The following is a 72,089-nucleotide window of genomic DNA, read 5'->3' on the forward strand; positions in this document are numbered from 1 at the left end:
CTCCCGTGCCTATATTTGGGGGTGGGAGGGGTCAGTTGAAGGATGTGATTTCAATCTGTGCATGCTTCAAGGTGTAACTAGGGCTAGGCAGTGGACTGAGCCACTACCTGCTGCGACTTGGTGCTCAAAACAAGCTTGTGGTTAGCAAGACAAAGGGGCGGGGGGAAGGGGTGTTGATTGGGGTTTTCAATATGGCTGTTTCATATTGACTACCTCTTGATCCATGTACAGATTCCTCATGAGCAATATTAAGTGTTCCTGAATTCCCATTCTCCTCAATGTTATCCATAATTTGTTGTGATCCACACAGTTGAATGCCTTAGTGTAGTCAATAAAACACAGGTAAACATCTTTCTGGTATTCTCTGCTTTCCATATGATGATCCATATGACATCAACAATGATATCCCTGGTTCCACCTCTTCTTCTAAACACAGCTTGAATTTCTGGTAGTTTCCTGCTGATATACTTATGCAGCCACTTTTGGATGACCTCAAGCAAAATATTGCTTGCGTGTGATATTAATGTATTGCTCGATAATTTCCACATTCAGTTGGATCACCTTTCTCAGTAATAGGCATAAATATGGGTGTCTTCCAGTCGATTGCCCAGGTAGCTGCCGTCCAGATTTCTTGGCATAGATGAGTGAGCAGTTCCAGCACGATGTCCATTTGTTGAAACATCTCAACTGATATTCCATCAATTCCTGGAGCCTTGTTTTTGGCCAATCACTTCAGTGCACCTTGGACTTCTTCCTTCGGTACCACTGGTTCCTGATCATATGCTGCCTCCTGAAACGGGTGAACACTAACCAATTCTTTATGGTATAGAGACTCCATGTATTCCTTCCACCTTCTTTTTATGCTTTCTATATCATTTAATATTTTCCCCCTAGAATCCTTGAGTATTGCAGGTCAAGACTTGAATTTTTTCTTCAGTTCTTACAGCTCAAGAAATCCTGAGCATGTCCTTCCCTTTTGGTTTTCAATCTCCAGCTTTTTACACATACCAGCATAATACTTTACTTTGTTTTTTCGAGCAACTCTTTGAAATCTGTTCAGCTCGACATTTATTTCCTGACTTTTTTATTAGAATAAAAAAAGCTGCAATAAAATGCTTTTGTTGAGAACCATACTTCACTCCATGTACAAAAACTAACTCAAAATGGGTCAAAGACCTAAATATAAAATATAAAACGATAAAGATCATGGAAGAAAAAAGAGGGACAACATTAGGAGCCCTAATACATAAACAGTATACAAAACATTATAAAGAATGTACAAGGAAAACTAGATAACTGGGAGCTCCTAAAAATCAAACACCTATGCTCATCCAAAGACTTCACCAAAAGAGTAAAAAGACTACCTACAGACTGGGAAAAAGTTTTTAGCTATGACATTTCTGATCAGCGCCTGATCTCTAAAATCTACATGATACTGCAAAAACTCAATTGCAAAGGCAAATAACCCAATTAAAAAATGGGCAAAAGATATGAACAGACACTTCACTAAAGCAGACATTCAGATAGCAAACAGATACATGAGGAAATGTTCACGATCAATAGTCATTAGAGAAATGCAGATCAAAACTACAATGAGATTTCATCTCACTCCAACAAGGCTGGCATTAACCCAAAAAACACAAAATAATAAATGTTGGCGATGCTGTGGAGAGATTGGAACATTTATACACTGCTGGTGGGAATGTGAAGTGGTACAACCCCTTTGGAAATCAATTTGGCACTTCCTTAAAAAGCTAGAAATAGAACTACTATACGATCCAGCAACCCCAATCCTTGGAATATTTCCTAGAGAAATAAGAGCCTTTACACTAACACATATATGCACACCCATGTTTCTTGCAGCACTGATTACAATGGCAAAAACATGCAAGAAACCAAGGTGCCCATCAACAGATGAATGGATAAATCATGGTATATTCACACAATGGAATACTACGCATCGATAAAGAACAGTGAGGAATCTGAAACATTTCATAACATGGAGGAACCTGGAAGGCATTATGCTGAGTGAAATTACTTGCAAAAGGACAAATATTGTATAACACCACTATTATAAGAACTTGATAAATAGTTTAAACTGAGAAGAAAATATTCTTTTGTGGTTATGAGGGGGGGAGGGAGAAAGGGTAGGAGAGGGACATTCACTAATTAGATAATAGATAAGAACTAGTTAGGTGAAGGGAAGACAGTACACAATACAGGGGAGGTCAGCACAATTAGACTGAACCAAAAGCAAAGAACATTCCTTAATAAAATGAAATCTTCAAAGGCCACCGTAGCAGGGGTAGGGATCTGGGGACCATGGTTTCAGGGGACATCTAATCAATTGGCATAATAAAATCTATTAAGAAAACATTCTGCATCCCACTTTGAAGAGTGGCGTCTAGGGTCTTAAACGCTAGCAAGCAGCCATCTAAGATACATCAATTGGTCTCAACCCACCTGAATGAAAGGAGAATGAAGAACACCAAAGACAAAAGGAGATTACAAGCCTAAGAGACAGACAGGGCCACATGAACCAGTGACTACATCATCCTGAGACCAGAAGAAGTAGATGGTGCCTGGCTACAACCGATGAGTGCCCTGACAGGGAACGCAACAGAGAACCCCTGAGGGAGCAGGAGAGCAGTGGGATGCAGACCCCAAATTCTCGTAAAAGACCAGACTTAATGTCTAACTGAGACTAGAAAGACCCCGGTGGTCATGACCCTTAGACCTTCTATTAGCCCAGGACAGGAACCATTCCCAAAGGCAACTCTTCAGACAAGGATTGGACTGTACAATGGGTTGGAGAGGGATGCTGATGAGAAGTGAGCTTCTTGAATCAGGTGCACACTTCAAACCATGTTGATGACATCTCCTGCCTGGAGGGGAGATGAGAGGGTGGAGGGGGTTAGAAGCTGATGAAGTGGACACGAAAAGGAAGAGTGGAGGGAGAGAGCTGGCTGTCTCATTTGTATGAAAGTAAATAAGAGTGTGTATCAAGGTGTATATGGGTTTTTGTGTAAGAGACTGACTTGATCTGTAAACTTTCACTTAAAGCACAATAAAAATTATTTTTTTTAAAAAAATCCTTTTGTTCTTTGCATAGCTTTGTAAACACCAGAGGAGGAATGGCTAGGAAAAAGGTTCTACAAAAAGAAGGATCATCTTAAGCACAAAAGAGCTCTAAGCCCCACTGCCTCAAGGCAAGAAGAAAGGACTCCTACAAAGGATTGTCTACTGATGTGAGCCAGAGATGGGAAGCAGGAGGCAGAGTGGGTGGTAGAAGAAAGGCAGGAGCATTCAGTGCCTCAAACAAAGTATTCCCCAACGGGTCATGCTTATGCCTCTGGGCAAGAGGTAATGGCATCTCGTGTGAACACAGGATTCTTTAGTTCTTCTTGGAGTGGCAACATCTCCCTAAAAGCAACTATGACCTGAGTTTGGGAGAGTTGGTAATTATCCAAGAAGATCTCCAAACCAATACAATAACAACAAAAAAAGTAATAATAACAGAAATAGTTACCAAATGCTTTTGAGTGAAAGACTTCATACATCAGCAAGGGCAAAAACAACACCCAAACATAATGGGTCTGACTCCAAAACTCAGACTCTTAAACACTGCTCTGTATTGCCCTTTCCTCACCAGTCTAAACAGTAACATTAGGCTCCCATCCAATTCCTTGGAATTTCCTGAAAATTAAAACACAGGTGTGGTGTAATGAATTACTTCATATGCCCCTTCTAGCCATGGGGTTTGTGACTCACACACAATGATGGAGTGGGACTATGCAAATCAGGTATATGGATCATGTGATGATTATGGTTATGAGCCCACTTGATTAGACCAAGATTCCCAATATTATATGGTTCTCCTCCATTTTTTGGGTCACAGGTCCTGACCTCTAATGTTGATGAGGCAGGATTGGTGTAGGGTATGTCTTGGATTGCAGCCTTGCAGGAGAGCTTGACTCAAGTCCCACCCTTACTCAAGTTATGTCCTTGCTTGCGGTGTGGCCTACAAGTAAGTTATCTGTGTGGATAAACTGGCAGGATAGTCTCTCTCTGCATCTGAATCCCAAATCTAGTTCATGATCAATTGACCTCCAGTTCTTGGGACTTGAGCCAGAGCCATGCTGTCTGACATGCCGACTATGGGATTCACAGACCTCCAAAATCCCATGGGCCAGCAGCTTATCATCTGACCTGATTCTGCAGACTTGTGAGCCCGCAGCCTGTGGTCTGAACTGCCAGTTGGGGTTCATCAGACCCTGTAGCCATGTGGGTTGGGAGAAGCTTCCACCTGGCTCAGATTTGGGACTTGCCAGCCTCCACAACTTCATGAGCCATTTATATGGTTTATATGGTTCGTGATTTCTGTGAGATGTTGCAGTGAATTACAGAACCCAAAGAAGGGAGGGAGAGTATTGAAGGGAGAGGGATTAGTTGATGTTAGAGATGATGGAGTGGTACAGCAGTTTGGAGAAGTTGGACATTTTGGACATCTTCAACCTCTGCATCATAGGATCCAGCTCAATGCTGATCCTTTTCAAAGAAATTTTTGTTGAACTGTCTAATTAAAATTTTGAGCTGAGGGGTGTGGCTGAGTTCACTGTCCCAGTTGTCTTGTTCACAGTTGAGCCATGGACTTGACACTAAAATCCTCTGAAAATTAAATCAATTTAACCCCAAGCTTATCTCCCCTAGTGAATAACGCAGACTGCCAAGTGCCTCTGACACCTGTCAGAATATTTACAGACCAACACACATGAGTTATATGTCACTTCCAAAGGTCCTGGCCTCAAAAAGCTCACATCTCTGAGTGCAGACAAACAGACAAAAACAGAAAACATAATACAGACTGGTGAGTCCTAAAACTTATCTGAGCAGAAGGTAGAAAGTGAACACAGCTTGTGGAGGGAAGCTCAGCACTGAAGCTAGAAGGTGGAGTAAGAGAGTAGAAAGTTCAAAGTCTAGGGGCCCTCCTCTGGCAATGATCTGTCTAAAGTTCCAGCATCATGTCAGCTGTGCTGCTCAGAATTGAAGCAACAATTGTGGGTCCATGCAGAAAGTGGAGAATTTAAAGGTTGTGTGTCAGCTTGTCTGGGCCATGGTTCTCAGTCGTTTGACAGTTATGTAATGATGTAATTTGGCAGTTATGTAATTATGCAGTTATCGTCCATTTTGTCATATAATGTAATCACCTCCATGATGGGATCTGATGTGAATAGCCGATCGGTTGTAAGAAGAGTTGCCTCAGGGCTCTGGCCTACATCCAATGGTTATGGACAGTCTGGCAAGGCTCTCTGGCTTTTGCTCACTCTGGATCCTGCATCGCACTCATCATCATCTGACTTCTGGGTCTTGGCACGTGAGCCCGCAGCCTACCACACTGCATGCTGATCTTGGGATTCATCAGCCTCAACAGCCTATAAGCCCACAGCCTGCTGTCTTACCTCCTGATCTTGGATTTGTCAGCCCTTGTAGCTACATGAGACAGAAGAAGCCTCCAGCCTGATTCTTAACCCAAGGATTTGCAGCCTCTACATGTGCATGAGCCATTTCTTTGAGATAAATCTCTCTCTATCTCTCTCTATATATATAAAGAAAATTAAAAGGGTGAGTTTTCTAAACTGGTTCTCAAGTTTGCTTAGTCTTAAAGATGTTGATGACTCGGCTTCCAGTAATAAAGAGGGCCTTGCTAATCCATGGCATGAGGTGGCAATAGAAATACGCAAAATGTCACCACCAATAGATGAAGTATAGGTGACAGGCAAAGCTCGAAATGATTGTATGTATCATATTTTTCCACAATTTTGTCAGAACGAGAAGTATAAGGATGCTAGCTTGTTGGTCATACTTTCGCTAGACAAACTGGTAAAAGAAAGAGGTGAGCTCAGAACCTCAGAGTCACAGCTCAAGTGCCACACAAATGACCTAAAAGTTGCGACTTGTGCCCTGAAAGAAAACTTTATTCTTGTAGTAAATGAGCTGATATTGCCAAAAACAAACGCAGAGTCTCATAAGAGTGGCTGAATTATAATGCCAATTGAATTCCCAACCTCTAATGGTTTCTGAAGTTAAAGTGAGATTATGCTTTGGGAAGATATAGAACCCTTAACCATGAGATAGGGACATACGGGTAGATAATCAGGAAGCTGTGGATACTGAGCCCCAAAATTCTCTTGAATCATTCCCGCCAACAGAACCATTCTTCTCACTGCCCTCTGAATAGATTACTGCATCTTTTTCTGCTAAGTCACAATCTCCAGTCAAATCATTAACCTCTCCACCCCCATCTGATGAGATTAACCCAGCTGTGTCTGAAGAGCTTTTGCCTAAGATATTGCCTGGCACTGCATCTGACTCATTGCTTAGGGCATAACCTGAGACAGATGCCTTACAAGACATTGCTGAATATTCTCAGAACACATCCCCAACACCCATTTTTGCTTTCAGACCTATAACTAGATGTAAGTCCCAGGGAGTCCCAAAAGATGAAGTACAAAGTGTGACCCAGGAAGAGGTACTCTACATTTCAAAATAACTGCTTGTCTTTTCCAATATGTACAAACAGAAATGGGAATATGTGTGAGAAAGGCTTTTAAAGGAGAATAGTGCAAGAAACATAAAGTTGGATCGGTCTGAGATTATTGCTATGGGCCCACTAAGCTCAGATTCTTCATTCAATGTTTCAGCTCAAGAGGTTAGAAAATAATCTAATAGTTTATTTGGTTGGTTCATTGAAGCATGGGTTACATGGTGGCCCATATTAAATCGTGTTGAAGCACCAGACCCGCCTAGGTATACTGTAGAAAAAGGTGTCCAAAGCCTTAGGGATATGGTACAGTGGACCCACAGACCCACACATGGAGTGTCCAGAGGACACACCTTTTACCACAACAGTGGGGAACAAATTTGTGAAGGGAGCCCCTGCATCTTTAAAGGCTGCTATTATTGCTATTTTATGTAGGTGAGATTTCACAGTGGGAACTATCCTAACTGAATTGAGACACCTAAATACAATGCAGCTAACTGAACACTGTGGTGGTAGAGGCCAAGTGGTAGCACTCAAACACCAAAGATAAGGTGGGCTTGGTTACCGTAATGGCCAGTGGAGTCAAAGCAGTAATCAGAACAGTTTGACTCATATGGACTTATGGAGTTGGAACTTAGTCATGGTCTCCCTAGAAGTGAAATGGATGGGAAATCTACTAAATATTTACCTGATCTGTACAAGCAGAAGAATTCTAGGTCAAATGAACAGCAGTCTAACTCAAATTGCCAGAATAGATAGTCATGGCCCCTCAGTCAGTTCCCGGGCTTCAGGGAGTTTCCAGACCCACAATCCACTGGATGAAGAAGAGGCCATGTTCCCTGATGAAGGATCCCACTGCACTGCCAAAAATCTATACTGTTAATCTTTCTGCTAGCCTTCCCCAAAGAGATCTACAGCCTTTTACAACACTGACTGTTCACTGGGGAAAAGGAAATAATCGGAATTTCTGGGTATTACCAGATGGTGGCTCTGAACTGACACTAACTTCAGGAGACCCAATATGACACCGTGGCCCACCAGTCAGAGTGAGGGCAAAGGGAGATCAAGTTTTAATGGAGTCTTAGCTCAGGTTCACGTTACACTGGGTCCCCAAATCCATTCTTTAGTGATTTCCCCAGATCCCGAATGCATAACTGGAAAAGATATACCCAACAACACTCAGCACCCCCACATTGGATCTCCAAAGTGGAGTAAAGGCTATTATGGTAGGAAAACCCAAATGGAAGCCATTAAAACTACCCCTACCTAAGAAAATAGGAAGCTAAAAGCAGTACCACATTCATGGAGGGATTGCAGACATTACTGCCTCAATCAAGGACTTGAAGGAGCCACAGGTGGTGATTCTTACCACATTCCTATTCAACTTGCCTATTTAGCCTGTGCAAAAAATAGATGAATCTTGGAAAAGAAGAGTGCATCATCATAAACTTCGCCAGGTGCTGACCATAATTGCAGCTACTATGCCAGATGTGGTTTTGCTGCTTCAGCAAATTAATACATCTCCTGGTAACTTGTATTCAGTTAGTGATTTGGCCAATGCATTTTTCTCAATTCTAGTTTATGAATGCACACCAGAAGCACTTTGACTCCAGCTAGCAAGGCCAGCAGCACATCTTCACTGTCCTAGATCAGAGGTAGATCAACTCTCCACCCCTATGTCATAATTTAGTCTGCAGGAAACTTGATCACCCTTACTTTCCACAAGATGTCACACTCCTCCATTTCATTGATGACATTATGCTGATTGGACCTAGTAAAGAAGCAGTGTCAATGACTCTGGACTTATAGGTAAAAGATTTGCATGCTAGAAGGTTGGAAATTAATGCAACAAATTTTAGGCCCCTTCCACCTCTGGGAAATATCTAGGGGTCTTGTGGTGTGGGGCATGTCGAGACATTTCTTCTAAAGTGAAAGATAAGTTCTTGCATCTGGTTCCTCTCACAACTAAAAAGGATGCACAATGACTTGTGAATCTCTTTGCATTTTAGAGACAACATATTCTTCATTTGTGTGTGTTACTCTGGCCTATGTATCAAGTGACCTGAAATCTGCTAGTTTGAATTGGGCCCAGGACAACACAAGGATCTTCAACACCTTCAGGCTGCTCTGCAAGCTGCTCTGCCACTTGGGCCATATAATCCAGTTGATCCAATGGTATTTGAAATGTCAGTGGCAGACAGAGATGTTGTTTGGAGTCTTTGGCAAGCCACTATTGGTAATTCACAGTGCAGACCCTTAGGATTTTGGAGCAAAACCCTGTCATCCTCTGAAGATAACTGCTCTCCTTTTGAAAAACACCTTTTCGCTTGTTACTGAGCCTTAGTAGAGACTGAACACTTAACTGTGCTTAGTCATAGACCACCAAGTGACCGTGTGGCCTGAAGTTCCTATCAGGAACTGGGTGTTGTGTGACTGACAGAACCATAAAGTCAAACGTACACAGCAGCACTCCGTCATTAAATGGGAGTGGTATGTGTGAGACTGGGCCCAAGCAGAGCCCAAAGGTACAAGTAAGTTGAATGAGGAAGTGGCCCAAATGCCTAGGGTCTCAACTCCTGTCACATTACCTACCCTCTCCCAGTATGCAACTAAGCCCTCATGGGGAGTTCCTTACGATCAGGTGACTCAGGAAGAAAACAATCATGCCTGGTTTACAGATGGTTCTGCACGATATGCAGGCACCACTCAAAAATGGACAGTGACAGCACTATAGGCCCTTTCTTCCTGAAGGTCAGTGGTGAAGGACAATTCTCCCAATGGGCAGAACATCAAGCAGTGCACCAGGCACTTCATTTTGTTCGGAAGGAGAAATGGCCAGATGTATGATTCTGTACTGATTCACGGACTGTGGCCAGGGCTTTGGCTGATTGGTCAGGGACTTGGAAGGAACTTGATTGGAAATAGGAGATAAGGGGGTACGTGGAAGAAGTATGTGGATAGACCTCTCTGAATGCACTAGAGAAGCGAATATGTTTGTTTCTGATGTGAATTTTCACCAAAGGATGCTCTTGGCAGAAGAGTATTTTAACAATCAAGTGGATAGGAAGACACGTTCCATGAAAACAAGTCAACTTCTTTCTCAGCCACTCGGGTCATTGCTCAGTGGAGTCATGAATGAAGTGGCCATGGTGGCAGGGATGGAGGTTATCCTTGAGCTCAGTAAAATGGACTTCTACTGACCACGGCTGACTTGGCTACAGCCACTGCTGAGTGCCCAATCTGCCAATACAGGAGACTAACATTGAGTCCCTGATATGGCACCATTCCTTAAGGTGATCAACCAGCAGCCTGGTAGCAGGTTGATTACATTGGACCGCTTCCATCATGGAAAGGGCAGCGTTTTGTTCTTACAAGAACAGACACTTAATCTGGATATAGATTTGCCTTCCCTACGTGCAATGTTTCTGCCAAAACTACAAGCCTTGGGCTGACAGAATGCTTTTTTTACTCTCATGTTATCCCACAGCATCGTCTCAAAACAAGGGACTCACTTCACAGCAAATGAAGTGCAACGATTGGCCCACCCTCATGGAATTCACTGGTATTACCATGTTCTGCATTATTCTGAAGAAGCTGGCTTAATAGAATAATGGAATGGTCTTCTAAAGACAATTAAAACACAAACTAGATGGCAATACCTTTCAGGGCTGGGGCAATGTTCTCCAGAAAGATGTATATACTCTAAACCAGGGTCCGATATATGATTTTGCTTCTCCCATAGCCAGGATGCATGGGTCCAGGAATCAAGGGGTGGAAATGGGAATGGCACCACTCACTATTACCCCTGGCCACCCACTCATGAAATTTTTGTTTCCCGTCCCCTATGCTTTGTGGGTCTAGCAGTCTTAGTTCTAAATGAAGTAATGCAAGCACGAAAAGACACAGCACTGATTCCATTGAACTGGAAATTAAGAATGCCTCCTGGCCACTCCTCATGTTTCTGGATCCACAGACAAATAAGAGAGTTACTACATTGGCTGCTGTGATTGACCCTGATTACCACGTGCAAATAAGATTCATATTACATAATGGAGGTAATGAAGAGTATGTCTGGAATACACGAGATCACTTAGGACATCTCTAAGTACTACCAGCATCTGTGATTAGAGTCAATGGAAAACTACAGCAGTCCAATTTGGACATGACTACTAATGGCCCAGACTCTTCAGGAATGAATGTTGCATCGCCCCGCCAAGCAAAGAACCACAACCAGCTAAAGTGCTTGCTGAGGGCAAAGGGAATGCAAAATGGGTGGTGGAAGACGGTAGTTCTAAATACCGGTTACAACCACATACGCAGCTGCAGAAACAAGGATTCCAATTGTTATAAGTATTCCTTCTTAGCATTTGTGCATTGAATATTTTTGTTTTTGTCATTTATAAAATATAGATGTAAACTGGCTTTTGATTATATGCATGTTAGTTATGTTGGGTGCAAGTGTGACTCCATAATTGTCTTTATTCAGAGATTGTGTATGGTTTAATGAGATGTGTACAGGTGCCAGGTTGACAAGGGGTGGCCTGTGATAGGTAAGGATGTTTTTCAACTTGGCTGGGCCATGATTCTCAGTGATTTGACCTTTACGTAATGATGTAGTTCAGCAATTATGTAATGATGTAGTTTTGGCACTTATGTAATCATGTATTTATCCTTCATTTTGTGATATAATGTAATCACTTCCATGATTTGATCTGATATGATCAGCCAACCTGTTGTAAGGGGATCCCTTCAAGGGTGTGGCCTGCATCCAATATATGCGGACGTTCTGGCAAAGCTCTCTGGCTTTTGCTCACTCCTGACCTTGCATTCCACTCGTCATCATCCGAACTCTGGTTCTTGGGACTTGAGCCAGTGGACTGCATATTGACTGCCAATCTTGGGGGTAGTAGGCCTCTCCAGGCTGTGAAGCAGCAGCCTGCTATCTCACCTCTGCTCTTGGGTTCACCCACCTCCACAGCCTATTAGCCAGCAGCCTACCCTCTGACTTGCCAATCTTCAATTCATCAGCCCCTGCTGCTGTGTGAGCCAGGAGCATTCTCCAACCTGACACCTGACACACAGGCTGGGGACTTGAAAGCCTCTTACAACTGCATCAGCCATTTTCTTGAGATAAATATCTCTCTCCCTCCCTCTCTCCCAGTCTCTCTCTCTCTCTACGTGTCCTCCTTGATGGCACTGTGGCTAACAGCTATGGGAACTAACCAAAAGCCTTTCAGGTCAAATCCACCAGCTGCTCCTTGGAAATCCTATGGGGCAGTTCTACTCCATCCTATAGGGCCACTATGACTTGGAATCAACTCGACGGCAACACATAAACTTCTCTAGAGTCCCCAGCCTAAGACACCACCCAGGTTCCAATGCCTGCCTTTGCAAGAATCCATTTTCATGATTCTATTGATGGCCCCAACAGCTGTTTGGACTTTTGATTACCCTGACGCGATATTCTTACCTACTGGGGTCTGTAAATATTCTGACAGGTGCCAGAGCCACTTTGCAATCAGCCCTTATCACAAAGGGCAGAAGAACTTGGGGGTTCAATTCAATCAATTTTCAGAGGTGTTTTGTGTCAGCAAACGTTTATAAACATCTACTCTGTGCCAGGTATACTGCCAAGTGTTGAGGATCCAGAAGTGCCAACACTCTCTGCCCTCTACAAGCTCATATTATACAAGATATAAGATAAATGAAGTAGGTGTTGTGGATGCTAGAAGGAAAAACAAGCATAAAGGACAACAGACACAAAAAAGGGGGAAGTTATCACATCCTTGGGGTCACCTCCGAGTACAATCACTACAGAGAAGATGACACTTAAACTCAGAATTAAGACAAGATGTTCCAAGGCAGGCAAGACTAAGAAAGAAATTAGAGGCACAGGAAACAGAGACAGCCAATGTAATGAAAGCAGGAAACAGCATGGAGTGCTGTGCGGATTCGCAAGTACTTGGATCTATACCCAGAGCATAGCTGTTAGGACGAGTTCAGAGAAAAATGCAGTCAATGAGGGAGGCAGGAGACCAGCTTGAGGGCCATGGCACAAAATTAACCATCACAGATCAGCACCCTGAGTAGAGGAAGAGAGGAGGTAAAAGTTGAGAATGATTCTAGACTGGGATGTTGCAAGACAGGTGTGGGTAAAGAAAAGATCAAAGCCACGTTGAGTTGTGGTGGTGGATCACGGAGGGTAGGCTGAGGGAAAGAGGTGAAAATAGCCAACGTTGACAGGAAGAGAGAAGAAGAAGAGGCTTAGAGACCCAAGGTCCTGATTTGTTTGAAAAGTAGGGGAAATGAAAGCGAGGGAGAGAAGGAACAGAAAGGCTAAGCAGAAGTAGGTGGAGAGGAGAATGTCAGAAAGGAGTACAGCCAATTTGTGACAAAGCCCAGAGTGGAAGGGGACCCCAAGTAGAGAGGAGGAATAGGTGAGGAGGGACCTGTTAGTTAATTAGTAAAGGATTATTATCTTATCTCAAGCATATCCTGTGGGTGGGATAGAGAAGGAAACAGCAGGTCAGGTTGAAAGATGGGCTTGACCAATAGGTTAATAGGCCACGGTGACCAAGCAGATAGGAGTGAAGGAATGGGATGGAGTGAACCTCAAGGAGGAGATGTAGGGGACTTGGCCTGGAAATGGCACTGGGGATGGAAGTGAATACTGACCCCTCCTGCCTCCTGTCTCTTTCAGGCTTGAGCAAGTCGAGAGTGAGCAGACCCTGCCATCCGAGGGAAGAGGTCACAAGGGGATTGGTGTCCTCCAGAGAGCCAGGGCTGGGAAGGCAGCCCCTGTGCCATGTTGGTTTCTGAGTCCTAAGTGCCTAGCAGTGTGTGACCCCAAGCAGAGGATCCTACACTGGGAGTTTGTTTCTCCCTTCCCACTTAATCTGGCCAAAAGATTAGTTTTTTTTTCAAGTATCCCACTGAGGGAAGACTCCTTCCAGCACCCAGAAGGGAACACAGAACAAGTGTGGACTTTAACCAGCCCTATTCTTTCACCTGCTTCCTCTGGGACTGCCCCACTAGACAATAAGCTCTTCAGATCTTCACTGTTCCCTCACTTCTGTCTCCACAGTGCACAAGTCTCACGTCGCAGTGAGGAGAAACACCTCAGAGCAGAATCACCCACTCATTCACACACACACACATGCATAAACACACACAAACACACAGACCTTCTGCAGATTAACACACACAAGCACAAAAAAATCAAATCCATGGACTTCTGGAGGCAGAGCTGCTTCTCCGGACCCTGCTGCCTCTTCCCATTCATGACAGTGACAAATAAAGAAAATGCCCACTGGCGCTCAGGCTCAAGGGGCAGGCATGACTTTGGCCCAGGATGTACTTTTGACCTCAGAGGAGAGATCCAACTCCTCCATGGTTCTTAAAAGCAACTTCACTGAAGGACTAAGAAATAAAGCATCTGCTCCTCCTCCTCGCTCTTTCCTGAACAGCCAGGTGGGAAATGGACATCTCAGTGCCACACCTGAGATGCCCCACCCCCTATACACTCAAGCACAGACAGGCACCACTTGGGAGACAAAGGGACACCCCAGGATCCCAGCTCTATCCCAGGAGAAAAAAGAGCATGTGCCATACTAGCAGGGCCCTTCTGTGATGCCAGCAGTTGGGCTACATTGGGGCCCTGAGGAGCAGAAGTGGGCCTGGGGAAAGACCAGGAAGGCCTCTCTGGAGGAAATGTCAGCTGAGTTGACCCCCCTTGTGGAAAGTCTACAAAGCCGAGAGTCAGTATTTGTCCATTTGTCCACTCATACCACCAAAAAAGAAAGAAGAAGTAATGCCAAGTATCAGGTGCAAGGAGATACTTTATTGTTTTGGGGGTCTCTGGAGGCCTGTAGGCTGGACTGGCCAAGGATCACTGGCATCCCCCGGAACAGGGCGGGGCACCATGGCTCTGTTTGTGGTAGTCAGTGGCTATGTCTCCCACTACAGACGGAAACTCAGAAAAGTCAATCTTCTTATCCTTATTCTTGCCTTTTTCATCAAAGACATTGCATAAGTAATTTTTGCCCCTTCTTTCCTGTGGGGTTAAAAAACATACAAACAAACGTAAAAATATTATCCAGGGGGAAGAGGAGAATAGAGACAGATGAAGAGACAACACCTAGGGCCGAAACAAAGGTGTGGTGGCCAGGTGAGTCTATGGGGATGGAGAGCTGGGGTCAAGCAGTCAAGCCCTCACTTGTCACTGATGATTTCTGGCCAAAAATGGCAACTTGCATGGGCAGTACACTGTTAAATGACAAGTGGACTCAGGCTCCTCCACCACCTTAACTTCAGATACACTGTCCTCATTCTTCCCCCAGTGGACCAATACAGCTGAGCCAGTTACTCTCCTCATTCTCTAATGCTCTTCACACTTAAATTCTTTCCCATCAAAACCTATCAGTTCAGCCCCATTTATTCTGTTTCTTAGTCTCAATCTGTGCTACTGATTCCTTCTCACACTTAAATGAAATTAGGGCTATGAATGCACTTTGCCCGTGTAAAAGATGGTGGCCCTGTCTGTAGGGTGCATGATTCTCACTATGTTAACCTCTGATTCCACGGGCAGTGGTAGTACTGTGGTAGAATTCCCACAGTGGTAGAATTTCCACCTTCCAAACAGGAGACCCGAATTCAATTGCCCACCAATATACCTTGGTGCACAGCCACCACTCACCTTGGAGTGAAGGCTTTCATGTTCCTATGATGCTGAAAAGCAGCTAACAATAACCCCTTCTCCCAGGAAAATGTGAAGAGGTGTCTTTAGGATTCAACCGTTTACCCCAAGGCAACCAGACCCTTGGGGGAACTCTCAGTGACCAGTACAAGGGCAGATGCTTTAGTCTGTTCACTGACTTTAAAAATCATAACACTTTCTTGAGTCTCTAATATACCCACCACATTTTCTCATTTTCAAATAAATCATTTCATTTCAACAACACCACCTCAGGAAATTAAGTTCTATTATCTCCTTTTGTAGATGAGAAAACTAAGGATCAGACTGTGGGTGATTTGTCCAGGGTCATGCAGCAAGGAGCAGCAGGGGAAGGACAGTTGCCCAGGAGGAAAAAGAGCATGACTCTTTGTCCTGAGCTCCTAAAATCTTCCATTCTGCCTCTACATGGGACTGGCCCTGCCTCAGACCTGGAGGTAAAATGAGGAGAGAAAGGAGGTGTGGAGAGTGAATCAAGGAAGGGCCAGATTCCAGATCAGCCAATCACAGACAGTGCATCCACTTCAAAGCGGAGTCCTCAGACATGCCGAAGCCCATGGACTCCATCCACCCACCCCGTCTCCTCCCTACACACACATACACAGCATCTTCTTGCCCCAGACAAGCCAGACCCCTACTCACACAGTCTTTGAGGAAGTTGGGGAAGTTCTCCCTCAGCAGCTTCAACAAGTTTTCCCTATTGATCTTATCATACCCAGTGTATTGATGAAATAGTTTGATCAAGTTCAGTACCAAATTCTCAGATGGAGTGTGGCATATCTTCACTTTCTCAGCTGCAATGCTGCTCATCTTGCCTTTTATTCCAAGACAAGAGTCTACGGACAAGAAATCAAAAAGAATGAACTGGGTGGAAGAGAGTTTGAAGGACAAGGCTAAGCAGTGAGTGAGGGCTGAGGTAAAACAGAAAAAGAGGAACTTGTCTTTCTCAAATGGTGAGGAAAATTGGTCTCAGGGAGGGGAGAGTGGAACTGAGTCTTGGGTCCTGACACCATTCCTATCGGAGTCTGAGAGGAGAGGGTGGGAAACAGTGGAGATCAAGGCTGCGTTAGTGAGGGGCAAGGGCTGACCTGCAGGGGATGGGTATACGATGTCTTCTGGCTCACCCAGTTGGGAGCAAGATAACAAAGAAAAGCATCAAATCCCAAGGCAAGACATTCTCATCAAGCATAGCCTTTGGTCTACCCCATTCTTCCCACTTCCACCTAGGAAATTACAAAGCACCACCAGCCTGAGCAATCAGCTAGAGAATCCTGGGATTCTGGCTATCCAACACAGTGGTAGAATTCCCACCTTCCCAACAGGAGGCCCAAGTTTAATTCCCCAAAAATGCACCTCGGTACACAGCCACCACCAATTCTGACCTCTCCACCCTCCAAAACCTTCCCAGAGTTATTTTGGAAGACCTTGTGCCAAAAGAGTACACTGAAACCAGGGAGTAAAGAAAACCAAGAGCTACAGAAGGAAGATATTTTTTACCTGACAGTTCTCAGAAAAGCACCTATACTGAGCCAAGAGGAATAATAAGATCATCTAGCCAAGCCAGCCCCCCACTGAGACTGGAGGAGAAGAAGGGATATAGGATTTGCCAGGACAAGCAAAAGGTCCCACTCTATTAGTTGCACAAACCACCCATACTGACTTCCAGGCCAGGTTAGTATTCCCCCACAGCTGCAGGCACCATACCAGGTGGGCACCAGGCATGACTCCTAGGAAAGGACAGAGACAGGTGCAGACTTACTGGAGCTGAGGGTGATCACGGAGGAGGAAATTAGTGAGATTGTACGTCTGGGCACAAAGTAGGCCCTTTATGTAGCTCAGCCTGGGATCTCCCAGAGGCTGGGTGCCCTGTGGCAGTGTTCATTAGTTTCCCCAAACATTGCGCCACTTTGGGTGGGGAGACACACCGAAGAAGCTATACTCAAAACTTCCTTCTACATATGCTGGGTCTCCAGTATCTATCACTATCAGGCCACATCACCACAATTCTGCCCAGACCAGGCTCCTGGCCAGTGGGAGGAGGCCCATGCAAGAGAGGTGTGGACAGAGTTGAATACATTGCCATATCTCAAGAATGATGGAATCTAGGGATCTGGGAGGGAAGAACCACCTGTTTCTTCATTCAGTCATTCCACAACATTCTATCAATGGTTAGTAACACCTGCCTCCTTTTCCAAGTACTGTAAAGAGCCAGGAAGTGGGTTACTGTTTTATGTACATCACCTCAGAGTCCCATGAGAGCCCTGTGAGTTCACATAAGGCTCTCTACCACTGTGAGGTAGGTATTTTCCCTTCTTACAGATGAGCAAATTGGGACCGAGGCTGGGTTTCTCAAGCTTACTCAGATAGAATATGACTAAGTGAGGATTCAAACCCAGATCCCTCAGACTTCAAAGCCCTCTCCTAATCATACTGACCTCTTGCTGAGCCTCTGATTCTGTTACCATCTGGGCTGGGCAAGGGGTCACATCATTGCCTTCCCTGCAGGAGCCCAGACTCCAGAACAGGTGACCCCGCACAGAATAATCCCACAGGTACCTCCATCCAGGAAAATGTGGGCTTCAGGGCAACGACAGCAGTGAGTGGGGCCTCTGTGATTCACAAAGCCTTGGTTGTCACACTGTTCAGGCTATGAGTCCCTCTGTGAGAGCTGTCTGTGGCCACCATTCCCTAGGAACAATACCTTTTCCATCAGGGAAGATCACTATGTTTTAAGAAACACCTTCACTGACATAGTATTGCCAGATCTTCACAGAAATCCCCAGAGGGAGACTGCGATTACTAACAGAGGAAGGACTGACACTCAGCCAGAGATGATGCTCAGTGAGACACTTCAGTATCATCTCACCACACAGCCATGTGGGGACCCCAGGGGTATACCAGGAGCCATTGTCGAGATCTAAATTCAGCTCTGTTGTCAGTACGGTAATCACTCTCTCAATTTCTCCTATTTGGAGACTGAAAGTGGAAAATCACAACTGAGATTTTTTGCATCCAGGGCCCAGATATGATTAGGTTGAGAATCTCCAGAGAGATTTGGAAGGTGCAGCCGAGGCAGCTGCAAAGCCAGCTCCAACACAGGTAAGTGTTCACAGAAGCTGTACCCTCAGTGACACTGTCCAGTCATCTGCTTTGTGGCCATGGGAGCTATGGTGGTGCCATGGTGGTAGCCATCCTCGAACCAGTTCTCTAAATTCTGGGTCTCAGCCGAAAAGGTGCACCTTGCCAGCAACAGTTCTGCAGTGGCTCTCTAACTTCCTCTCCTCCAGCCCTCCAAAGAGTTATAAGCCCTTGACACCCTTGGTTAATTGTCTTTCTGCTGAAAATATAGGGAGTGAATCCTCAGGCACAAGAAGAAAGCAAATAATAAAAATTAGAGAAGAATGAAACGAATTACAGAACAGAAAAACCATTGAAAGAATTATCAAGACAAAAAGCTGCTTCTTTGAAAAAAATTAACAAAACTGTTAACCATTGGCCAGACTGAAAAAAGAAAAACAAGAGATGAAGCAAATACCCCAAATAAGAAATGAGATGGGTGATATCACAGCAGACCTAACTGAAATTAAAAGAATCATATCAGATTACTATGAAAAATTGTACTCAAACAAATTTGAAAACCAGGAAGAAATGGATGAATTCCTAGAAACACACTACCTACCTAAACTAACACGAACAGCGTTAGAACAAGTAAATACACCCATAGCAAAATAAGAAATTGAAAAGGAAATCAAATAACTGCCAACAGAAAAAGCCCTGGCCCTGAGGGCCTCACTGCAGAGTTCTACCAAACATTCAGAGAAGAATTAACACCACTACTACTAAAGGTATTTCAGAGCATAGAAAAGGATGGAATGCTGCCAAACTCCTTCTAGGAGGCCAGCATATCCCTGATACCAAAACAAGGTAAGGACCACAAAAAAAAGAAAATTACAGACCTATATCCCTCATGAACTTACATACAAAAATCCTCAACAAAATTCTAGCCAATAGAATTTAACAACGTATCAAAAAAAATAATTCACCATGACCAAGTGGGATTCACACCAGCGGTGGTTCAACATCAGAAAAACAATTAATGTAATTCATCATGTAAATGAAACAAAAGACAAAAACCACATGATTTTATCAAGTGACGCAGAAAATGCATTTGACAAAGTTCGACATCCATTCATGATAAAAACTCTCAGCGAAAAAGAAATAGAAGGAAAATTCCTCAACATAATGAAGGGCATCTATACAAAGCCCACAGACAATGTCACCCTAAATGCAGAGATTCTGAAAGCATTCCCCTTGAGATCGGGAACCAGAGAAGGATGCTGTTAAACACCACTGGAATTCAACATTGTGCTGGAGTCCCAGCCAGAGAAATTAAGCTAGGTAAAGAAATAAAGGTCATCCAGATTGGCAAGAAAGAAGTAAAAGTATCTCTGTTTGCAGATGACATGACCTTATCTGTAGAAAACCCTTAAGAATCCTCAAGCAAGCTACTGAAACTAATAGAAGAGTTCAGCAGAGTATCATGATACGAGGTAAACATACAAAAATCAGTTGGATTCCTCTACACCAACAAAAAGAACATTGAGGAGGAAATCACCAAATCAACACAATTTACAGTAGCCCCCAAGAAGATAAAATACTTAGGAATAAATCTTACCAGACATGTAAAAGACCTATATGAAGAAAACTACAAGGCTCTGCTGCAAGAAACTAAAAGAGACCTACATAAGTGGAAAAACGTACTCTGCTCATGGATAGAAAGACTTAACATTGTAAAAATGTCTCTTCTACCAAAAGGCATCTATAGATACAATGCAATTCTGATCCAAAATCCAAAAGCATTTTTTAATGAAATGGAGAAACAATCACCAACTTCCTAGGGAAGGGAAAGAGGCCCTGGATAAGTAAAGCAACACTGAAAAAGAAGAAGAAAGTGGGAGGCCTCACTCTACCTGATTTTAGAACCTATTATACTGCCACAGTACTCAAAACAGCCTGGTACTGGTACAACAGATATATAGACCAATGGGACAGAATTGAGAATCCTGACATAAATCCGTCCACATATGAGCAGATGATATTTGACAAAGCCCCAAAGTCAGCTAATTAGGGAAAAGGTAGTCTTTTTAACAAGTGATGCTGGCATAACTGGATATCTATCTGCAAAAAAATGAAACAAGACCCATACCTTACACCATGCACAAAAAAGAACTCAAATTGGATCAAAGACCTAAATATAAAATATAAAATGATAAAGATCGTGGAAGAAAAAACAGGGACAATGCTAGGTATCCTAATACATGGCATAAACTGTATTCCAAGACCCAGTGCTGGCGAGTCGATTCCGACATAAACAGTGTACAAAACATTAATAACAGTGCAGAAGAATAACTAGAAAACTGGGAACTCCTAAAAATCAAACACCTGTGCTCATACAAAGACTTCACCAAAAGAGTAAAAAGACTACCTAAGACTGGGAAAAAGCTTTTACCTGTGACATTTTCGATCAGTGCCTGATCTCCAAATCTACATGATACTGCAAAAACTCAACTACAAAAAGACAACCCAATTAAAAAATGGACAAAGGATATGAACAGGCACTTCACTAAAGAAGACATTCAGGTAGCTAACAGATACATGAGGAAATGCTCATGTTCGTTAGCCACTAGAGAAATGCAAATGAAAACTACAATGAGATTCCATCTCACTCCAACATGGCTGGCATTAATTCAAAAAGCACAAAATAATAAATGTTGGAGAGGCTGTGAAGAGACTGGGACACTTATACACTGCTGGTGGGAATGTAAAATGCTACAGCCACTTTGGAAAACAATTTGGCCTGTCCTTAAAGCTAGAAATAGAACTACCATGGGCAGTGTTACCGGGGGTCCAGGTACTGCAAACACTCATGTGTGTTGGGGTTTTGCAGCCACCTCTGCAAAGCGCGAGTGTGGGAGGAGTTAAGGTCCTATGAGGCAGACATAAACTGGCAAAAGACGAAAAGGAAGAAATCGGCAGATAATTCGCTCACTTTTCCTCCCCATACCCATCCCTGACAGACTGTTCCAAGATGTAGTGCTCCCATATGACCTCTCTGGAGACATCCTCTGTGACCAAGCACCCAGCTCAGTTTTCTTAAAAAGCAGTGGTCAGCTCAGTAATGCACCACACTATTTATGCTGTCCCTTCCTACCTCCTTACTTCTATTCCCTTCTCCCTTGTTTCCCTCGAATTATACATACACACACGCAAGCATGCACAGACACCACACACCAAAATGAAGGACTGGTACATATATGCTTTGCCTTAGACTCTGTTTTCCAAGGAGCCTGAATTAAGACAATTGGTATCAGGAATGACCCTCGAAATCAGAGTCTCGAAATGGCATCTAGATCTTCCTCTTCTCTTAAGGCTATAGAAACCCCATCACCAGTGGTAAATGAAGCGATCAAACCCCTGGCATATAGGGACAGCATAATTACTGAAGTTCTCCATCTGGTGACCTGGATTAGACGCAGGTGGAAGGAAAAGCACTGGGAGATCAAGTGCTACGACAGTTACTCTGTGTGGAGGCGATGATGCTTATAAGACAGTAGCGTGGGGAGGCTTCTTTTTACATAATTGGAGGTTTTGAAAAAAGAAAATAATGGGCATGCAGCAAAAGACAGCACTTCTAGGGTAACATTTAAGGAGACTTTAATCTCCTACAACTACAGGGCATACTGTGCACAAAACTGAGGCCCAGTACCTGATTATAATGGTGACAGAGCTGTCAAGGAGACTAAATGCATAGTGTTTGACTTCTCTACCAAGGTCAGAGGCCTAATTAGGGAAGATTAGAACCTGAGAGCTGGGATGGGGACATTTGGATGACGTTGTTTTCCTTAGGTGACATGGTGTTCGTTCCAACTCATAGCGACCCTATGCACAACATAACGAAACACTGCATGGTCCTGAGCCATCCTTAAAATCATTGTTATGCTCGAGCTCATTGTTGTAGCCACTGTGTCAATCCACCTGGTTGAGTGTCCTCCTCTTTTCCACTGACCCTGTACTTTGTCAACCATAATGTCCTTCTCCAGGAGCTAATCCCTCCTGACAACATGTCCAAAGTATGTAAGACGCAGTCTCGCCATCCTTGCTACTAAGGAGCATTCTGGCCACACTTCTTCCAAGACAGATTTGTTCGTTCTTTTGGCAGTCCATGGTATGTTCAATATGCTTCACCAACACCACAATTCAGAGACGTCAATTCTTCTTCAGTCTTCCTTATTCACTGTCCAGCTTTCACATGCTTATGATGCGATTGAAAATACCACGGCTTCGGTATTTGGATGATAGAATGCCCCAAATTACTCTGATCCTTTCTCGTTGCCAGAAAAGAACAGCCTCCCCTTCCCTGAAAACCAGGCAATAACCTCATCTAAAGCAGGTGCCTCCCAGACACTTGTTACCCAGGAAATTTATCTTACTACACCTTGTTGCTGCAAGACAATAACAAGAGGCAGGCCTAAACACAATCGGAAGTACAAGCCCTGCTCTGGTTGAAAAAAAAAAAAATAGTTTGCATGCCAAAGGAATTTCAGAACCTAATTACCATGAACCAATAGGAAGAAATGGAGAATTTGAGGATCTTACTCTATCCTATAGACTAGACGGCACTGGGGCTTTGGGGAGTGTTAGACGAGGCAGCTGAGATAAAGGGTTGAATAAAAGAGATTTCACTGACATAGGGGCACTAATCCATGACTTGGGATTCAATTTTAGGCAAGGACATCTGGAGCTGGTCCAAACAGTTTGCCAAAATGACTCCTTGATGTTTGGTTACTACACACTGATGACCTTCAGAAATGAGGTAGAGTTGTCAGAACTTCCTGGGCACAGTATTCAAGAATGACTTGGAAGGCTCAGTTAGAATGAATTTACCATGCAATAACTGAGAGCCCATCACCTGATCATGTTCCTTAGGAGAGCCAGAGGACACTCCCCTCATAAGGCCACAAGAAATACACTCGAGAGAGACAACAGCATCTTTGACAAGTTCAATGGGAGCTATCCACTGCAAACTGGGAATAATAGCGAAGAATGCTACTATGGAACTGGGCTTCTTAATATCAGTGTGGATGATGGAATTCCTGAATGGCAGAGGACAGGAAGGAAAATTTAACCATCGAGGGGGACATAATAAGTAGTGGTTAACAGGGTAGATGGAGCCCTGGTGCTGCAATGCCTAAGAGCTCAGCTGATAACCAAAAGGTCACAGTTCAAATCCACCAGCCATCCCTTGGAAGCCCTATGGATCAGTCCTACTCTGTTTACATGGTTGCTATGAGTCGGAATCGGCTAGATGGCAAAGAGTTTGGTTTTTTGTTCTGAGGTTTCTTTCTTTTTTTTTTTAAAGGCACAGATGGATATGTATGACACAACGGCATCAGCTCCCTCCTACCAAAGTTGATCTGATGGAAAATTACCGGCAATAAATAATCTCTCTAATGAACGTAGATGCAACACTAAACAAAATGGAGTCCATGGATATATAGAAAAGATAAATTATCATGACTAAGTGGAGTTTACTCCAGTAATTCGAAGTAGTTTAATATCTTTAAATCAGAGTAATTCACCACACTAACAGAATGAAGTAAAAAAAACAAAAAATCATCTGAATAGATGCAAAATATGCATTTGAAAAAAATTCAACATCCGATCATGTTAACAAAAACCTTTGCAAAATGTCATGGATTCAGTTGTGACCCCCCAAAAATACATGTCAACTTGGTTAGGCCATGATTTCCAGTATTGTGTGGTTGTCTTTCATTTTGTGATTTACCTATGTAAATCTCTGCCTGTGGCTGAAGAGGATCAGGGTGGGATGTAACACCCTCGCCCAAATCACATCCCGGATCCAGTATAAAGGGAGTTTCCCTGGGGTGTGGCCTGCATCACCTTTTATCTTACAAGAGATAGAAGGAAAGGGAAACAAGCAGAGAGGTGGGAGACCTCATACCACCAAGAAAGCAGACTGTGTCCTTTGGACCCAGGGTCCCTGAACAGAGAAGCTCCTTGACCAGGGGAAGTTTGAGGAGAAGGATCTTCCTCCAGAGCCAACAGAGAGAGAAAGCCTTCCTCTGGACCTGAAGCACTGAATTTGGGCTTCTAGCCTGCTAGACTGTGAGAAAATAAATATCTCTTTGTTAAAACCATCCACTTTGGTATTTCTGTTGTAGCAGCACTAGATAACTAAGACACAATCTATAAAAAGAAGGACACTGTTTTAATTTCATGTAAAGTACCTACAAAGAACCTATAGCAAACAAATCTTTCCCTCTGAGATCAAGCATGATTCGAGAGTCTATCTTATGAGCACCTTTCTTCCATTTTATACGAGAGGGAGGGAGAAGGAGTCTTAAAGTGCAATAAGATGAAAAATTAAAGTGTAATTATTGGAAAGGAAAAAATAGAACTGACATTATTTTCAGGTGATCTGATTACAAGGAAATCTAAAAGAATCTACAGGCAAACTATCGGAATTCATAATTTCACAAAGACACTGAATACAAGATCATTACACATAAATTGCATATGTCTATATAAGCAACAAATAGAGAAATGTAATTTTAAAATACCACTGTTTTTACTTTTGACTATAATTTTTAAATATCATACCAAAACAATAAATATGTAGCTATGAATCCAATACAATATGTGCAACACCTCTATATTAAAAATGACAAATTTTATTCAGAGAAGTTAGAGAGGGCCTAGATACATAAAGAAATATGCCATATTCATGAATTTTAAAAGATTCTATCTTATAAAAATGACAGTTCTCTTCAAATTCATTTACAGATTGAATGTAGTACAAGTCAAAATTTCCACAGCGAGGGATCAAGAGAAGGCAGGGAGATCGTTCAGACTGCAATACAGATTTGACATCTGTGAAGGAAAGGGGGAAGGAAATAGGATTGGGTAGGAAGGGTCTCAGGCTGCAGTACAGTTCCAAGAAAGGCTCAGCTAAGCCTATTGGGAGTCCACAAGCCAAAGCTGTCCAGTGAGGAATTTCACATATTTCACGAAGCCCTGCCTTAGTATGTTTGCCACACTCAGTCATTGGCTGAGAAAAGCCTTCAGGAAGCATGGCCTCAGTGCAAGTGTAGTGGTGGTTTTGGAGAGGTAACAGCTGAGACTGTCAATCAACTATGCAGGAGATCCAATTGGCATATTTGTTATGACCTCCACAGTCCACCTCTTGCCCTACACAGATTTACTCTTCCATACTGGTCAATGGAGAAGACCTCCATGGTTCCCATGGGCCTCTTTTCCTGAAGCACAAACTCAGAAGAGTGAATGAATTACAGCCCCCATCACTGTATCTAGTCTCAGGGACACAGATTGTACACATATTCTCTTATTTCTCCACTATGCATTCTAAATTCTCCTTATCTTTACTTATCACCTTGGCAGGTCTTGATGGCTTTCCTAATGGTGTGACCCAAATCCTTATTTCTGAGGAATGTGAGCCCTAGGCTACCATATTGTCCTCAGTCTAGAGTTGCTACATACGTCTCTCTATGCTTACAGTGAGACTAGGAGGTGACCAGGTGAATCACCTGGGTTCCACACAAAGTCCTCCCTGCCTTTCTTGTACAACAGCATCCCTATTTCCTCCTGCTTCTCAGGATGAATTACTTCTGCATAATGGTGACTTATATTCTCCCTGTTGGTCCCCGGACACAAGGAGCTTCTTTGGTGGCAGCTTTAGCTTTTAGTTGAATGAAATCTTTGCTGTGTCCCATGGCAAGTATGTTCCACATCTGGGACCAGGACCTTTAACCCCGAGGAAACCAGAGTTACAGGAATAAGAAGCACAAACTACCTAAATGGGTCATTGGGAGTGATGACAGGTGGGGACAACCGTGAATCTTAGCTGAGGGAAGAAAAAGATTCAATGCATATTTTGCATCCTGAAATATGCTATTCCATTCATTCAAATTCTTGTTTCTGAGCTGATGCTTCAGTTGTGCCTTTGGAAGGTTGTTTCAGTGCTCTGTGAACCTGGATTTTCTGGATGGTGTGGCGTGTGATACTACCGTGTTCTAGACCCACTCCTGCACCTATTTCACTGTAATGTTAAGTCCCTGGATGGATTCCATCCCTATGGGACAGGCATTCCATAAACCCCTACATAGCAGTCCTGGTTGAGGCTCTGGTGACAGGAAAGAAAAATTCATACCTAGAAAATACATATATCCCTGTGAGAACAAACCACCTGTCTTTTTAGGATATAAGGGGCAGTATGTAGTCCATTTGCCTCCAAGTATCTGCTTGCCTCCTCAAGGAATAGTTCCTTATCAGGAGCTCATCACTGGTTTCTGCTGATGAAAAGTTGGATATTCAGAGACAGCAGTAGTTAGGTAAGTCTTGGTAAGTTAGAGTCCTTGTTGTGGGATTCACTTCTAGCCTCTATCTCTGCCACTCTGGCCACTCCATCCAGTTCAGGGGTCCCAAAGGCAAAGCTAGTTAATGTCAGTTGGCCAAGTCATGGTGTCTCCTTGGTTGTTCAGTGACTTTTGTGTACTGAGTGCTTTCTGGTGAGTGATAAAGTGTAAAATAAAAATCTTTACACTCCATGCTAACCTCCGTATATCAACCCACATGCCTCTACTCCATACTTTCTTATATCTGATCTTTTAGTTCTTTTCCTTCCAGACCTCTGACCAGACAGCCAGGTCATCAGCTTCTGCTGGGAATCTGTATATATTCTCACCTCAGGATAATAATCTTCCAAGTAAAGGGAATGACAATGTCCTCAAAAGTTTATCCACTGGGAAGGAATTTCCCTCTGTCTTTTAAGAATGTGGCTGTAACACATGGGCTATCCATTTCCAATTTTCACCAAGCTGACTATCCACAAACAAAGCTCAGGTATTTTCCTTCTCCTTCAGCTCATAATCCCCATATAACAATAGATTTCAGCTGGGGGAGAGGTGCTGGTGTAATTTCAACAGGTGACACATTGTTCTGGGCTGTGCGTCCATGCACCTTACTCACACCCTCCATTTGTGCTCAGGCTTACTCCCAGAGGTATCATTTCTATCATATGATGAATTTCTGGGCCCATATGATTTTATGAATTGACAGAGCCAGCAAAACCCAGTTCACAATGGACAGCTACAGATGTAGAATCACTTGATGTCCCCTAGTCAAACATTCCATTTCCACCACGGCCCAACTACATATCAGGAGCTATTTCCAAAAAGTCATGTAATTCTCTGGTGTGGAGGGCATAGTCTTCCTCCAGAATCCCAGAAATCTGCATTGTGATTCTCCCACTGGAGTTTTCCCACCACTGACCCTTCCACCATCACAGGTCTGATCATATGGTCCAAGGAGGAGGGCTGCTAGCAGTGTAGCTTCAACCTGCTTGCACAGCCTTTTCCCACCCCCTGCCGACTCAAAGATGTCACCCAGTGCATAGGCCTGAGCAGTATTCCTAGGTGTTGAACACGTTCTTTCCAGAACCCAGTGAGGCCCACCAGGTGCTCTGTTTCCTTCTTTGTGGTAGGGATACAAGATACAGCGACTTGCCTTTTACTTTGGATAGAATTCCGAAGTCACACCTGATCCCTGGACATTTAAAAACTTCACTGAAGCAGTAGGCCCCTGAATCTTTGTGGGGTTTATCTCCCACCGTCTGGACTGCACGTATCTCACCAATATCTCCAGAAAAATAGCCACCTCTTGTTCATCAACATAATGTCATAGGAAGGGTGGTAAGTGATAAAGGAAGAACCAAGTTCAGGATCAGCCCACCAGGATCTACATACAGAGATCTCTGTTGAACTCGATTCTCAACCACACCAGGACCCATGGATTCTTCCCCTCCTACCACCCTTCTCAGACCAAACAAGTGTCGCATCACAAAGCCCATAAGGGTTTTTGAAAATTCCACATCATCTTCACCAGACCTGACTTAGCCAGTGCACCACCTCGTGGGTGTCGTTGTAAAATACATCCATTGGGCTCTTACAAACTTAACAGCATCAGTGTTACTCATCCTTGTTTGTGAAGGACTGATGGAAAAAATAAGCTGTGTGCTTTTTCACAAGGTGTGGATTTGTAGGGGAGGAATAAGATTGATGGATGATAAGATGGGTTGAAAAGGATCTGAAAGAAAGAGGATATAAAAAGTGCAAAGGCAGTGCTATATTGGAGCAGAATTAAATTTATTTTTAATTCTGATCCAAATGAAGTAATTGTAAAATTACAGACAGCATCATTCACATTGTATTCTATGACTACTCCACAGAGAATAAAATCTGAGTGGTGTCCCTGGAGTTGTGTAATGGTCAGCTTTGGATAAGATCCTTCCATGAGAGGCATAACAGCAGGACAGTGTTGTGGAATCTAGGACCAGTCATGCCGTGTGAGGTCCCTGAGACCATGCAGGGAAATGCTGTGATACTTGCTATGCACAGAGAAGGGAGGGGGCTGAGCTTCCATTCTCAGGAGCCTGCCTACCCCTAAATGCTGGTTATTGCAAGATTACACTGGTGAACAATAAAGGGCACCACACTCATTGCAAAGCTCTCCAGCCAAGCATTGCATATATTCTTTGCCTCAACTCCCAAGCTTTGCCATAAAACCTTACCAAGGGTATAGAAAATCAGGGCATGTGTGTTGGCAGCCCAAGATCTGCTGTCCACAGCAGGAAAGCAGTCCTGAAGAATCTGATTTTGCTTCACTCTGGACAGGTCCAGGAGCTAGGACCCCCTCAGAGTCCTGGACCTTTTCCCATCCCCCCAGCAGGAAACATGCACACACACCAGGATGATGGCTCTTGATGGCCATAGAGTACACTCTGGTACAGCCTCCACACTGACAAAATGGGCACTTAGAGGCCACTTCCTATTGATAAGCGTGAGCAGGAATAAAAATCCACTGAAGCATTCACAAAAACAGGTTATATCTCCAGGTTGAAAATCAGGAGAAATGCATGCCAAGTTCCTTGATTTGGTGGCAGGTTAGGAGGTCTTCGGATTATCCAGGGTTGTGGGTTGTTGACCCCTGATCCCCTCTCAATCAAACAAATCAATACCTAAGCTGCCCTAAAAAGGTCTAGTCTAGGTTAAACAACGTGTAATGGTTTTCCAAGGACTGAGGGAATTCCTGGATACAGCGCTAAACCCAGAAAAGTCCCAAGCAAACCGGAACAAGTTGGTAACCTATGTCTGGACTCCGGAAAGCGGGTTGTTACACAGCTGTACCCACATAGTTATGCCACATAGTGATGCTTAGGGTTTGCGCTGGACTGGGCACCGGACTGAAGCAAAAGAACAACGGCATCTTTATCACCAAGAACTCCTCACTAAAATAGCAATTCCTCTTCACGTAGGTCATGAAAGTAGGCAGTTGATAACAGGCTAAATGTTTCCACCCAAAGACAATGAAATTCACATGGTGGTAACCCAGTCAGGGAAGATATTCCAGACCTATTGCGATGTGACTGGTTTGGTCACTGGGGACAGTGAAGATCTGTGCTTTTAGGGCAATGGGCTTTTGCCCTCACAGGCCTGTGGACTGACCCCATCTTTCTAGGCAAGACTGAACGTGGCCAAGGCAATAGAGTATGAGAGGCCCAGAACTAGAGGCAAGACAGAATATACGATTAATTGGTTTATCCCTGAAGTATTTCACTGGGAACATTTTGAGAAGCCTCAAGCCCAGATTGCTGATAAAATTCAAGGAAGAAGGAGATTTAGTGGCCAATGGGATAAAGTGGACACTGGTTATCCTGGGGATGCCTTTGTCCTCAGCTCACATTGGAGCCATTTTCCCAAGTCATCTCCCATGACTGGAGACTCATAGTGTCAAGTTTAGAGCTGGAATGGTTGTGGCCCAATATCCTGATTTTATACATAAAAACACTGAAGTCCAGTGAAGGAGGGATTAACCCAAGTTCATATGGTCTAGCTGGAGAATTGATATCCTGTTAAAGGCAGCTTACTGTGCTCTTCAGATATTGCACCTTGGGCTTTACACCAGAAGGAATAAAGGGGGCTGATGCGAACTCTGTGATGCATCACCGAGGAGAAGGACAAGTTGTAAAGAACAGAACCATCTCTATATTTCAGAGCTGGCCAGTGCCCAGACCAGACATGCTGGCAGGGGTCTAGTGCCCAGTCCCAGGTATTCCCAACAGAGTCCTCAGATGCACAAGAACCCTGGGACCTACCTGTGTTTTCTGAGCCTTCCGATCCCTCCCAAGTCCCAGGACCTGAGTTGGGGTGATAGAATACGTTGAGTTGAAGCAGAGGCTGCATTCAAACTCCAGCTAATAGGGAGAAAACAGCATCCTCTGTCCTACAGCATCCCAATAGTGTCTGGAATGTCTTCCCTGACTGGGTCACCAGCATGTGGATTTTATTTTGTTTGGGTATAGGTTATATCATCTTATGAATGTACCCACCAATGTCCAATATCAAGCTCTGATGCTCAAAAAACAAAAACTTTTCTAAACTATCGATAACAAAAATTTCTTTCAATCAGCAATATCAGAGGCATATAAAGAACACTCCATCCAACAGCAACCAAGTACACATTCTTCTCTAGTGCACATGGAACATTCTCTAGAATAGAGCACATATCAGGGCATAAAACAAGCCTTAACAGAATCCAAAACATTGAAATTCTACAAAGCATCTTCTCTGACCATAAGGCCATAAAAGTGGAAACTGATAACAGAAAAAGCAGGGAAAAGAAATCAAACACTTGGAAACTCAACAATACCCTGCTCAAAAAAGACTGGATTATACAAGACATTAAGGATGGAATAAAGAAATTCATAGAATCCAATAAGAATGAAAACATTTCCTATCAGAATCTTTGGGACACAGAGAAAGCTGTGCTCAAGGTCGATTTATATCAATAAATGCACACATACAAAAAGAAGAAAAGGCCAAAATCAAAATCAAGAAATTTTGCAAAAATCCACAACAAAATTCTCGCCAATAGAGTTTAACAACATATCAAACAAATAATTCACCGTGACCAAATGGGATTCATACCAGCTATGCAGGGATGGTTCAACATCAGTAAAACAATTATACTTTTTTTTTTTTATCACGTAAATAAAACCGAAGACAAGAATCATGATTTTATCAATTGATGCAGAAAATGCCTCTAGCAAAGTTCAACATCCATTCATAATAAAAACTCTCAGCAAAATAGGAATAGAAGGAAAATTCTTCAACATAATAAAGGGCATTTATACAAAGCTAATAGAAAACATCATCCTAAACACAGAGAGCCTGAAATCATTCACCTTGAGTTCCGGAGCCAGACAAGGATGTCCGTTATCACCGTTCTTATTCAACATTGTGCTGGAGGTCCTAGCCAGAGCAATTAGGCTAGACAAAGACATAACGGGCAACCAGATTGGCAAGGAAGAAGTAAAAGTATCTCTATTTGCACATGACATGATCTTATACACAGAAAACCCTAAAGAATCCTTGAGGAAGCTACTGAAACTCATAGAGGAGTTCAGCAGAGTATCAGGATACAAGGTAATCAAACAAAGATCAGTTGGATTCCTCTACACCAGCAAAAAGAACATTGAGGAAGAAAAAACCAAATCAATACCATTTACCTTACCTACCAAGAGGATAAAAGACATGGAAATAAATCTTACCAGAGATGTGAAAGACTTCTACAAAGAAAACTACAAGACTCTACTGCAAGAAACCAAAACAGAACTACAAAACTGGAAAAACATACTCTGCTCATGGATAGGAAGACTTAACTTTGTAAAAATGTCTATTCTACCAAAAGCCATCTATAGATACAATACAATTCTGATCTGAACTCCAGCAATATTTTTAAATGAAATGGAGAAACAAATCACCAACATCATATGGAAGGGAAAGAGGCCCTGGATAAGTAAAGCAAAACTGAAAAAGAAGAACAAAGTGGGAGGCCTCACTCTACCTGATTTTAGAACCTACTGTAGTGCCATAGTAATCAAAACAACCTGGCACTGGTGCAACAACAGATACATAGACCAATGGAACAGAATTGAGAATCCAGACATAAATCGATCCACATATGAGCAGCTGATATTTGACCAATGCCCAAAGTCAGTTAATTGGGGAAGAGGCAGTCTTTTTAACAAGTGGTGCTGGCATAAAGGGATATCCATCTGCAAAAAATAAAACAAGACCTATACCTCACACCATGCTCAAAAAAGAACTCAAAATGGATCAAAGACCTAATATAAAATCTAAAAGGAGAAACATCGTGGAAGAAAAATAGGGACAACATTAGGAGACCTACTACATAGCATAAACAGTATACAAAACATTACTAACAATCCAGATGAAAATCTAGATAACTGGGAGCTCCTAAGAATCAAACACCTATGCTCATCCAAAGACTTCAACAAAAGAGTCAAAAGATTACCTACAGACTGGGAAAAACATTTTAGCTATGACATTTCCAATCAGTGCCTGATCTCTAAAATCTACAGGATACTGCAAAAACTCAACTACAAAAAGACAAATAACTCAATTTAAAAAAACGCAAAAGGTATGAACAGACACTTCACTAAAGAAGACACTCAGGTAGCTAACACATACACGAGGAAATGTTCATGATCTTTAGCCATTACAGAAACGCAAATCAAAATTACAATGAGATTTCATCACACTCCAACAAGCCTGGCATTAAACCAAAAAACACAAAACAGTAAATGTTGGAGAGGCTGTGGAGAGATTGGGACACTTATACATTGCTGGGGGGACTGTCAAATGGTACAACCACTTTGGAAATCAATTTGGTGCTTCCTTAAAAAGCTAGAAATAGAATTACCATATAATCCAGCAATCCCACTCCTTGGAATATATCCTAGAGAAATTACAGCCTTTACAGGACCAGATATATGCACATCCATGTCCATTGCAGCACCCTTTACAATAGCAAAAAGAGGGAAGCAAGCAAGGTGCCCATCAACAGATGAACGGATAAAGAAATTATGGTATATTCCCACAATGGAATACTACACATCGATAAAGAACAGTGATGAATCTGTGAAACATTTCATAACATGGAGGAATCTGTTGGGCATTATGCTGAGTGAAATTAGTCAGATGCAAAAGGACAAATATTATACAGGACAACTATTAGAAGAACTCGAGAAACAGTTTAAACAGAGAGTAAAATATCCTTTGATGGTTACAGGAGGTGGGAGGGAGGGGGAGTGGGAGAGGGGTATTCACTAATTAGAAAATACATAACAACTACTTTAGAAGACTGGACAGACAACACACAACACAGGTATATTCAGCGTTCTTCACCATCACCACAATTCAGAGGCATCCATTCTTCTTCAGTCTTCCTTATTCATTCTCCAGCTTTCACATGCATAGGAGGTAATTGAAAACACCATGGCTTGGGTCAGGCACAGCTTAGTCTTCAAGGTGACATCTTCACTTTTCAACAATTCAAAGAGCTCTTTTTCAGCAGAGTTGCCCAGTGCAATGCATCTTGTGACTTCTTGACTGCAGCTTCCACCTGTGTTGATTGTGACTCCAAGTAAAATGAAATCCTTGACACCCTCAATCTTTTCTCCCTTAATCATGATGTTCCCTATTGGTCCATTTGTGAGGATTTTTGTTTTCTTTATGTTGATCTTCATCAGTACTTGCTTCAAGTCCTCTTCACTTTCAGCAAGCAAGGTTGTATCATCTGCATAATGCAGGTTGTTAATGAGTCTTCCCCTGTCTTAGTCATCTAGTGCTGCTATAACAGAAATGCCAGATCCCGATGGCTTTAACAAAGAGAAGTTTATTCTCTCACAGTCCAGGAGGCAAAAAGTTCAAATTCAGGGCATCAGCTGAAGGTCCTTGGGATGCATCAGTCTTCCCTTGATCTGGGAGCATCTCAGCACAGGAACCTCAGCCCAAAAGATGCGCTCTGCTCCCAATTCTGCTTTCTTGGGGGTATGAATTTCCCATCTCTCTGCTTGCTTCTCTCTTTTATATCTCAAAAGGGATTGGTTTAAGACACTACCTAATCTTGTAGGCCTCATCAATATAACTGCAGCTAATTCATCTTATTACACCATAGCGTTACGATTTACAACATACAGGGAAATCACATCAGAAGATAAAATGATAGACAATGCTAACAATCATACAAGGGAATCATGGCCTAGCCAGGTTGAGAGATATTCTGGGGAGACACAATCTAGTCCATGCCATTCTCCAATCCTGATGTCCCATTTCTTCTTCACACTGTCCAGTTTCTCAGATTATTTCCAAAGCATACAGATTTCTCAGATTATTTCCTCAGCATACAGATTTCTCAGATTATTTCCTCAGCATACAGATTGAATAGGTACGGTGAAAGGACTTTAAAACCTGTAGTATCCCCTTGTTCTCTTATAATGACTGCCTCTTGATCCATGTACAGATTCCTCATGGGCAATATCAACTGTTCCTGAATTCCCATTCTCCTCAATGTTATCCATAATTTGTTATGATCCACACAGTCGAATACCTTAGTGTAGTCAATAAAACACAGGTAAACATCTTTCTGGTATTCTCTGCTTTCAGCCAGGATTTATACAACATCAACAGTGATATCCCTGGTTCCACGTCCTCTTCTAAACACAGCTTGAATTTCTGGCAGTTTCCTGTTGATATACTTATGCAGCCACTTTTGAATGACCTCCAGCAAAATACTGCTTACATGTGATATTAATGTGTTGTTTGATAATTTCCACATTCAATTGGATCAGCTCTCTTGGTAATAGGCATAAATATGGATGTCTTCCAGTCAATTGCCCAGGTGGCTGCCATCCAGATTTCTTGGCATAAATGAGTGAGCAGTTGCAGCACTGTGTCCATTTGTTGAAACATTTCAATTGATATTCCGTCAATTCCTGGAGCCTTGTTTTTGGCCAATCACTTCAGTGCACCTTGGACTTCTTCCTTCAGTACCACTGGTTCCTGATCATATGCTACCTCCTGAAACAGGTGAACACTGACCAATTCTTTATGGTATAGAGACTCCGTGTATTCCTTCCATCTTCTTTGTATGCTTTCCGTATCGTTTAATACTTTTCCCCTAGAATCCATGAGTATTGCAACTCAAGACTCGAATTTTTTCTTCAGTTCTTTCAGCTCAAGTAATCCTGAGAATGTCCGTCCCTTTTGGTTTTCTATCTCCAGCTCTTTACATGTGTCATCATAACATTATACTTTGTTTTTTCAGCAGCTGTTTGAAATCTTCTGTTCACCTCAAACATTTATTTACTGATTACTTTTCTTAGAATAAAAAAATGCTACAATAAAATCCTTTTGTTGTTTGTATCTCTGTGGATACCCAAGAGGAGGAAAGGCTGGGAAAATGGTTCTACAAAAAGAAGGACCATCATAAGCACAAAAGATCTCTAAGCCCCACTGTCCCAAGGTAGGAAGAAAGGACTCCTACAAAGGATTGTCTACTGATATGAGCCAGAAATGGGAAGCAGGAGGCAGAGTGGGTGGTAGGAGAAAGGCAGCATTCAGTACCTCAAACAAAGTATTCCCCGAACAGGTCATGCTTATGCCTCTGGGCAAGAGGTAATGGCACCTCATGTGAACACAGGATTCTTTAGTTCTTCTTGGAGTGGCAACATCTCCCTGAAAAGCAACTATGACCTGAGTTTGGGGGAATTGGTAATTATCCAAGAAGATATCCAAACCAATACAATAATAAGAGAAATAGTTGCCAATTGCTTTTGAGTGAAAGACTTCATACAGCAGCAAGGGCATCAACAACACCCAAACATAAATGGGTCTGACTCCAAAACTCAAACTCTTAACCACTGTTCTCTATTGCCCATTCCTCACCAGTCTAAACAGTAACATTAGGCTCCCATCCAATTCCTTGGAATTTCCTGAAAATTAAAACACAGGTGTGGTGTAATGAATTACTTCATATGCCCCTTCTAGCCATGGTCTTTGTGACTCACACACAATGATGGAGTGGGACTATGCAAATCAGGTATATAGATCATTTGATGGTTAAGAGTTATGTGCCAATTTGGCTAGACCACGATTCCCAATATTATATGATTCTCCTCTATTTTTGGGGTCCTGTGTCCTGACCTCTAATGTTGATGAGGCAGGATTGGTGTAGGGTGTGTCTTGGATTGCAGCTTTGCAGGAGGGCTTGACTCAAGTCCCACCCTTATTCAAGTTATGTCCTTCCCTGCAGTGTGGCCTGCATGTAAGGTATAAGTGTGGATGACCTGGCAGGATTCTCTCTCTCCGCCTCTGAATCCCAAATCTAGTTCATGATCAATTCACCTCCAGTTCCTGGGACTTGAGCCAAAGGCCTACTGTCTGACCTGCCAATTATGGGTTCACAGACCTCCACAGCCCCATGGGCCAGCAGCTTATCATCTGACCTGATTCTGCAGCCTTGTGAGCCAGCACCCTGTGGTCTGAACTGCTAGTTTGGGTTCATCAGACCCCGTAGCCGCATGGGTCGAAAGAAGCTTCCACCTGACTCAGATTTGTGACTTGCCAGCCTCTACAACTTCTTGAGCCTTTTCCTTTACATGTCCATGAGTTCTGTGAGATGTTGCAGTGAATTACAGAATCCAAAGAAGGGAGGGAGAGTATTGAAAGGAGAGGGATTAGCTGATGTTAGAGATGATGGAGTGGTACAGTAGTTTGGAAAAGTTGGACATTTAGCACATCTTCAACCTCTGCGTCATACAATCCAGCTCTGTGCTGATCCTTCTAAAAGAAACTTTTGTTGAACTATCTAGTTAAAATTTTGAGCTCAGGGATGTGGCTGAGTTCACTGTCTCAGTTGCCTCGTTCACAGCTAAGCCATGGACTTGATGCTAAACTCCTCTGAAAATTAACTCAATTTAACCCCAAACTCCTCTCTCCTAGTGAATAAGGCAGACTGCCAAGAGAGTTTGACACCTGTCAGAATATTTACAGACCAACACACATGAATTATATGCCCGTTCCAAATATTCTGGCTTTGAGAAGCTCACATCTCTGAGTGCAGACAAACAAAAAACAGAAAACATAATACAGACTGGTGAGTCCTAAAACCTGTCTGAGCAGAAGGTATAAATTGAACACAGCTTGTGGAGGGAAGCTCAGCACTGAAGTTAGAAGGTGGAGTAAGAGAGTGAGAGGTTCAAAATATAGAGGCCCTGCTCTGGCAAAGATTTATCTAAACCTCCAGCCTCATTTCACCCTTGCTGTTGAGAACTGAAGCAACAATTGTGGGTCCACACAGAAAGTGGAGAATTTAAAGGTTGTGTGTCAACTTGGCTGGGCCATGGTTCTCAGTGCTTTGACAGTTATGTAATGATATAGTCTGAAAGTTATGCAATGATGTAATTTGGCAGTAAGGTAATTATGAAGCTATCTTCCGTTGTGTGATATAATGTAATTGCTTCCATGATGAGATCTGATGTGATCAGCCAATCAGTTGTAAGAGGAGTTGTCTCAGGAATATGGCCTACACCCAATGGATATGGACATTCTGTCAAAGGTCTCCGGCTTTTCCTCACTCTAGATCCTGCATCCCATTCGTCATCATCTGACCTCTGGGTCTTGGGACTTGAGCCAGCAGCCTACCATTTTGCATGCCGATCTTGGGATTCATCAGCCTCCACAGCCTATGAGCCAGCATCATGCTGTCTTACCTCCCGATCTTGGATTAGTCAGTCCCTGCTGCTACAAGAGACAGAAGAAGCCTCTAGGCTGATGCCTAATCCAAGGATTTGAAGCTGCTAAAATTGCAAGACACATTTCCTTGAGATAAATCTCTCTGTATATAAAGCACTGGGTTTTATACAGATAAACATATGTAGATAGATGATAGGTAGATAGAAGATAGGCAGACAGACAGATGGATAGATGATAGACAGACAGACAGATAGACGGATAAACAATCAACAGATAGGCAATCGCCGGATAGAAGATCGACGGATGGATCGATCCGCAGATGGATGGATCGCTCAATGAAGGGACGGATCGATAGATGGATAAAGATATAGATATATAGGTATATAGACAGATATATACACGGTTCATTATTTTCCTTCCCGAGAACCCAGCCTAAGACATTTCATACCAAGAGTGGGTCCAGGGAAAGAGAATTAAAAGGATGAGATTTCTAAATGTTTTCTCAAGTCTGCTTAGTCTTAAAGATGTTGATGGCTCTGCTTCCAGTGGTAACGAGGGCATTGCTAATCCATGACATGAGGTGGCAATAGAAACACACAAAATATCACCACCAATAGATGAAGTATTTGTGAGAGGTGAAGCTCAGAATGATTGTATGTTTCATACTTTTCTACAATTTTGTCACAATGAGAAGTATGAGGAAGATACTTTGTTGGTCATACATTCACTAGACAAAGTGGTAAAAGAAAGAGGTGAGCTCAGAACTTCAGAGTTACAGCTCAAGTGCCACACAAATGACCTCAAAGTTGCCACTTGTGCCCTGAAAGAAAACCTTATTCTTGTACTAAATGAGCTGATATTGCCAAAAACAAACCCAGAATCTAATAAGAGTGGCTGAATTACAACGCCAACTGAATTCCCAAAATCTCATGGTTTCTGAAGTTAAAGTGAGAGTATGGGTAGGGAAGATATAGGATCCTTAAACGTGGGATGGGGACATATGGGTAGATAATCAGGAAGCTGTGGATATTGAGACCCAAAATTCTCTTGAATCACTCCTGCCAACAGGACCATTCCTCTCACTCCCATCTGAATAGATTACTGCATCTTTTTCTGCTAAGTCACAATCTCCACTCAAATCATTAGCCTCTCCACCCTCATCTGATGAGATTAACCCAGCTGTGTCTGAAGAGCCTTTGTCTAAGATATTGCTTGACACTGCATCTGACTCATTGCTTAGGGCATAACCTGAGACAGAAGCCTTACAGGACATTGCTGAATGTTCTCAGAAAACATCCCCAACACCAATTTTTGCTTTCAGGCCTATAACTAGATGTAAGTCCCAGGGAGTCCCAAAAGGTGAAGTACAAAGTGTTACCCAGGAAGTGGTACTCTACATTCTAAAATAAGTCCTTGGCTTTTCTAATATGTACAAACAGAAATGGGAATATGTGTGAGAAAGGCTTTTCAAGGAGAATAGTGAAAGGAGCATAAAGTTAGATCGGTCTGAGATTATTGCTATGGGCCCAAGAAGCTCAGATTCTTCATTCAATGTTTCAGCTCAAGAGGTTAGAAAATAATCTAATAGTTTATTTGGTTGGTTCATTGAAGCATGGGTTCCATGGTGGCCTATACTAAATCCAGTTGAAGCACCAGATCCGCCTAGGTATGCTACGCAAGAAGGTGTCCAAAGCCTTAGGGAAATGGTAGAGTAGACCCACAGACCCACCCATGGAGTGCCCAGAGGACACATCTTTACCACAACAGTGGGGAACACATTTGCGAAAGGAGCTCCACCACCCTTAAAGCCTGCTGTGATTGCTATTTTACGTAAGTTAGATTTGACAGTGGGAACTTTCCTAACTGAATTAAGACACCTAAATCAAATGAAGCCGATTGGACCCTGTTGTGGTAGAGGCCAAGTGGTAGCACTCAGTCAACAAAGACAAGGTGGGCTTGGTTACCATAATGGCCAGAGGAGTCAAAGCAGTAATCAGAACAGTCTGACTCATATGGACTTATGGAGTTGGAACTTAGTCATGGTCTCCCTAGGAGTGAAATGGATGGGAAATCTACTAAATATTTACTTGATCTGTACAAGTAGAAGAATTCTAGGTTAAAGGAACAGCAGTCTAACTCAAAATGCCAGAATAGAGAGTCACGGCCCTTCAATCAGTTCCCAGACTTGACGGAGTTTACAGGCCTAAAATCCACTGGATGGAAAGGAGGCCATGTCCCTTGATGAAGGATCCCACTGCATCAACAAAAACTATACTGTAATCCTTCTGCCAGCCTTCCCCAAAGAGATCTACAGCCTTTTACGACACTGAATGTTCACTGGGGAAAAGGAAATAATCAGAATTTCTGGGTATTACCAGAGAGTGGCTCTGAACTGGCACTAATTTCAGGAGACCCAAAATGACACCGTGGCCCACCAGTCAGAGTGAGGGCATAGGGAGATCAAGTTCTTAATGGAGTCTTAACTCAGGTTCACATTACACTTGGTCCCCAAATCCATTCTGTACTGATTTTCCCAGATCGCAAATGCATAACTGGAAAAGATACACTCCATAACACTCAGCACCACCACATTGGATCCCTGAAGTGGTCTAAGGCTATTACGGCAGGAAAAGCCAAATGGAAGCCATTAGAACTACCCCTACCTAAGGAAATAGGAAGCCAAAAGCAGTACCATATTCATGGAGGGATTGCAGACCTTACTGTCTCTATCAAGGAGTTGAAGGATGCACAGGTGGTGATTCTTACCACATTCCTATCCAACTAACCTATTTGGCCTGTGCAAAAAATAGATGGATCTTGGAAAAGAAGAGTGCATCATCATAAACTTAACCAGGTTGTGACCATAGTTGCAGCTGCTGTTCCAGATGTGGTTTCATTGCTTGAGCAAATGAATACATCTCCTGGTACCTTGTATGCAGTTAGTGATCTGGCCAATGCATTTTTCTCAATTCTGGTTGATGAGTGCACACCAGAAGCAGTTTGACTTCAGCTAGTAAGGCCAGCAGTACATCTTCACTGTCCTAGATCAGAGGTAGATCAACTCCCCAGCCCTATGCCATAATTGAGTCTGCAGGGAATTTGATCACCTTTATTTTCCACAAGATGTCACACTGTTCCACTAAATTGATGACATTATTCTGATTGGACCTAGTGAAGAAGCAGTGTCAATGACTCTGGACTTATAGGTAAAACACTTGAGTGCTAGAAGGTGGGAATTAATTCAACAAAAATTTAGGCCCCTTCCACCTCAATGAAATATCTAGGGGTCTTGTGGTGTGGGACATGTCGAGACATTTCTTCTAAAGTGGAAATAAGTTCTTGCGTCTGGCTCCTCCCACAACTAAAAAGGATGCACAACGACTTGTGAATCTCTTTGCATTTTGGAGGCAATATATCCCTCAGCTAGGTGTGTTACTCTGGCCTATGCATCAAGTGACTTGAAAAATGCTAGTTTGAATTGGGGCCCAGGACAACAGATGTATCTTCAACAGCTTCAGACGGCTCTGCAAGCTGCTCTGCCACTTGGGCCATATAATCCAGTTGATCCAATGGTATTTGAAATGTCAGTGGCAGATAGAGATATTGTCTGGAGTCTTTGACAAGCCACTATTGGTGAATCACGGTGTAAACCCTTAGGATTTTGGAGCAAAACCCTGTCATCCTCTGAAGATAACTGCTCTCCTTTTCAGAAACAGCTTTTGGCTTGTTACTGAGCCTTAGGAGAGACTGAACACTTAACCGTGCTTAGCCATAGACCACCAAGTGACCATGTGACCTGAAGTGCCCATCAGGAACTGGGTGTTGTCTGGCTGACAGAACCATAAAGTCAGACGTGCACAGCAGCACTCTGTCATTAAACGGAAGTGTTATATATGAGACTGGGCCCAAGCAGAGCCCAAAGGTACAAGTAAGTTGAATGAGGAAGTGGCCCAAATGCCTAGGGTCTCAACTCTTGTCCCGTAACCTACCCTCTCCCAGTATGCAACTAAGCCCTCATAGGGACTTCCTTACGATCAGGTGACTGAGGAACAGAACAATCATGCCGGGTGTACAGATGGTTCTGCACGATATGCAGGCACCACTCAAAAGTGGACAGTGACAGCACTATAGGCCCTTTCTTCCTGAAGGTCAGTGGTGAAGGACAATTCTCCCAATGGGCAGAACATCAAGCAGTGCACCAGGCACTTCATTTTCTTTGGAAGGAGAAATGGCCAGATGTGTGATTCTGTACTGATTCACAAACTGTGGCCAGTGGTTTGGCTGATCAGTCTGGGACTTGGGAGGAACTTGATTGGAAAGTAGGAGATAAGGAGGTACGTGGAAGAAGTATGTGGATAAACCTCTCCGGATGTACCAAAGAAGCGAATATATTTGTTTCTGATGTGAATGTTCACCAAAGGATGCACTTGGCAGAAGAGTATTTTAAAAATCAAGTGGATAGGAAGACACATTCCATGGAAACAAGTCATCCTCTTTCTAAGCCACTTGGGTCATTGCCCAGTGGGCTCATGAATGTAGGGGCCTTGGTGGCAGAGATGGAGGTTATCCCTGGGCTCAGTAACATATACATCCGCTGACCAAGTCTGACTTGGCTACAGCCACCGCTGAGTGCCCAATCTGCCAGCAGCAGAGACCAACATTGAGTCCCTGATATGGCAACATTCCTCAAGGTGACCAACCAGAAGACTGGTAGCACGTTGACTACATTCGACTGCTTCCATCATGGAAAGGACAGCATTTTCTTCTTACTAGAATAGACACTTAATCTGGATATGGATTTGCCTTCCCTGAATGCCATGTTTCTGCCAAAACTACCACCCTTGGGCCTACAGAATGCTTTTTCCACCATCATGGTATCTCACAGAATCATCTCATAACAATGGATTCACCTCACAGCAAATGAAATGCAACAATGGGCCCACCCTCATGGAATTCACTGGTATAACCATGTTCTCCATCATTCTGAAGCAGCTGGCTTAATAGAATAATGGAATGGTCTTCTAAAGACAATTAAAGCACCAGCTAGGTGGCAATACCTTGCAGAGCTGGGGCAATGTTCTCCAGAAAGGTGTATATACTCTGAACCAGAGTCCAATATATGATTTTGTTTCTCGCTTAGCCAGGATTCATGGGTCCAGGAATCAAGGGGTGGAAATGGGAATTTCACCACTCACTATTACCCCTAATCACCCACTCATACAATTTTGGTTTCCCATCTCTTCAACCCTATGCTTTGTGAGTCTAGCAGTCTTAGTGGAAAAGGGAGGAATGCACCCACCAGAAGACACAGCACTGATTCCATTGAACTGGAAGTTAAGAATGCCTCCTGGCCACTCCTCATGTTTCTGGATCAACAGACAAATAAGAGAGTTACTACGTTGGCTGCTTTAATTGACCCTGATTACCATGTGCAAATAAGATTCCTATTACATAATGGAGGTAATGAAGAGTATGTCTGGAATACACGAGATCCCTTAGGACATCTCTAAGTACTACTAGCATCTGTGATTACAGACAATGGAAAACTACAGCAGCCCAATTTGGACATGACTACTAATGGCCCAGACCCTTCAGGAATGAAGGTTGCGTCACCCCACCAAGCAAAGAACCACAACCACCAAAAGTGCTTGCTGAGGGCAAAGGGAATGCAAAATGGGTGGTGGAAGAGGGTAGATCTAAATACCAGTTACAACCACATACCCAGTTGCAGAAACAAGGATTGTAATTGTTATGAACATTCCTTCTTTGTATTTGTGCATCAAATATTTTTGTTTTCTTCATTTATAAACTATAAGATGTAAACGGGTTTTTGATTATATGCATGTTGGTTATGTTCGGTGCAAGTACAACTCTGTAATGGTCTTTATTCAGAGATTGTGTATGGTTAAAGAGATGTATACAGGTGCCAAGTTGACAATGGGTGGACTGTGATTGGTAAGGCTGTTTTTCAACTTGCCTGGGCCATGATTCTCAGTGATTTGGCAGTTATCTAATGATGTAGTTTGGCGATCATGTAATGATGTAGTTTTCGCAGTTATGTCACCATATTATTTGGCAGTTATGTAATCATGCATTTATCCTTTATTTTGTGATATAATGTAATCACTTCCATGATGTGATCTGATATGATCAGCCAACCTGTTGTAAGGGGGTTTCCTCAAGGATGCGGCCTGCATCCAATATATATGGACATTCTGGCAAAGCTCTATGGCTTTTGCTCACTCCTGAACCTGCATCCCACTCGTCATCATCCGAACTCTGGTTCTTGGGACTTGAGCCAGTGGACTGCCATATCGACTGCCAATCTTGGGGTTGTAGGCCTCTCCAGCCTGTGAGCCAGGAGCCTGCTGTCTTACCTCCCATCTTGGATTCATCAACTTCCACAGTCTATGAGCGAGCAGCCTGCCATCTGACTTGCCAATCTTAAATTCATCAGCCCCTGCTGCTACGTGAGCCAGGGGAAGTCTCCAACCTGACACCTGATCCACAGGCTGGGGTCTTGCCAGCCTCCTACAGTGGCCTGAGCCATTTCCTTGAGATAAATCTCTCTCTCTCTTTTTGTCTCTCTCTCTCCTTGGTAGCACCGTGGTTAAGAGCTACGGCAGCTAGCCAAAAGGCCGGCAGGTGAAATCCACCAGCCATTCCTTGGAAATACTACTGGGAAGTTCTATTCCATCCTATAGGGCCACTATGACTTGGAATCAACTCAACAACAACAGGTTTACTTCTCTAGAGAACCCAGCCTAAGACACCATCCAGGTTCCAATGCTTACCTTTGCAAGAATCCATTTTCGTGATTTTATGGATGACCCCAACAGCTCTTTGGACTCTTGATTACCCTGAAGCAGGGTTCTGACCTATTATGGTTTATAAATATTCTGACAGGTGCCAGAGCCACTTTGCAGTCTGTCCTTATCACGAAGGGCAGAAGAACCTCGGCGTTCAATTCAATTTTCAGAGGAGTTTTTTGTCAACAAATGTTTATAAACACATTCTCTGTGCCAGGTATACTGCGAGGTGTTGAGGATTCACGGGTGCAAACAGTCTCTGCCCTCTACAAACTCGTATTATACAAGAGATCAGATAAATGAAGTAGGTGTTGTGGATGCTAGAAACAAAAATCAGCATAATGTACAATAGAGACAGAAAAGGGAACTTATCACATCCTTGGGGTCACCTCTGAGTACAATCACTACAGAGAAGATGGCACTTAAACTCAGAATTAAGACAAGATGTTCCAAGGCAGGCAAGACTAAGAAAGAAGTTTCAGGCAGAGGAAACAGAGACAGCAAATGTAATGATAGCAGGAAACAGCATCAAGTGTTGTGGGGATTTGCAAGCACTTGGATCTATACCCAGAGAATAACTGTTAGAAGGGGTTCAGAGAAAAATGCGGTCAAGGAGGCAGGCAGAAGACCAACTTCAGGGCCATGGCACAAAAACAATCATCACGGATCAGCACCCTGGGTATCAGAAGAGAGGAGGCAAATGTTGAGAATGATTCTAGACTGGGATGTTGCAAGACAGGTGTGGATAAAGAAAAGATAAAAGCCAAGTTGAGTCGTGGTGGTGGATCATGGTGGGTAGGCTGAAGAAAGGAGGTGACACCAGCCAAGGTTGACAGGAAGAGAGAAGAAGAAGAGGCTTAGCGCCCCAAGCTTCTGATTAGTTTGAAAACTAGAGAAAATGAAAGCAAGGGAGAGAAGGAACAGAAAGACTAAGCAGAGGTAGCTGGAAAGGAGAATATCAGAAAGGAGTACAGCCAACTTCTGACAAAGCCCAGAGTGGAAGGGGACCCCAAGTAAAGAGGAGGAATTGGTGAGGAGGAACTTGTTAGTTAATAAGTATATGATTATTATCTTCTCCCAAGCATATCCCTTGGGTGGGATAGAGAAGGAAAACAGCAGGTCAGGCTGAAAGAGGGGTGTGACCGGTAGGTTAATAGGCGACTGTGACCAAGCAGATAGGAGTGAAGAAACGAGATGGAGTGAACCACAAGGAGGAGGTTTAGGGGACATGGCCTGGAAGTACACTGGGGATGGAAGTGATTACTGACCCCTCCTGCCCCCTGTCTCTTTCAGGCTTGAGTAACTCGAGAGTGAGCAGCCCCCTGCCTTCCCAGGGAAAAAGCCACAAGGAGAATGGTGTCCTCCAGAGAGCCAGGGCTGGGAAGGCAGCCCCTGTGCCATGTTGGTTTCTGAGTCCTAAGTGCCCAGCAGTGTGTGACCCCAAGTAGAGGATCCTACACTGGGAGTTGGTTTCTCCCTCTCCACTTTATCTGGCCAAAAGGTTAGTTTATTTTTCAAGTATCACACTGAGGGAGGACTCCTCCAGCACCCAAAAGGGAACACATAACTACTGTGGACCTTAACCAGCCCTATTCTTTCACTTACTTCCTCTGAGACTTCCTCACTAGACAACAAGCTCTTCAAGTCTTCACTTCTGTCTCCACAGTGCACATGTCTCACACCGCAGTGAGGGGAGACACCTCAGAGCAGAAGCTCCCTCTCATTCACACACACACATGCATAAACACACACAAACACACACACACGTTCTGCAGGTTAACACATCACATACAAGCCGAAAAAAATCATATCCATAGACTTCTGCAGGCAGAGCTGGTTCTCAGGACCCTGCTGTCTCTCCCCATTCATGACAATGACACACAGAGAAAATGCCCAGTGGCCCTCAGGGTCACAGGAAGGCATGACTTTGGTCAAGGATGTACTTTTGACCTCAGAGGAGAGATCCAACTCCTCTATGGTCCATAGAAGCAACCGCAGTGAAGGGCTAGGAAATAAAGCATCTGTTCGTCCTCCCTGTTCTTTCCGAAACAGCCAGGTAGGTGACGGGTATCTCAGTGCCACACCAGAGATACCCCACCCCTACACACTTATGCACAGACAGGCACCACTTGGGAGACAAAGAGACATCCCAGGATCCCAGCTCTATCCCAGGAGAAAAAAGAGCATGTGCCATACTAGCAGGGCCCTCCTGTGATACCAGCACTTGGGCTACATTGGGGCCTGAGGAGCAGAAGTGGGCCTGGGATAAGACCAGGAAAGCCTCTCTGCACTAAATGTCAGCTGGGTTGACCCCCTGCTTGTGGAGAGTCTACAAAGCCGAGAGTCAGTATTTGTCCATTTGTCCACTAATACCACCAAAAGAGAAGGAAGGAGTAATGCAAGTATTAGGTGCAAGGAGGTATTTATTGTTTTGGGGATCTCTGCAGGCCTCTAGGCTGGACTGGCCAGGGATCACTGGCATCCCCCAGAACAGGGCGGCGCACCATGGCTCTGTTTGTGGTAGTCAGTGGCTATGTCTCCCACTACAGAGAGAAACTCGGAAAAGTCAATCTTCTTATCCTTATTCTTGTCTTTTTTCTCAAAAACATTGCATAAGTAATCTTTTCCCCTTCTTTCCTGTGGGGTAAAAAAACATACAAACAAACCTAAAAACATTATCCAGGGAGAAGAGGAGAATAGAGACAGAAGAAGAGACAACACCTAGGGTGAACCAAAGGTGTGGTTGCTCAGGGGAGGTTATGGAGATGGAGAGATGGGGTCAAGCAAAGTCAAGCCATAACTCATCACTGGAGATCTCTGGTCAAAAATTGGAACGTGCACAGGGAGTACACTGATAAATGACAAGGGGACTCAGGCTCATCCACCACCTCCCCTTCAGGTGCACTGTCTTCATTCTTCCCCCACGGGACCATTACAGCCCAGCCAGTTACTCTCCTCATTCTCTAATGCTCTTCACACTTAAATTCTTTCCCATCAAAGCCTATCGGTTTGGCCCCATTCATTCTGTTCCGTAGTCTCAATCGTGCTAATGATTCCTTCTAACAGTTAGATGAAATTAGGACTGTGAATGTGCTTTGCCCATATAAAAGTTGGTGGCTGTGTCTTTGGGTTCGTGATTCCCACCGTGTTACCTCTTCTTCCACGGGCAGTGCTAGTTCAGTGGTAGAATTCCCACAGTGGTAGAATTCCCACCTTCCAAACAGGAGGCCCGAGTTCAATTCCTCGCCAATGTACCTTGGTGCACAGCCACCACTCACCTGCCAGTGGAGGCTTGCATATTGCTATGATGCTAAAAAGCACCTAACACTAACCCCTTCTCTCAGGCAAATGTGAAGAAGAGCCTTTAGGAGGCAACCTTTTAACCCAAGGCAACCAGACCCCTGGGGGGACTCTCAGTGACCAGTGCGAGGGCACATGCTTTAGTCTATTCACTGGTTTTCAAATCATAACACTTTCTTGAGTCTCTAATATGTCCACCACTTTTTCTCCTTTTCAAAGCATTTTCACATAAGTCATTTCATTTCAACAACGCCAACACAGGAAATTAAGTTCTTTTATCTCTTTTTGCAGATGAGAAAACTAAGGATCACATTGTGGGTGATTTGTCCAGATTCACGTAGCAACAGAGCCCCAGGGGCAGGACAGGTACCCAGGAGAAAAAAGAGCATGACTCTTTGTCCTGAGCTTCCAGAATCTTCCATTCTGCCTCCACATGGGACTGGCCCTGCCTCGGGCCTGGAAGTAAAATGAGGAGAGTAGAGGTGTGGAGAATTATCCAGGGAAGGGCCAGACTCCAGATCAGCCAATCACAAACAGTGTATCCACTTAGCAGTGGGGTTCTCAGACATGCCAAAGCCCATGGATCCTGTCTACCCACCTTATCCCCTCCCTGTACACATAACACAGCCTCTTCCTGCCCCAGACGAGCCAGACCCCTACTCACACAGTCATTGAGGAAGTTGGGGAAGTTCTCCTTCAGCAGCTTCAGCAGGTTTTCCCTGTTGATCTTATCATCATACCCGGTGTATCGATGAAATAGTTCAACCAAGCTCAGGACCAAATTCTCAGCTGGAGTGTGGCATATCTTGACTTTCTCAGCTGCAATGTTGCTCATCTTGCGTTTTAGTCCAAGACAAGAGTCTACAGAAAAGAAATCAATGAGAATGACCTGGGTGGAAACAGAGTTTGAAGGACACAGACAAGGAGTGAGTGAGGGCTGAGCTCAAAAGGAACTTGTCTTTCTCAAATGGTGAAGTAAATTGGTCTCAGGGAGGGAAAAGTGGAACAAAGTCTTGGGTCTTGAGACCATTCCTGGGGGAGTTTGGGATGAGTGGGAGCGGAACAGTGGAGATGAAGGCTGTGTTAGTGAGGGGCAGAGGCTGAAGTGCTGGCGGTGGGTATGCAACTTCTCCAGGCTCATCCGGTTGGAAGCGAGATCACAAAGAGAAACATGAAATCCCAAGGCAAGACATTCCCATCAAGCATAGACTTTGGTCTAACCCACTCTCCCCACTTCCCCCTAGGAAATCACCAAGGACCGCCAGCCTGAGCAATCAGGTCTAGAATCCTGGGTTTCTGGATATCTGACACAGTGGTAGGACTCCCACCTTCCAAACAGGAGGACCCAGTTGAATTCCACACCAATGTACCTCGGTGATAACCACCACCGATTCTGACCCCTCCACCCTCCAAGACCTTCCCAGAAGTTATTTTGGAAAACCTTGTGCCCAAACAGCACACTGAAACCAGGGAATAAAGAAAACCAAGGGCTACAGGAGGAACATATTTTTTACCTGGCACTTCTCAGAAAAGCACCTAATAGTGAGAAAAGAGGAATAACAAGATCATCTAACCCAGCCAGCCCCCCACTGAGACCGGTGGAGAAGAAGGAATATGGGATTTGCCAGGAAAACCACAAGGTCCCACTCTATTAGTTGCAGAACCCACACATACTGACTCCCAGGCCAGGTTGGCATTCCCCCACAGCTGCAGGCAACAGACCAAGTGGGCACCAGGCATGACTCCTAAGAAAGAACAGAGACAGGTACAGACTTACTGGATCTGAGGATGATCACGGAGGAGAGAATTAGTGAGATTGTGCATCTAGGCACAAAGCAGGCCCTTTATACAGCTCAGCCTGGGATCCTCCCAGAGGCTGTGTGCCCTGTGGCAGTCTTCATTAGTTTCTCCAAAGATTGCACCACTTTGGGTGGGGAGACACACAGAAGAAGCTATACTCAAAACTTCCTTCTAGATATGTTGGGTCTCCAGTGCCTATCACTCTCAGGCCACATCACCACAATTCTGCCCAGCCCAGGCTCCTGGCCAGTGGGAGGAGGCCCCATGCAAGAGAGATGTGGACAGAGTTGAGTACGTTGCCATATCTCAAGGATGATGGAATCTAGGGATCTGGGAGGAAAGAAACACCTGTTTCTTCATTCAGTCATTCCACATCATTTTATCAATGGCTAGTAATAACCGTCTCCTTTACCAAGTTCGGTAAAGAGCCATGCAGTGTGTTACCGTTTTATGTACATTGCCTCAGAGTCCCATGAGAGCCCTGTGAGTTCACATAAGACTCTCTACCACTGTGAGGTAGGTATTTTCCCTTCTTACAGATAAGCAAATTTGGACCGAGGATGGGTTTCTCAAGGTTACTCAGAATATGACAAATTCAGGATTCAAACCCAGATCTCTCAGACTTCAAAGCCCTCTCCTAATCATACTGCCACCTTGCTGAGCCTCTGATGGTGTACCGTCTGGACTGGGCAAGGGGTCACACCATTGCCTGGCCTGCAGGAGCCCACACTCCAGGACAGGTGACCCTGCACAGAAGCATCCCACAGGTACCTATATCCATGAAACTGTGTCTTCTAGGGCCACAGTGGCAGTGAGTGGGTCGTCTGTGATTTCCAAAGCCCTGGTTGTCACAACTTTCAGGCCATGAGCCTCTCTGCAAGGGCTGTCTGTGGGCACCATTGCCCCAGGAACAAAACCTTTTCTGTCAGGGAAGCTCACTATGTTTTAAAAAACACCTTCTCTGATATCATCTTGCCAGATCCTCACAGGAATCCCCAGAGGGAGACTGCGATTACTGACAGAGGAAGGACTGACACTCAGCCAGAGATGGTCAGTGAGACACTTCAGTATCATCTCACCACACAGCCCCGTGGGGACCCCGGGGTATGCCAGAAACCACTCTCGAGATCCAATTTCGGCTGTGTGGTCTCCTATTTGGAGATTGAAAGTGGAAAGTTACATTTTTGAGGTTCTTTTGCATCCAGGGCCCAGATATGATTAAGTTGAGAATCTCCAGAGAGATTTAGAAGGTGCAGCTGAGGCAGCTGCAAAGCCAGCTCCAACACAGGTTAAGTGTCCACAGAAGCTGTACCCTGAGTGATACTGTCCAATCACCTGCTTTGTGGCAATGGGAGCTGTGGTGGTGCCATGGCGGTAGCCGTCCTACAACCAGTTTTCTAAATTCTGGGTCACAGCCAAGAAGGTTCACCTTGCAAGCAACAGTTCTGCAGTGGCTCTTTAACTTCCTCTCCTCCAGCCCTCCAAAGAGTTATACGCCCTTGAAACTCTTAATTAGTTGTGTTTCTGCTTCAAATATACGGAGTCAATCCTCAGGCACAAGAAGAAAGCAAATAATAAAAATTAGAGAAGAATTAAATGAATTCGTGAACAGAAAAACAATTGAAAGAGGTAACAAGACCAAAAGCTGGTTCTTTCAAAACATTGACAAAACTGATAAACCATTGGCCAGACTGACAAAAGAAAAACAAGAGATAAACCAAATAACCTGAATAAGAAATGAGATGGCCAATATCACAGCAGACCCAACTGAAATTAAACGAATGATATCAAATTACTGCGAAAAATTGTACTCCAACAAATTTGAAAACCTAGAAGAAATGGATGAATTCCTAGAAACATACTACGTACCTGAACTAACAGAAACAGAGGTAGAACAACTGAATAGACCCATAACAAAAGAAAACATTGAAAAAGAAATTTAAAAACTCAAAACAAACAAAAAAAAAACCCTGGCCCTGATGGCTTCACTGCAGATTTCTACCAAACTTTCAGAGAAGAATTCACATCACTACTACTAAAGGCATTTCAGAGCATAGAAAAGGATGGATACTTAAAAACTCATTCTAGGAAGCCAGCATATCCCTGATACCAAAACCAGGTAAAGACCACAAAAAAGAAAATTACAGACCTATATCCCTCATGAACTTACATGCAAAAATCCTCACAAAATTCTAACCAATAGAATTCAACAACATATCAAAAAAATAATTCACCATAACCAACTGGGATTCATATCAGGTATGCAGAGATGGTCCAACATTAGAAAAACAATTTATGTAATTCCTCATATAAATAACACAAAAGAACCACATGATTTTATCAATTGATGCAGAAAAGGCATTTGACAAAGTTCAAAATGCATTCATGATAAAAACCCTCGGCAAAATAGAAAGAGAAGGAAAATTCCTCAACATAATAAAGGGCACTTATACAAAGCCAACAGGCAACATCATCCTAAATGGAGAGATTGTGAAAACATTCACCTTGAGAACGGGAACCAGACAAGGTTGCCCTTTATCACCACTCTTATTCAACCTTGTACTGGAGTTCAAGACAGAGAAATTAAGCTAGGTAAAGAAATAACGGTCATCCAGATTGGCAAGAAAGAAGTAAAAGTATCTCTGTTTGCAGATGACATGATCTTATATGCAGAAAACCTTAAAGAATCCTCAAGGAAGCTACTGAAACTAATAGAAGAGTTTGGCAGAGTATCACAATACAAGATAAACATACAAAAATCAGTTGGATTCCTCTACACCAACAAAAAGAACATTGAGGAGGAAATCACCAAATCAATACACTTTATAGTAGCCCCCAAGAAGATAAAATACTTAGGAATAAATCTTACCAGAGATGTAAAAGACCTAATGGAGAAAACTACAAGACTCTACTGCAAGAAACTAAAAAAAAACCTACATAAGTGGAAAAACATACTCTTCTCATGGATAGAAAGACATAACATTGTAAAAATGTCTATGCTACCGAAAGCCATCTATAGATACAATGCAATTCTGATCCAAATTCCAAAGACATTTTTTAATGAAACAGAGAAACAAATCACCAACTTCATAGGGAAGGGAAAGAGGTCCTGGATAAGTAAAAATCTACCTGATTTTAGAACCTGGTATACTGCCACAATAGTCAAAACAGCCTGGTACTGGTACAATAACAGATATATAGACCAATGGAACAGAATTGAGAATCCAGACATAAATTGGCCCACATATGAGCAGCTGATATTTGACCAAGGCCCAAAGTCAGTTGATTAGGGAAAAGGCAGTCTTTTTAACAAGTGATGCTGGCATAACTGGATATCTATCTGCAAAAAAATGAAACAAGAACCATACCTTACACCAAGCACAAAAAAGGACTCAAAATGGACCAAAGACCAAAATATAAAATCTAAAACACTAAAGATCAGGGAAGAAAAAATAGGCACAAAACTAGGTGCTCTAATACATGGCATAGACAGTACACAAAACTTTAAAGACAATGCAGGAGAATACCTAGAAAACTGGGAGCTCCTAAAAATCAAACACCTATGTTCATTCAAAGACTTCACCAAAAGGGTAAAATGACTACAAAAGACTGGGAAGAAGTTTTTAGCTATGACATTTCTGATCAGCGCCTGATCTCTAAAGTCTACATGGTGCTGCAAAAACTCAACTACAAAAAGACAAATAACCCAATTAATAAATGGGCAAAAGATATGAACAGACACTTCACTAAAGAAAGCCTTCAGGTAGCTAACAGATAAATGAGAAAATGCTAATGATCATTAGCCACTCTAAAGTGCAGATCAAAACTACAATGAGATTCCATCTCACTTCAACACAAAATTTAATCCAAAAAACACAAAACAATAAATGTTGGAGAGGCTGTGGAGAGATTGGAACACTTATACACTGCTGGTGGAAATGTCCAATGCTACAACCACTTTGGACAACAATTTGGGGCCTCCTTAAAAAAAAAATTTTTTTTTCTTTTTTTTTAAACAGCTAGAAATAGAACTACCTCACAATCCAGCAATTCCACTCCTTGGAATATATCCTAGAGAAATAAGAGCCTGTACACGAACAGATATACACACACCCATGTTCATTGCAGCACTGTTTACAATACCAAAAGGATGGAAGCAACCAAGGTGCCCATCAACTGAGGAATGTATGAATAAATTGTGATCTATTCACACAATGGAATACTACACATTAGTAAAGAACAATGATGAATCCATGAAACATTTCATAACATGGAGGAACCTGGAAGACATTCTGCTGAGTGAAATTAGCCAGTTGCAAAAGGACAAATATTATATAAGACCACTATTATGCAAACTGGGGAGATAGTAGAAACAGAGAAGAAAATATTCTTTGATGGTTACGAGAAGGGGGAGTGAGGGAAGGAGGAGAGAGGTTTTCACTAGTTAGACAGTGGATAAGTTTTATTTTAGGTGAAGGGAAAGACAACACGCAATACAGAAGAGGTCAACACAACTAGACTAAGTCAAAAGCAAAGAAGTTTCCTGAATAAACTGAACATTTCAAAGGCCAGTGTAGCAGGAAAGGGGGGTTGGGACCATGGTTTCAGAGGACATCTAAGTCAATTGGCATAATAAAATCGATTATGAAAACATTCTGCATCCCGCTTTGAAGAGTGGCATCTGGGGACTTAAACGCTAGTAAGCAGTCATCTAAGATGCATCAATTGGTCTCAACCCACCTGGAACAAGGAAGAATGAAGAACACCAAAGACATAAGGTAATTATGAACCCAAGAGACAAGAATGACGACATAAACCAGAGACTACATCAGCCTGAACCAGAAAAACTAGATGGTGCCCAGCCACAACAGATGACTCCCCTGACAAGAAACACAACAGAGAACCCCTGCGGGACCAGGAGAGCAGTGAGATGCAGACCCCAAATTCTCATAAAAAGACCAGACTTAATGGTCAGACTGAGATTAGAAGGATCCCAAAAGTCATCGTCCACAGGCCTTTTGTTGGCCCAAGGCAGGAACCCTTCCCAAAGCCAACTCTTCAGACAGGGATTGGACTGGACTGTGGGATGGAAAATGATGCTGGTAAAGAATGAACTTCTTGGATCAAGTAGACACATGAGACAACGCTGGCATCTCCTGTCTGGAGCAGAGATGAGAGGCCAGAGGAGGCCAGAAGGTGGCCAAATGGACACAAGGAGAGAGAGTAGAAGGAAGGAGTGTGCTGTCTCATTAGGGAGAGAGCAATTAGGAAGGTAAAGCAAGGTGTATACAAATTTTTGTGTGAGAGACTGACTTGATTTGTAAACTTTCACTTAAAAACCCACCGCCATAGAGTCGATTCCTACTCATAGCAACCCTATAGGACAGAGTAGAACTGCCCCGTAGAGTTTCCAAGGAGCGCTTGGCGGATTGGAGCTGCCATCCTTTTGGTTAGCAGCCATAGCACTTAACCACTACACCACCAGGGTTTCCTTTCACTTAAAGCACAATAAAAATTGATTACATAGGGAGTGATTTCTGTCTTCTGCACTAAACCCTGACTGTTGCCAATGGTGACTCCAGACTCCCAGGCTCTTAAATGCACCTGGAGACATGGGATTGAGCCAGGTGACCTCCCAGCCCTGTGACTCTTGGCTTCCTGTGGAGGAAGGGAGTGAAGACAAGTCATAGAGTCTTTAGCACCTGTCCTCCTTCCTCTATGCAAAACATTCCCAGGAAAGTCTGTGCAACACCTTTGGCACTGATCTGCTCCTGCCTGCTGCAGAAGAGCTGGAGTGGGCAGCAGGAGCTGGCGGTCAGAAGCAGAATCTCTGGGGGCACACTGAGGAAGGGCTGCACTAAATCACTGAAGTTTACTCTTTGCCTCTTAACCCTGCCCCTAAAATTCCCCACAGGAGATCCTGGACCATTCAGATTGTTCCCCACAAATGTTCCTAGTACCATCACAGAAAAAACAAACCAGTTGCCATCGAGTTGAGTCTGACTCTTGGCAAGCCCGTGTGTATCAGAGTAGAACTGCTCCGTAGGGTTTTATGGCTAAGACCGTTCGGAACAAGATCTCCAGGCTTTTCTTCCAAGATGTCTCTGGAAAGGTTCTAATCTCCAATCCTTCAGTTAGTGGCCAAGAACTTAACCATTTGAGCCACCCTGGGACTCTTAATGGAAACCCTGGCGGTGTAGTGGTTCAGTGCTAGGGCTGCTAACCAAAGGGTCAGCAGTTAGAATCCGCCAGGTGCTCCTTGGAAACTCTATGGGGCAGTTCTACTCTGTTCTGTAGGGTCGCTATGAGTTTTTATCGACTCGACAGCAGTGGGTTTGGTTTTTGGTTTTGGGACTCTTAATACCGTCCCTAGGAAACCGTGGTGGTTTAGTAGTTAAGAGCTATGGCTGCCAACCAAGAGGTGGGCAGTTCAAATCCACCAGGTGTTCCTTGGAAACCCTGTGGGGCAGTTCTACTTAGTATGAGTCAAAATTGACTCCATGGCAATGGGTTTGTGTTTGTTTTTCTTTTAGGATGGGGCTTATTCCCAGGCTTTTCACATTGCCCAGTCATCCCCTCTTTCAGTCTTCAGTGAAACTTACCAGCTTTCTGGACTTACCCCTTTCTCTCATGAACTTGTCTCATACCCAAAAATTCCCCATGGCATTCCTTGAAAATGTATCTACACCTTTCTGCTGCTGCCCCAAGCAGGACCTCTCACCAGCCGGGCCCACCACCCCCACCAGCTGCAGTCTGGGTCTCTGCCTCCATTTCCACCCACCCTTCCACTGGCATCAAATCTCTCTTGATCACTGCTTAAATCCAGTCATTAGGGCTTTTAAATCCATCAGTTAAGGACATGCAAGAATTAGTTATAATCGTTGCCCATGGGGAGAAGGACTGAGTAGGTGGGCATAAGAGAAAAAAATGATTGAATTTTACATTGAAAAACTCTTTGTGCTTTTTGAATGCTGTATCATAACCAATATGATTTCATTGTATTTTAATTGACACTTGCTCTTTTTGAATCACAAGTGCAGAGCAATGGAGTGATAATCACCCTCGCTTTCTGGTGTATTATCAACATCGCTACAAGAAAGCTCCTCCTTTCGGTTATTTTTTAAATTTTTCTCCATTCCCAATTCCCTCTCTCACTACACACTTATCATGCTTAATATGTATCTATTTGCATGTTTACTTAATGTGTATTGTTTCGTGTGTGAATTTCAGTTGGCATGAAATTAAGAAAATTATATCCAATGTGTTTTATATCTTTCTGGCTTCTATTTTCTTTCTCCCAATAGTTTCTTGTTAATACATCCTGTTGTCACTTGTACACTGTATGAGACACAAGTTATGTGTCAACGCAGCTCCCCTCAGCCTTGCCCATCCCTCACACCATGGCCGCGTGCCTTTCTTTCTGGCCTGGATAGTACTAGTGATGGCTCACACCATTCCCAAACCCCAGCTACCTCTATTGGGTCCTCTTCCAATTGCACTGATTTTCTCAGCCTCCCTGAAAGGCAACGACCAGGTATTCGATATGGCCTCGATCATGCTGTATGTGGTGGGACCTACACCAACCCCAGTGCCCAGGTATGACCAGGCTGGATCTGTGACGGCTCTGGTTTTCTTAGTGGTTGCCCCAAAACAAAAAAAAAAACAAACCCAGTACCGTCCAGTAGATTCCAACTCACAGTGACCCTATGGATCTGAGCAGAACTGCCCCATAGAGTTTCCAAGGAGCGCCTGGCAGATTCAAACTGCCAACCCTTTGGTTAGCAGCCATAGCACTTAACCACTACGCCACCAGGGTTTCCTGTGGTCACCCCAGGAGGGGAAAAAGTAGAACTGCAAACAGGAGAAAGGTAAACTGCAATGATTCAGCACAGCTCTTCCTCACTGTGCCCCCAGGGACTCTCCTTCTGACCGCCAGCTCCTGCTTCCCACTCCAGCTCTTCTACAGCAGGCTGGAACACCTCAGAGCCAAAAGGCATTACACAGACTCTCATGGGAATGCTTTGCACGGAGGAAGAAGGACGGATGCTATAGACACTATGACTTCTCTTCACTTCTCTCCATCATAGGGACCCAAGAGTCACAGAACTGGGAGGTCACCTTATTCAGTCCCATGTCTCCAGGGGCATTTAAGAGCCTGGGAGTCTGCAGTCACCACTGGCAACTGTCAGGGTTTAGTGCAGAAGACAGAAACCACTGCCTATACCTTAAGCAGAAAGACAATGAATCAAGGGACTCAAAGGCTTATAACTCTTTGGAAGTCTGGAGGAGAGGAAGTCAGAGACCCACTACAGGACTGTTGCTGCCAAGGTGAAGTTTCTGGGTTGTGACTCAGAATTTAGAAAACTGGTTCTATGACGATTACCACCTTGGCACCACCAAAGCTCCCAAGCCCACAAAGCAGATGACTGGGCAGTGTTGCTGGGGGTCCACCTACTGCAAACACTCATGTGTGTTGGGGCTTTGCAACCACCTCTGCAAATCAGAATGTGGGGGAGTTAAAGTCCTATAAGGCAGACATAAACTGAGAATAGACAAGAAGGAAGGAATTGGCAAATAAATCGTTCACTTTTCCTCCCCATACCCATCCCTGACAGACGGTTCCAAGATGCACTGCTCCTGTATGGTGTCTTTGGAAACATCCTCTGTGACCAAGCACCCAGCCCTGTCTTCTTAGAAGGAGTGGTCAGCTCTGTAATGCACCACACTATTTATGCTGTCCCTTCTTGCCTCCTTACTTCTATTCTCTTCTCTCTTGTTTCCCTGGAATGATACATACACACACACGCGCACACACACACTGGGAGTTCAAGTGCTACAACAGTTGCTCCGTGTGGAGGTGATGATGCTTATAAACACAGTAGCATGGGGAGGCTTCTTTTTACATAATTGAGGGTTTGATAAAAGAAAATAATAGGCATGCAGCAAATGACAAGCTCCTCTAGGGTAACATTTAAGGGGACTTCAATCTCCTAAAACTGCAGGGCATACTGTGTACAAAACTGAGGCCCAGTACCTGATTACAATGGTGACAGAGCTGTAAAGGAGACAAAATGCAAAGTGTATGACCTGATTAGGGAAGATTAGAGGCCTGATTAGGGAAAATCAGAATCCTGAGAGCTGGGATGGGGGCATTTGGATGATGATTCTGTTGTTGTTATGTGCCATTGAGTTGGTTCTGACTCATACTCACTGTATGCACAACAAAACAAAACACCACCCAGTCCTGAGCCATCCATAGGACCCTTGTTATGTTTGAGCTCATTTTTGCAGCCACTGTGTCAATCCACCTCATTGAGTGCCTTCTTTTCCACTGATCCTGTACTCTGCCAAGCGTAATGTCCTTCTCCAGGAACTGATCCCTCCTGACAACATGGTCAAAGTATGTAAGACACAGTCTCGCCATCCTTGCTTCTAAGGAGCATTCTGATTGTACTTCTTCCAAGACAGGTTTATTCGTTCTTTTGCCAGTCCGTGGTATGTTCAATATTCTTTGCCAACACCACAATTCAAAGACATCAATTCTTCTTCTGTCTTCTTTATTCATTGTCCAGCTTTCACATGCTTATGATGCGATTGAAAATACCATGGTTTGGGCATTTGGATGATAAAAAATCCCCCAAATTACTCTGAGCCTTTCTTGTTGCCAGAAGAGAACTGCCTTCCCTTCCCTGAAAACCAGGCAATGACCTCATCTAAAGCAGGTGCCTCCCAGACGCTTATTCCCCAGGAAATTTATCTTACTACACCTCATTGCTGCAAGCCAAAAACCAGAGCCAGGCCGAAACACAATCTGAAGTACAAGCCCTGCTCTGGTTAAAAAAAAAAATAATCTGCATGCCAAAGGAATTTCAGAACCTGATTACCATGAACTAGCAGGAAGAAATGGAGCATATGAGGATCTTGACAGTGTTAGAACAGGCAGGTGAGATAAAGGGTTGAATAAAAGAGATTTCACTCACATGGGGTCACTAGTCTATGACCTGGGATTCAATATTTAGGCAAGGACATCTGGAGCTAGTCCAAACACTTTGCTAGAATGAATCCTTGATGTTTGGTTACAATGCAGTTATGACCTTCAAAAATGAGGTAGAGTTGTCAGAACTTCCTGGGCACAATATTAAAGAATGACTTGGAAGTTTTGGTTAGAATGAATTTACCACGCTATAACTGAGAGCCCATCACCTGATCGTGTTCCTTAGGAGAGCCAGAGGACACTCCCCTCCTAAGGCTACAAGAAATACACTCAAGAGAGACAACAACATCTTTGACAAGTTCAATGGGAGTTATCCACGGCAAACTGGGAATAATAGTGAAGAATGCTACTATGGAACTGGGCTTCTTAATATCAGCGTGGCTGATGGAATTCCTGAATGGCAGAGGGAAGGAGGGAAAATTCAACCATCAAGGGGGACATAATAAGTAGTGGTTAGCAGGGTACCTGAAATCCTGGTGCTGCAATGGTAAGGAGCTCGGCTGATAACCAAAAGATTGGCGGTTCAAATCCACCAGCCACTCCTTGGAAACCATATGGAGCTGTCCTACTCTGTTCTACATGGTTGCTATGCATCGGAATCGACTAGATGGCAATGAGTTTGGTTTTTTGTTTTGGGGTTTCCTTTTTTTTTAACCAAGGTAGAAATGGCTATGTACAGACTCAAAAGCATCAGCTCCCTCTCACCGAAGTTGATCTGATGGAAAATTACAGACAATAAATAATCTCTCTAATGAGCATAGATACAACTCTAAAAAAAATGGAATCCAGTGATATACAGAAAAGGTAACTCATCACGACTAAGTGGAGTTTATTCCAGTAATTCAAAGTTAGTTTAATATCTTTAAATCAAAGTAATTCACCACATGAACAGAATGAAGTAAAAGAAAAAAAAGATTATCTCAATAGATACAAATCATGCATTTGAAAAAAATTCATCATCTGATCATGTAAATAAAAACCTTTGCAGTCATGGATTCAGTTGTGACCCCCCAAAAATACATGTCAACTTGGTTAAGCCATGATTTCCAGGATTGTGTGATTGTACTCCATTATGTGATTTACCTATGTAAATCTCTGCCTGCAGTTAAAGAGGATTAGGGTAAGATGTAACACCCTTGCTCAGGTCACATGCCTGATCCAGTGTAAAGGGAGTTTCCCTGGGGTGTGGCCTGCATCACCTCTTATCTTACAAGAGTTAAAAGGAAAGAGAAAAAAGCAGAGAGCTGAGGGACCTCATACCACAAAGAAAGCAGAGGGATTCCTTTGGACCCGGGGCCCCTGCATGGAGACCAGGGGAAGATTGAGGAGAAGGACCTTCCTCCAGAGCCAACAGAGAGAGAAAGCCTTCCTCTGGAGCTAAATCACTGAATTTGGGCTTCTAGACTTCTAGACTGTGAGAAAATAAATATCTTTGTTAAAACCAACCCCTTGTGGTATTTCTGTTGTAGCAGCACTAGATAACTAAGACACAAACTATAAACAAAAGGACATTGTTTTAATCTGATCCAAAGCACCTACAAGAACCTATAGCAAACACATCTTTCCCTCTGAGATCAAGCATGATTTGAGAATGCATGTTATCAGCACATTTATTCCATTTTATACGTGGTGGGGGGGGGAAGGAGTCTTAAAGTGAAATACGATGAAAAATTAAAGTGTTATTATTGGAAAGCAAAAAAATGGAACTGACATTATTTTCAGGTGATCTGATTGCAAGGAAACCTAAAAGAATCTACAGACAAACTGTCAGAATTGATAACTAAATTTAGCAAGGACACAAAATACAAGATCAATACACATAAATTGTATTTCTCTAAATAATCAACAAAAAGAGAAATGTAATTTTAAAATACCACTGTTTTATTTTTTACTGTAATTTTTAAATATCATACCAAAACAGTAAATATATAGGTACAAATCCAATGAAATATACTCAAGACCTCTATATTAAATGCTACAAATTTTATTCAGAGAAGTTTGAGAGGATCTAGATAAATGAAAAAATATATTGTATTCATTACAGTTTCTATCTTATGAAAAAGAGAGTTCTCTTCAAATTGATTTACAGATTGAATGTAGTACCGGTCAAAATTTCAACAGGGAGGGAGCAAGAGAAGGCAGGGAGGTTCTTCAGACTGGAATACAGATTTGACACCTGTGAAGAAAAGGGGGAAGGAAGGAGGATTGGGTAGAAAGGGTCTCAGCCTGCAGTACAGTTGCAAGAAAGGCTTAGCCAAGCCTATTGGGAGTCTACAACCCAAAGCTGTCCAGTGAGGAATTCCACATATTTCACAAAGCCCTGCCTTAGTATCCTTGCCACACTCAGTCACTGGCTGAGGAAAGCCTTCAGGAAGGATGGCCTCAGTGCAAGCGTAGTGGTGGTTTTGGAGGGGCAGCAGCTGGGATTGTCAATCAACTATCCAGGAGTTCCAATTGGCATATTTTCTATGACCTCCACAGTCCACCCCTTGCCCTACACAGATTTACTCTTCCATACTGGTCAATAGAGAAGTGCTCCATGGTTCCCATAGGCCTCTTTTCCTGAAGCACCAACTCAGAAGACTGAGTGAATTACAGCCCCCATCACTGTCTCTAGCCTCAGGGACACAAAGTGTACACATATTCTCCAAATTCTCCACTACACATTCTGAATTCCCCTTATCTTTAGTTCTTACCTTGGCAGGGCTTGGTGGTTTTCCTAATGGTGTGACCCAAATCTGTATTTCAGAGGAGTGTGAGCCCTGGGCTATCACATTGTTCTCAGACTAGACTTGCGACATATGGCTCTTCACAGCTACACTGGGGCTAGGAGCTCGCCAAGTGAATCACCTGGGTTCCACACATACTCCTCCCTGCCTTTCTTGTACAACACCATCCCTATTTCCTCCTGCTGCTCAGGATCAGTTAATCCTGCCATGGTGGATATTCAGAGACAGCAGTAGGTAGGTAAGTCTTGGAAAGTTAGAGTCCTTATTCTGGGATTCGCTTGTAGCCTCTATCTCTGCCACTCTGGCCACTCCATCCAGTTCAGGGGTAGGCGAAGGCAAAGCTAGTTAATGTCAATTGGCCAAGTCATTTTGTCTCCTTGGCTGTTCAGTGACTTTTCTGTACTGGGTGGTTTCTGGTGAGCAATAAAGTGTAATATAAAAATCTTCACACTCCATGCTGACCTCCGTATACCAACCCACATGCCTCCACCCCATACTTCCTTAAAGCTGATCTTCTAGTTCTTTTCCTTCCAGGCCTCTGACCAGACAGCCAGGTCATCGGCTTCTGCCAGGAATCTGTATATATTCTCATCTCAGGATAATTATCTTCCAAGTAAAGTGAATGACAAGGTGCTCAAAAGTTCATCCACTGGGAAGGAATTTTGCTCTGTCTTATCAGAATGTGGCTGTAATACAGCTGCTGTTCATTTCCAGTTTTCACCAAGCTGACCTAGCCACAAACCAAGCTCAGGTATTTTCCTTCTCCTTCAGCTGATAATTCCCATATAACCATAGATTTGAGCTAGGGGAGAGATGCTGGTGCAACTTGGATGGGTGACACTTTGTTCTGGGCTGTACATCCATGCAACTTACTCACACCCTCCATTTGTGCTCAGGCATAATCCCGGAGGTATCATTTCTATCTTATGATGAACTTCTGGGCCCATATGATTTTATAAATTCACAAGTCCAGAAGAAACCAGTTCACATCTACAGATGTGGAATCACTTGATACTCCCACGTCAAACATTCAGTCTCCACCACAGCCCAATAACATATCAGGAGCTGATTCCCAAAAGGCATAGAATTCTCTGGTGTGGAGGGCATACCCTTGCTCCAGAATCCCAGAATTCTGCACTGTGATTCTCCCACTGGGCCATTCCCATCATTCACCTTTCCAAAATCATAAGTCTGATCATATGGCCCAAGCTGCAGAGCTGCTAGCAGTATAGCCTGGAGCTGCTTGCACAGCCCTTTCCTACCCCCTGCCGACTCAAAGATGTCACCCAGTGCATAGGCCTGAGCAGTATTCCTAGGTGTTGAACCTGTTCTTTCCAGAACCCAGTGAGGCCTACCAAGTGCTGAGTTTCCTTCTTTGTGGTAGGAATACAAGATACAGCAATTTGCCTTTTACTTTGGATAGAATTCCCAGGTAACCCTTGATCAATGGACATCTAAAAACTTCACTGAAGCAGTAGACCCCCTGGAGTGCTGGTATCTCACCAATATCTCCAGAGTAAAAAAAAAAAAAAAAAAATCTCCAGAGTAATAGCCACCTCTTATTCATCAACATGATGTCATAGTGAGGGTGGTAAGTGATAGAAAGAGGACAAAGTTCAGGATCAGCCCACCAGGATCTACATACAGAGTTCTCTGTTGAACTAGATTCTCAACCACACCAGGGCCCATGGATTCTTCCTCTCCTACCACCCTCCCAGCCTCAGACCCAACAAACGTCTCCTCACAAAGCCCACAAGGGTTTTTGTAAATTCCCCATCATCTTCAACACACCTGACTTAGCCTGTGCACCATCTCTTGGGAATTGTTGTAAAATACATCCATTGGGCTATTAAAAACTTACCAGCATAAGTGTTACTCGTCTTTGTTTGCAAAGGACTGTTTGAAAAAAAAAATAAGCTGTGTGTTTTGTCATAGGGCTTGGATCTGTGGGGGAGGAATAAGGTTGATGGATGATAAGATGGGTTAAAAAAGATCTGAAAGAAAGAGGTTGTAAAAAGTGTGAGGGCAATGCAATATTGGAGCAGAATTCAATTTATTTTTAATTCTGATCCAAATGAAGTGATTGTACAATTACAGACAACATCATTCACGATATATTCTATGAGTACTCCACAGAGAATAAAATCTGAGTGGTGTCCCTAGAGTTGTGTAAAGTCCAGCTTTGGGTGAGATACCTCCATCAGAGGCATAACAGCAGGACACTGTTTTGGAAGCTGGGAACATTCAGCCCCTGTGAGGTCCCTGAGACCATGAAGGGAAATGCTGTGATGCTTGCTATGCACAGGGATGGGAGATGGCTGAGCTTCCATTCTCAGGAGGCTGCCTACCCCTAAGTGCTGGTTATTGCGAGATTCCAGTGGTGGACAATAAACGGCACCATACTGATTGCAAGGCTCTCCAGTCAAGCATTGCATATTCTCGTTGCCTCAACTCCGAGGTTTGCCGGAAAATGTTCCCAAGAGAATAGAAAATCAGGGCATGTATGCTGACAGCCCAAGGCCTAATGTCCACAGCAGGAAAGCAGTCCAGAAGAATATGATTTTGGTTCACTCTGGATAGGTCCCGGAGCTAGGACTCCCTCAGAGTCCTGGGCCTTTTCAAATCTCCCCACCAACACACATGCACACACACCAGGATGATGACTCTCGATGGTCATAGAGTACACCCTGGTGCAGCCTCCACACTGACAAAATGGGCACTTAGAGGCCACTTCTTACTGATAAGCATGAGCAGGAATAAAAATCCACTGAAGCATTCGCAAAAACAGGTTATATCTCCAAGATGAAATCAGGACAAATGTATGCCCACTTTCATGATTTGGTGACAGGTTAGGAGGTCTTTAGATTATCCACAGTTGTGGGTTGTTGACCCCTGATCCCCTCTCAATCAAACAAATCAATACCTAAGCTGCCTTAAAGACGTCTCAACTGGGTTAAGCAACGAGTCCTGCTTTGGCCTGGACTGAGGGAATTCCTGGATATAGAGCTAAACCCAGCAAAGTGCCAAGCAAACCGGGAAAAGTTGGTCACCAATGTCTGGACTCAGGAAAGCAGGTTGTTACACAGATGTATGCACATGGTTATGCCGCATAGTGATGCTTAGGGTTTGAGCTGGACTGGGCACAGGACTGAAGTAAAAGAACAATGGCATCTTTATCACCAACAACTCCTCCCTAAAATAGCAATCACTCTTCACCTAGGTTATGAACATAGGCAGTTGATAACAGGCTAAATGTTTCTACCCAAACAGAATGAAATCCATATGCTGGTGACCCAGTCAGGGAAGACATTCCAGACACCCTATCGAGATGTGACTGATGTGGTCACTGGGGACAGTGAAGATCTGTGCTTATAGGGCAATGGGGCTTTGTCCTCATAAGCCTGTGGACTGACCTCGTCTTCTAGGCAAGGCTGAACATGGCCAAGGCAATAGATTATGAGAGACCCAGAACTAGAGGCAAGACAGAATATAAGATTGATTCGTTTACCCCCGAAGTATTTCACTAGGAACATTTTGAGAAGCCTCAAGCCCAGATTGCTGATAAAATTCAAGGAGAAAGGAGAGGTAGTGGCCATGGGGATTAAGTGGACTCTGGTTATCCTGGGGAAGACTTTGTCCTCAGCTCTCATTGGAGGCATTTTCCCCAGTTGTTCCCCATGACTGGAGAGTCATAGTGTCAACTTCAGAGATGGAATCGTTGTTCTCTAATATCCTGATTTTATAAATAAAAACACTGAAGCCCAGTGAAGAAGTGACTAACCCAAGTTCATGTGCTCTCACTGGCGAATTGATAACCAGTTAAAGGCAGCTTACCCTGCTCTTCAGATATAGCATCTTTGGCTTTACACCAGAAGAAATAAAGGGGGCTGATGCGAACTCCATGATGCATCACTGAGGTGAAGGACAACTTGTAAAGAACAGAACCATCTCTATATCTCACAGCTGGCCAGCGCCCAGACCAGACATGCTGGCAGGGGTCTAGTGCCCAGTCCCAGCAACTCCCAACACAGTCCTCAGATCCACAAGAACCCTGGGTCCTATCTGTGTCTTCTGAGCCTCCTGATCCATCCCAAGTCCCAGGACCTGAGGTGGGGGTATTAGAATACATTGAGTTGAAGCAGAGGCTGCATTCAAACTCCAGATAATAGTCAGGGAAAAAAAAACATGCTCAGTCCTACGACATCAAAGAAGTGACTTCTATCACAACCTGGTTCATCCTGGAAGCAGATTCTTTCCCAGAGTCTCCACACAAAAGTCCAGCTGGCTCACACTTTGATTCCAATCTCGTGGCACCCTAAGCCAAGAACTCATCCAAGGCCCCTGCCCACATTTCTAACCTACAGAACTCTGAGATAACAAATAGGTGTTGTTTTAAGCTGCAAATTTATGCTAATTTGTTATGGAGCAATAGAATACTAGTATACTGAAGGTCACTTCCATGTATATAGTTAAGTAATTGCTAGCCATTCCAGTAAAGGAGTGGCTTCTAGGATTCCTACCACTCACTGTGTTGACTCATACAGCATCATGAAACGAAGGTGCAGGATCAGAGGTTATATCATCATATGATTCTACCCACCAATGTCCAATATCAAGCTGTGATGCTGAAAACAAAAACTTTTCTTAACCCTCAATAACCAAAAATTAGTTTCAATCAACAATATCAGAGGAAAGACTGTATTATCTTTCCAATCTCTATATAGTAAATGATTTTACACAACAATTGTCACATGATGCCATCAAAGATCACAGAGCCAAAAAACACAGGCAAATAAAAAGTGTACAGTTGAGTCACCAGTTAATAAAAAATATTATACCAGGCGGAGCCAAGATTGCGGACTAGGCAGACGCTACCTCGGATCCCTCTTACAACAAAGACACGGAAAAACAAGTAAATCGATCACATACATAACAATCTACGAACCCTGAAGAACAAACACAGATTTAGAGACGGAGAACGAACTAATACGGGGAAGCAGCGATTGTTTCCAGAGCCTGGAGCCAGCGTACCAGTCAGGTACAGCACAAGCACAGAGAGCTGCTCCACCCCCCTGAACTAACCCCGGGAGGGAGACCAGCCGGTTCCGTGGGCGGCGTGGGATGCAGCCGGTAGGAGAAGTCCCCGGGTGGCAGTGACTGGTCTTGGAGAAGGAAGAGCAGCGTCCCACCCGGGGAACCGTCTCGCCGGGATTTGGACTGGACGCAGGTACGGCATAAACACGGAGAGCTGCTCCACCCCCCTGAACTAACCCCGGGAAGGGGACCAGCCGGGTCGCGCGGGCGGCGTGGGACGCAGCCGATAAGAGAAGTCCCCAGGAGGCAGCGACTGGTATTGGAACGGGGAGAATAGCGTCCCAGCCAGGACACTCGGTCACCGCACAAGCACGGGGAGCTGCTCCACCCATCTGAACTAACCCCAGGAGGGGGCCCACCTGGTTTGTGGGGGCGGAACGGCCACACCGCTGGAGGGACGAGAAGTCCCCGGGAGGCAGCGACTGATTTTGGAGTCGAGAGTGCACCGTCCCAGTAGGGGAGCCTTGACACTGGGCGTGGGGCTGGAAGCAGAGGATCTGACCGTGACTCCAGCGGGCCAGACCCCCCGGGCAATCTCCACACAGCCAGCACACATAGGCGACGCGCCCGCGGGAATCTCAGATATAATAGTCATTCCAAGCAAGACAAGCAACTCTGGCTATATTCTGAGGTGCTACTCTCCTATCTCTCTGTTCCCTCCCCCACCCTCCCCAGGCGGCTTCATTAACATCCGAATAGCCTGAGCCAGAGGGAGAACTCTGTTAGGGGTCTGAATGCATTTTTTTTTAGCGGATTTTCTGGAAAAACTAGTTTCCTAGTGATGGCTCAGAGACAACAATCCATATCAAACCACTTAAAGAAGCAGACCATGACAGCTTCTCCTACCCCCCAAACAAAAGAATCAAAATCTTTCCCAAATGAAGATACAATCCTGGAATTATCAGATACAGAATATAAAAAACTAATTTACAGAATGCTTAAAGATATCACAAATGAAATTAGGATAACTGCAGAAAAAGCCAAGGAACACACCGATAAAACTGTTGAAGAACTCAAAAAGATTATTCAAGAACATAGTGGAAAAATTAATAAGTTGCAAGAATCCATAGAGAGACAACATGTAGAAATCCAAAAGATTAACAATAAAATTACAGAATTAGACAACACACTAGGAAGTCAGAGGAGCAGACTCGAGCAATTAGAATGCAGACTGGGACATCTGGAGGACCAGGGAATCAACACCAACATAGCTGAAAAAAAATCAGATAAAAGAATTAAAAAAAATGAAGAAACCCTAAGAATTATGTGGGACTCTATCAAGAAGGATAACCTGCGGATGATTGGAGTCCCAGAACAGGGAGGGGGGACAGAAAACACAGAGAAAATAGTTGAAGAACTCCTGACAGAAAACTTCCCTGACATCATGAAAGACGAAAGGATATCTATCCAAGATGCTCATCGAACCCCATTTAAGATTGATCCAAAAAGAAAAACACCATGACATATTATCACCAAACTCACCAAAACCAAAGATAAACAGAAAATTTTAAAAGCAGCCAGGGAGAAAAGAAAGGTTTCCTTCAAGGGAGAATCAATAAGAATAAGTTCAGACTACTCAGCAGAAACCATGCAGGCAAGAAGGGAATGGGACGACATATACAGAACACTGAAGGAGAAAAACTGCCAACCAAGGACCATATATCCAGCAAAACTCTCTCTGAAATATGAAGGCGAAATTAAGATATTTACAGACAAACACAAGTTTAGAGAATTTGCAAAAACCAAACCAAAGCTACAAGAAATACTAAAGGATATTGTTTGGTCAGAGAACCAATAATATCAGATATCAGCACAACACAAGGTTATAAAACAGAACGTCCTGATATCAACTCAAATAGGGAAATCACAAAAACAAACAAATTAAGATAAATTAAAAAAAAAATACACATAACAGGGAATCATGGAAGTCAACAGGTAAAAGATCACAATAATCAAAAAGAGGGACTAAATACAGGAGGCATTGAACTGCCATATGGAGAGTGATACAAGGCGATATAGAACAATACAAGTTAGGTTTTTACTTAGAAAAATAGGCGTAAATAATAAGGTAACCACAAAAAGGTATAACAACTCTATAACTCAAGACAAAAGCCAAGAAAAACGTAACGACTCAACTGACATAAAGTCAAACACTATGAAAATGAGGATCTCACAATTTACTAAGAAAAACGCCTCAGCACAAAAAAGTATGCGGAAAAATGAAATTGTCAACAACACACATAAAAAGGCATCAAAATGACAGCACTAAGCACTTATTTATCTATAATTACGCTGAATCTAAATGGACTAAATGCACCAAAAAAGAGACAGAGAGTCACAGACTGGATAAAGAAACACGATCCATCTATATGCTGCCTACAAGAGACACACCTTAGACTTAGAGACACAAACAAACTAAAACTCAAAGGATGGAAAAAAGTATATCAAGCAAACAATAAGCAAAAAAGAAGAGGAGTAGCAATATTAATTTCTGACAAAATAGACTTTAGACTTAAATCCACCACAAAGGATAAAGAAGGACACTATATAATGATAAAAGGGACAATTGATCAGGAAGACATAACCATATTAAATATTTATGCACCCAATGACAGGGCTGCAAGATACATAAATCAAATTTTAACAGAATTGAAAAGTGAGATAGATACCTCCACAATTACAGTAGGAGACTTCAACACACCACTTTCGGAGAAGGACAGGACATCTAGTAAGAAGCTCAATAGAGACACGGAAGATCTAATTACAACAATCAACCAACTTGACCTCATTGACTTATACAGAACTCTCCACCCAACTGCTGCAAAATATACTTTTTTTTCTAGCGCACATGGAACATTCTCTAGAATAGACCACATATTAGGTCAGAAAACAAACCTTTGCAGAGTCCAAAACATCGAAATATTACAAAGCATCTTCTCAGACCACAAGGCAATAAAACTAGAGATCAATAACAGAAAAACGAGGGAAAAGAAATCAAATACTTGGAAAATGAACAATACCCTCCTGAAAAAAGACTGGGTTATAGAAGACATCAAGGAGGGAATAAGGAAATTCATAGAAAGCAACGAGAATGAAAATACTTCCTATCAAAACCTCTGGGATACAGCAAAAGCAGTGCTCAGAGCCCAATTTATATCGATCAATGCACACATACAAAAAGAAGAAAGAGCCAAATCAGAGAACTGTCCCTACAACTTGAACAAATAGAAACTGAGCAACAAAAGAATCCATCAGGCACCAGAAGCAAACAAATAATAAAAATTAGAGCTGAACTACATGAATTAGAGAACAGAAAAACAATTGAAAGAATTAACAAAGCCAAAAGCTGGTTCTTTGAAAAAATTAACAAAATTGATAAACCATTGGCTAGACTGACTAAAGAAATACAGGAAAGGAAACAAATAACCCGAATAAGAAATGAGAAGGACCACATCACAACAGAACCAAATGAAATTAAAAGAATCATTTCAGATTATTATGAAAAATTGTACTCTAACAAATTTGCAAACCTAGAAGAAATGGATGAATTCCTAGAAAAACACTACCTACCTAAACTAACACATTCAGAAGTAGAAGAACTAAATAGACCCATAACAAAAAAGAGATTGAAACGGTAATCAAAAAACTCCCAACAAAAAAAAGCCCTGGCCCGGAAGGCTTCACTGCAGAGTTCTACCAAACTTTCAGAGAAGAGTTAACAGCACTACTTCTGAAGGTATTCCAAAGCGTAGAAAATGACGGAATACTACCCAACTCATTCTATGAAGCCACCATCTCCCTGATAACAAAACCGGTAAAGACATTACAAAAAAAGAAAATTATAGACCTATATCCCTCATGAACATTGATGCAAAAATCCTCAACAAAATTCTAGCCAATAGAATCCAACAACACATCAAAAAAATAATTCACCATGATCAAGTGGGATTTATACCAGGTATGCAAGGCTGGTTTAATATTAGAAAAACCATTAATGTAATCCATCACATAAATAAAACAAAAGACAAAAACCACATGATCTTATCAATTGATGCAGAAAAGGCATTTGACAAAGTCCAACACCCATTTATGATAAAAACTCTTACCAAAATAGGAATTGAAGGAAAATTCCTCAACATAATAAAGGGCATCTATGCAAAGCCAACAGCCAATATCACTCTAAATGGAGAGAACCTGAAAGCATTTCCCTTGAGAACGGGAACCAGACAAGGATGCCCTTTATCACCGCTCTTATTCAACATCGTGCTAGAAGTCCTAGCCAGGGCAATTAGGCTAGACAAAGAAATAAAAGGTATCCGTATTGGCAAGGAAGAAGTAAAGTATCACTATTTGCAGATGACATGATTATATACACA

At 43.2% G+C, this 72,089-nt stretch overlaps 1 protein-coding gene across 1 annotated transcript; it reads right to left on the reverse strand.

The window, feature by feature from the left end:
• Positions 1 to 14,429: 14,429 nt before the first annotated feature.
• Positions 14,430 to 16,082, reverse strand: LOC135230561 (protein S100-A7-like). The gene is made up of 2 exons (XM_064279995.1): positions 15,915 to 16,082; positions 14,430 to 14,594 (listed from the first exon to the last, which is right to left on the reverse strand). Exons 1-2 carry the CDS (start codon positions 16,080 to 16,082, stop codon positions 14,430 to 14,432), a joined length of 333 nt encoding a protein of 110 aa, XP_064136065.1.
• Positions 16,083 to 72,089: the final 56,007 nt, after the last annotated feature.

The sequence above is a fragment of the Loxodonta africana genome, chromosome 3 (genome assembly GCF_030014295.1).
Source record: "Loxodonta africana isolate mLoxAfr1 chromosome 3, mLoxAfr1.hap2, whole genome shotgun sequence".
NCBI lineage: Eukaryota > Metazoa > Chordata > Mammalia > Proboscidea > Elephantidae > Loxodonta > Loxodonta africana.

What these genes read in the sequence shown, in the direction of transcription:
- LOC135230561 (XM_064279995.1), bottom strand. Translation starts at nt 16,082, where the DNA reads ATGAGCAGCATTGCAGCTGAGAAAGTGAAGATATGCCACACTCCATCT. An exon ending in CCAACTTCCTCAAAGACTGT is followed by an intron (nt 14,595 to 15,914) that starts GTGAGTAGGGGT and finishes TTAACCCCACAG; the next exon opens with GAAAGAAGGGGCAAAAATTA.